The sequence below is a fragment of the Leopardus geoffroyi genome, chromosome X, assembly GCF_018350155.1.
Source record: "Leopardus geoffroyi isolate Oge1 chromosome X, O.geoffroyi_Oge1_pat1.0, whole genome shotgun sequence".
Lineage (NCBI taxonomy): Eukaryota > Metazoa > Chordata > Mammalia > Carnivora > Felidae > Leopardus > Leopardus geoffroyi.
The window spans coordinates 93,124,376-93,196,464 of NC_059343.1; the positions used below are offsets into that span (position 1 = coordinate 93,124,376).

A 72,089-nucleotide genomic window follows, 5' to 3' on the forward strand; every position below is an offset into this window, starting at 1 on the left:
GTCCTTTGTAGCAATGTGGATGGAACTGGAGAGTGTGATGCTAAGTGAAATAAGCCATACAGAGAAACACAGATACCATATGTTTTTACTCTTATGTGGATCCTGAGCAACTTAACAGAAACCCATGGGGGAGGGGAAGGAAAAAAAAAAAGAGGTTAGAGTGGGAGAGAGCCAAAGCATAGAGACTCTTAAAAACTGAGAACAAACTGAGTGTTGATGGGGGGTGGGAGGGAGGGGAGGGTAGGTGATGGGTATTGAAGAGGGCATCTTTTGGGATGAGCACTGGGTGTTGTATGGAAACCAATTTGACAATAAATTTCATTAAAAAAATAAAAATAATAAAAATAAAAAAATTAAATTAAATTAAATTAAATTAAAAAATAAAAATAAATAAAATTAAAAAAAAATAAAGCCATGAGATTAGATTAACTCATCAGGGGAGTGGGTGTAGACAGAGAAAAGGTACAAGAATAGTTATTGGTTTTTTTCCTCAAAGGTATGGAAATTGATCCATGCACAGACCAGGCAGACTATTAAATTTAAACAGGATTAAAGCTTTGTGTGACAAATATATAACAGGTTGAGTGAGGGGCAAAAGAGAGGAACGTTTATTCAAGAGGTGATTACATTGATGAAGTATGGGACTCTAGATTGGGTAAGTAGGATGGGATCAAAGAGTTGGTAGACCAAAGGAGCCTGGGTGGCTCAGTTGCTTGAGCCTCCAACTTCGGCTCAGATCATGATCTCACAGTTCATGGGTTTGAGCTCCGTGTCCAGCTCTGTGTTGAAAGCTCAGAGCCTGGAGCCTTCTTCAGATTCTGTGTCTTCCTCTTTCTCTGCCCCTCCCCCGCTCATGCTCTGTCTCTCTCTCTCTCTCTCTCTCTCAAAACTAAATAAACATTAAAAAATTAAAAAAAAAAAAAAGAATTGGTAGACTGGAGATATTAAGACCATGAACTGAAAGGATAAGAGGTGTTGGTCAGGAATAGAAGGCTTAAAATCAAGATTTTGGTGATGTAGCATTTATTGTTGATTTCAAGAGTGGGAGTGGCTGAGATTAAGTGAAAGAAAACATAATTGGAGGTAAGGAAGCCAAAGAACTTGGAGGGCAAGAAGTCGGCACATAAGTTCACATGGATGTTGAAATTTACAAAAGTATGGCAGTCAAGAAGCAAGCCATGTGCTGAAGTCCTCAATGAATGACAGATGAGTAAGAGGCCAGCAGATGATATCAACAATGAAAATGGAATGGTATGATGTACTGGCCCCCAGAGATTCTGACTCAGTTAAACTGGGGTGGAACATAGGCATCCAACATTTTTCAAAGCTTCTCAGAGGATTCTAATGTGACCCAGAAATACAAATCACTGTGTTAGAATAATTATTGTGAAGTGAAAGGTATGGAGCTGCTGAATGGTAAATACCTACCATAGCTCCTGGGGAATGTGAAGGCCAACAGCAAATAGGAGATGCTGTCTTAGAAAGTTTAGTAAACAAAGAGAAGTTAAGTAACTTGCCCAGGGAGACACAGCTTGGAAATGTTTGGGCTTGGATTCAAAACTTGATCAGCCTGATTCCACAGCCTAGAGGCCTTCACTTTACCATGTTGTCTAGGGGTCAATATTTTAGCTCACAAGACACAAAGAGATGTCTTGGAAAGCAGTTAAAATTCCACAAATGAGACTCTAATAGGCCACAGTGGGAAGAGACAACGTGTCTCTGGAATGATTCAAGTATTTATGTCTTTACCCCTTTTTATCCTCGTTGACCTTTCTACCAGCTTTGTTTCCTTTCTGGATTTGCAACCATCTTCCCAGGAGGTAGAGGGAAAGGGAGCCAGCTTTGTGGGCTGCCCTCATGGATGCCAGCTGGCCTCAATGCCCCCTTTCCCCAAGTACTGTTCTCTAGGGCCTCCTTTCTACACAGGGAGGAAGAAATAGGATGCAGTGCTGCAGCCAAAACCAAGAATTTTGTCTCCCCCTACTTCTGCCTCCTGACATGTCAGCAGCTCTGTATAATGAAAATCTAAATCATTTGTGTGCATACATAGCAACTGTTTATTTTGTTGTTAGCTTTGAGGACTCAGTGGGGGTTCGATGCATTTAGAGAAGAGATCAACACTGGGAAAGCCTAATCTCATAAGTAGACAAAATGAAAATTCAAGCTGAAAATACATTATCTCTACATCTGAAAGGGAGGCCAGTAAAAATATCTTTCAACTTCAGCCCTCTCTCCAGCTCAGGAAATGCTTTTCGACCAAGGACATGGAGGGGAGATGACTCCTTGAAAGGGTCCCGCCTCCTGTCTGCTAGGAAAGTTTTCCTGGGCCTGGTGAGAGATCGTTGTCAGTTCTAGAAATAGCATACCTTTCCCCTCAAACCACCAAGTGGGATGCCTTCCATATTTTACAAAATGCGTTCACTATTAGTTTTCTTGAAACTTCCTTTTTTACCCCCAACCCCCCCCCCCCACCACCACCAACAGGCTGCCTTGGGACCAGATACAATCCTGAAGTTTCTCCACATTAGTACTTCTACCAAGAGTGACTGCCAGACTGGAAAGCGTCTCTTATCACATTTTGAAGGGGCCAGGCCCTCCCTCTTAGTGCAAGTTGTTTAACAGTTTATAAAGCATGTGCGTCTCAGTAGCTTCCTCATCCCCACATCTTCCCAGGGTTTCCCCTCATCCAGCAAAAACCTTTTATTGCCACCTATTCTTGCAGAAGCCAGAAACCCCTTTCCCAGAGGCCAGAGCCTTTCCATCTTCATTTCCTTTCCATCTTGGCAAGGCAGGATCCCAGTGCCTGGAAGCGAACAGAGGCAGCTATTCCTCTGGGAACAGGGATAACGAGGAACAACATTCGGGAGAGGACATTGCCTAAGACACACCTGGGTGACTAAACACTTGCAGGAAAGCAAAGACCACTCCAGGTGTAGAAACTATAACCCTACAGACATGAAGGCATGTTCATGGGGCAGTTACTCCCAATCTGGCATTCTCTCCTGAAAGAACGTCCTGCTAAATGGGCTCTTATGAAACAGTCAGTGGATTGCGAGCTTGTCCAGGTGAATACCCTCCCACCTGTCACCCCCCCCCCCCAGAAGATCTAAGTGTTTCCAGGATTCGTAAAGGACCCATGGTTTGCCACTCCATCTGTGTACACAGGTGGGGAGCATGACAGCCAGCCAGGCACGGAACAAACCATAGTCTCTAAGGTCCTCACCTGACTCATTTGGCCCTCCTCCTGACAGAATGGCTCTCCTTCCTCTCTGCTCAACAGCAGCCAGAGAAGGCAGGCTTAGCTTTCAAGAGCCTGCTCCAGGCCACAGGGAAAAAAAAAAAAAACCCAGGCTACTCAGACATCTCTGCAAAAACAAGGCTTGGCAGCAAAGAAACCAGACACAGGCAGAAAGGAATTTAAATTCAAATTGAACAAGGGGCTGGATCCTTTATTCAGTATAAGCTCCCTGAAGGCCTGATTTCCTCAAAGAACAAAAAAAAAAAATCCCTTTTAAATCCTATCCCCTTTCCTTGGAAAAGGAGAGGAAACATTCCAACTAACTAGTACCTTATACAAGGCGACAGTCATGTAAAACAGTTCTTTCGAATTAACTCCTTCCTGCTCAGTCTCCTGTTTAGGGTGTGACTGCTTCCCAGTGTCTTTGGGTGTCTGGGCCATGTAGGGCAGCAAAGCGTAGGCTTCCTGGAGAGCCATGTGTAAGAAGATGACAGTGTCAGGTCTAAGTATACTCACCACTGAGCTGTGATTTTCCATTTGCCCCTTGCTCCCCCAAGGTCCATTCTCTGCCCTTCTCTGCCACGTTCTGTGCCAAAGCTGACCTCAATGGACTGTAGCAATAGGCTTCCTTGCCAGCTGGCATCTGGCTGGGTCTGGCTAATGGTGGGCACTGGCAGGAGATCAGAGTGGTAAGAGAGTGAGATATATAGATTTCATGCCCCTGTATCCCTCCCAGCTGTGTGGCATTTAAGCAGAGCCCACATCGTGCAACCTAAAAGCCACAGCTGTTACACAGCAGCCCCCAGCGTGCACTGGTGTAGCTCTTGATGGGTTCCAATAGCACAGTTTCTTCCCTTTTCCCTTTCAGTCGTAGGGGTGTTGACGGCTCCCCACTGTTCATAGTGTCTGTATGCCTCACCAGTATTGTAGGTCCCTTTAATCCTACCCACACCACCATAAATGGTCCCTGCATTAAGCTCATCTCAGCTAAGTATACCTTACTGAGTATGCCATCTGTTTCCTGCCAAGACCTTGACTTAAAGACTTCTGCCCCTTCCGTAAATTCCATGCTACAGAATTCATGAATGTTCCCTATCCTGAGAAGAGAGATCCCCTGATCTTTTTTAAGGGGAGTGGCCTGCCTTTTCTCAAATGCCTGACATACTCTCCATATCTTGGAGTTTCCTAAATTAAAGTTGCATTATTTTGTCTATATAATAAAACGGAGGTTTGAGCTGGTTCCATTTTGTTTTGCCTCTTGTTAGTCATCTTTCCTGTAATTGCAAACTCAGTTACACTGCTTTTCTCCCATTGAGCTATTTTCAACTTGCCTTACCTTAAACACTTAATCCAGCTCCATGAGGAAGATAGTTCTTGACACGGATTCAATCACCAGTTCCTCACTATGTTATTCCTCCAGTATCCCCATCTCGGTGATAGAGACCACTCATATCTCAAAGTGGTCATCCCCAAATTCTCACTTGCCCTCACCTATACATTATCCATTAGGCTAAGTGCTGTGGGATCTAATTCCTAAATATCTTCTTTCAGATTCACCCATCTGCTCAAGCCCCACAGTTAACTACCATAGTCAGGACTGGATCCTCTTACACCTAGATTATGGAAATATTTCTAGTTTCTCCCGATTGTCCTCACTTTTGTCAAACTGACCTTTGAAAAAAACACAAACAGGTTTATGTCACTTCCCTTTCAATGGTGCTCCTTTAGGATAAAATCCAAACTACTTATCTTGGTGTAGAAAGCCCCATGGATTCTGGGTAGTATTTCCCTTGTCAGCTTCATTTTTTTTGTTGTTGCCACTTCTATTTTTACAAACCTATTCATTGCTTTCATGATGGTGCCATATTCTTTTCATGTCTCCATGCCTCTTGGTTCCCCGCTCTTTTGTCTCATTCACTCTTGCCTTTGCTGACTAACTCTTCCTACTCATCTCTCAGATTTATCTTAGGCATCATCTTTCCTACGAAGTTTTCTCATGAACCTCTTTACCCCAAGTTGTTTTAATAGCTTCTCTGCATGATCCTTTAGCCCCCTCTTGTTCACTTACTAGCACTCAACACACTGGCAATTATTTATCTTCATGTCTGTCAGAACCCACAACTAACTCTTAAGATGTGAAACTGTTTCTTCTTCCTCTTATCCTCAGCACTTAGCACAGAATGTGGCATGTAGTAGGATGCTCAAGAGATGTGTCCTGAATGAGTGAATAAATGAGTGAATGAGCCCATGAGGGAAGTATATGCTTGAATTCACTCACTTCCGTAAGATCAATATCAGGACCTAACCTTCTTGAAATGGCATATAACTAATCAGCCAATCTTTGCCATTTCTCTCCTTCCAGATAAGGCCGTAACCAAACCACTCTGGAGTGATTAACAATAGAAACAGATGAGCTGGCCTTTTAGATCACGGGCTCTCCCTAATCCTTAAAGCTACAGTTATGGAACAATAGAGCTGGCCTGAATTAATGGCCTTTGGGGGTGGGGTGGGGGGAGCAGTAGACAAATTCTGTCCTTGGGAGACACCAAGTTCTTCTACACCATCCGTCAACCTTGAGCACAGATGGGATGGAGGCCAACCCTAAAAATACATCAGCCCTAGGTGACAGCAGAGCTATGTTCTTTCATGTCTAATTCATCCCAGATGGAGAGGAAGCATTTGATGAGCAGTCTTTGAAACAGGCAGAGAAACTTATATCATGTTCCGAATGACTATAGGGGCAAAAGGCCAGTGTGAATTTCCTGGTTGATAAAAATGAACTCTAATAGAAGTTTCAATAAGGAGCCAGCAGAAACATCCTTGTCATCATCATTGTGAATCCATGTTTATTGAGGGTACAACAAATGCTATAGTCTCTGCTCAGAACATTGGATGGACCACAATTTCTGACCTTATAAGGGACTAGAGAATTCGTGCCACTATTTTGATGCCAGTCACCCAGGCAAAACACAAAATGAAATGTTATGAATATTGTAAAGCATAATAAGGAAGGGGTCTTAGACTATATGCAAACATACTTGATTCGTGTTTTCCCCACTGGGAGTCACCCGCCCCGTAAGCTTCCCCGCAACTGGAAAGGAAGAGAGGCAGGAGAAAATAGGAAGAGTCAAGGTATAGTCCTGAGAAGGTGACAAAAATTTGAACAGTGGCACTCCATAGATGTTCGGAGATAGCAATAAGTCCCAGGGGGAGGGCCGTATGCGTGGAGTGGTGGGAACCAGCCCTGTCTGTCACCTAGTCCTTCCCTGCACACAGGTTCTTACACAGCCTTTAACTCATAGAGAGGAGCTGTAGGACTCTGAAGAGCTGCTTGATTGTGAAGTTACTTTTCAGGTGAGGATCTTCTCCTTATTTTGCATAAAGGAGCACTTTGGGACTTGAGGGCTAGTGGGTACTCACCAGCTAGGTAAACATTTGAGAGAATCATAGTTCTTGATGAATTCTGTAAATAGCCGCTGACCCGCTGGCTTAAACAAAAGAGAAAATGAATGACTGGTAAGTTAAAAAGCATGCAAACACTAGGCTATACTCCTAGCAGGTGGGTAGCAAGTGGCCTTGTCTTAGTGTCTCTTTTTTTTTTTTTTTAAGTTTTTGGACGTTTATCACTTATTCGTTTTTTGAGAAACAGTACGAGTGGGGAGAAGACAGAGAGAGAGAGGGAGACACAGAATGCGAAGCAGGCTCCAGGCTCTGAGATGTCAGCACAGAGCCTGACGCGGGGCTCGAACTCATGAACTGTGGCATCATGACCTGAGCCGAAGTCGGATGCCTCACCGACTGAGCCACCCAGGCGCCCCTTAGTGTCTCTTTTCAAGGCTCCCTTCCCTTCTCTTTCCCACCCTTTCCAATCTTCTGCCAAAACTCAAGGTTTGAGGCAGTGGTCAAGCTCCATGGCATAAGAATTGGTGTTCCTCATGATGCTCTCCACCAACATGACAGGCTTGGGGTTTCTTCCAGCAAAACAAGAGAGCCAGGTGCAGATCAACATGGCTGCAGCTGCTGCACCTCCAGCACAGTAATAGGCCCAGCCAAGCCGACAGGTACCTGTAGAAATAGGGACAGAGATATAAAGGTTGGGTTGTCTTCTCATACATTCTCTTTGGGGTGTTAGGGTTAATGTGATAATATGAAACAGCAAATACAACTTGGCTTCCTGTTTCCTCCTTTTCCTCTTGGGCTTATGGCTGGTATTTGCTTTAGAAAGAAGTTACAGAATTTTATTCTGTTACAGTAGGAACCTGGGGGTGGTGTGGGTGGTAATGGTGGTGATGATGCTAATGAAAATGATGACAAGAGCCACTTAATCACGTGTCAAGAACTATGCTAAACTCCTTGGACATATATCTCATTGACCATTACAGTAACTATATGAGGTAGACACTCTTATTGTCCCCGTTTTATATTAGATGAGGTAACTGAGGCACAGGTTCAGTTAATTGTGAAAAATCACACAGATGAACAGCGATAGAGTCAGGGTATAAACACTGGCTAATCTTGACTCTAAAGCTCTACGTTTTTCACCACACTGATGTGCATAGACTATTTCCAAAGAATCATATTCTGCATCATCAGGAGATTTGACAGGCAAAAAATCAATAAAAATCCCTTGCTGTTTACGACATGTCTTTGTCTTAACCTACCCTTGCATCATCGAGGGAAGAAACATGCGTTGGAATCAAGGCCAAGCTTGTGAGGCAGCAGTTTAAATTTGAAGGGTAATAGGAAAGGTCACCTGTTCAAAAACATCCACTCTACCACCTGCCATCCTATCAGAAGTAGATACTGTCCTTTGAAGTATTTGTGCTTTCTCTGAGAATTTTCCCTCAGAAAATGTCAGTGCCCAAAGAAAAGAGAGCTATTAATTTATAAGGGAACAGACTAACAACTAATTACTAAAAATCAAGTGCCTAAGCAAACAAGACTCCAGCAATTGGAATGGATGCCAGTGATAGGAAACTGCAGAGGGATCCTGAGAAAAGACATAGGTAGTGACCTTCACCTACCTCACAGTCTTGCAGAAAGCTAGGTCTAACTACAGTCAGTTGGAGATGTCAAGACTGATCCTCATGACAATTTACTTTTTAATAACCAATTTCTTCTGTTCACATGGTGCCCAGGGAATGTTAATTTTACTTCTTCTAATTGACTAGTTGGCATGTCATATAAAGAGTCTAAGATGGTCCCAAGTTAGGCTGCTTTGCTCCTCTATTCGGGACAGCCTTATATATCCCGAAATTCTCACCTCAGAAATAGTGTTCCTTCTACCACCAAATTATCACTCATGCTGTCTCTCCTGCCAGAAACAGCTTCTTTCCTCTTATTCACCAACTCATATCTACCTTGGAACTCTATCCAGGACTTCCAAGAAACTTTCCTAGATTAACCCCAGTCGGCTCAAGTCACCTCAACAAGTATCCTACCAGGAGTTTGTCCATACATCCCTTACATGGGTGTACCTGTTGGTCAAAATTTTGGGAGGAAAATTTGCATATCAAATATTTTTCATCTACCCTTTACCCCCTTCTAGATTGGCTCAACAGTGCAGATGCATTAGCTTCTTTCTTGATAATAGCTCCCATATTGTGTCAACAGTGGGTGCTCAGTGTGCATGATTTAGCCTGACAATATTCCAAAGGTGGGTACACTTACATTTTTTAACCCTCAACATCCAAACTTATGACTTAATTTTTTTATTAAAGTTACAAAACCGGCCATAGTATTGTTCTGTTTGTTTCTGGAATGTGCTACGATCCTTGTCACCATAAGGCCTATGCATATTCTACTCCCTAAAATGCTTACTGCATGTAGGCATGTGCACATATACTTCTCACCACTCTTTTTGCCTAGTGAATTTTCAATCATTCTTCAAAGCTCAGCCCAATCATTGATTCCTTAGTGAAGCCCTCCCTGACCTCCCTAAGTCAAATTCCTTCATCAGAGGCCCTCATGAGTACTGTGTATATTGCCTTCTATACTTGAATGAATGAATGGATCCCTTATCCCTTCCCATGGCAAATGTCAAACTTCAGTTCTTCAGCAGAGATACTGCTTTACCATAGATGGAGGCGGTCATATAACTCCCCACTGAAAATTATAGCGAAAGCCAGACTACAGTAGATAATGGAAACAATGCAATCCTTAGATAGATGGAGTGAATTTGAAAGAGAACCATTCTCAGGGAAAATAATCTAGCTATCTACAGACTGGCCTCAACATGAACAATGATGGGTGGGACTCTGGGAAGAGTAAACTGAAGAATACCACATTGAGGCAAGCAAACAATAAATTTGTTCCTTAACCACCTTGTCACGCCTCCCCTTAGACATACATACATACTCCCTCTCTTACTAAAAGTAGGAGGCTTTATATAATGCTTTGGGTTTCACGAGGTGAAAACTGTAGAGACGGGCAAACCTTCAACTTCTGCCATCCTTAGGAAGAAGGCCGCAGGTTTTATTGTGCCCAGTTCACAGACAGGAATCGTGAGGCTCAGTTGATAGCCTTAAGAACTCTCTCCGAAACAGAGAGGTAGAGGCAAGGATCCAGACCAAGTCTCTCTACTCTCAATCTGGTACTCTGTCTTCTACTGTTGTTTTTTTTTTTTTTTCCATCTTCTCAAAAGCCATTTTCCTCCTATAGGACCCTTGACCTACAAGCCCTAAAGAGGGGCTCCTAAATTAATTTGTAATAGATCCACCTGAGCTTCCCCTGTGACCCCTCTAACCGAAATCTCCTGTGCTCACATGGTAGAGTAGACAGGCGCCAGCTCTGAGGTGGACTAACTGTCAGGCAACTTCCTCCTCTCTGGAATGCTCCCAATCTAGTCCAGACAAGGCATCCGAAGTCTCATTCTGTTTCTTCAGTTGCTTGTCAGCTCATCCTCCCATTAGAGTAGCAGGGACATTTTTATTAGATATATGCACCCAGGGACCAGGGAAAGACTTGTTTCTGTAAATGAAAGGAATAGATGCATAGCATGCCATTACCTCTAAGCTCTAGGCAGGAAGAAAGTTGACAGAGCGGGCAACTCCGGAGTGAAGACCTGGCTAGAAGGACTTCAATAAACCTTATTGAAGTCAGTCAGAACCGGGTACCACTGGGCGAGGATTCAGCACCAAAGCGCTCCCATTGCCACACCAAATGCACTCAGAGTTTCCATTCAGAGTCAGAGTCATGGAGTCACAGCGTCACAGAGGCACAGACACTCCTATTAGGTAACTGAACAGCACCTAAGCTACAGGCTGCTGCCACACGGGGAGCCAAGGAGAAATAGAGGAAATACACCTTCTATCCAAACCTCTCCCCACAACCCTCCCTGTTATCTGCTTGAGGAAATAAAGAGGTTACATCACTAGCATTGCAAAGGGGAGGCAGGGGAAGCAAACCTTTAAAGAAGCACAGCTTCAGGTTGAGAGCTGATGTCAATATTCACCTACTCCACAGAAACCTTGGACACTGGTCTGATGCCCTATAGAGGAACTTGTGCTTTCTATGAAAGGGTGCAAAATAGGGAGCAGTGACGATGAGCTACCGCCTTTTTCCTCCAATCGCCTTTTAGTGAAGTCCCAGGAACCATCACCAATCCCTAAATCCTACTCCTTGAAGCACTGTTGATTCTTCTATTCATCTGACAAATACATATTAAGTTCCTACTATGTGCCATACATTTTGAATGCACCATCTCATTGGACTCTCACAACAGCCATGATTATTTTCCTTAACAGCTGAGAAAATGGAGTCTCAGAAAGATAAATTACTTTACCAACTTACAAGTGTTCAGATGTGAGTGGCAGCACGGAACGTCCATGGTCATCTATTTCCATGCCAGAAGAATGGAGCCAAGGATACAAGTTACTATAAGCCAAAGTATAATGCCTTCAACTAATCACTTCAACTTTCTGCATCTCAATTTCCTTTTTTTTTTTTTTAAGTGAAGGGAATTTTTGCTGAAGAGATTTTAAAAATCCCCTTCCAACTCAGAATGTCCATTCTACTCTGAATGTGATCAATGTTTTAAGAGACATGCAGGAAATTCTACAGGAAAATCTAGGGAAAAAAAGAATTATTTCTATCTGGGAGAATTCAGGCTCAGGAAATGTTTGTGTGTGTATGGTGTGTGTGTGTGTGTGTGTGTGTGTGTGTGTGTTTACTTAAATTTTAGTTAGTTAATATACAGTGCAAGATTGGTTTCAGGAGTAGAATTCAAAATTCAGTGATTCATCACTTACAAATGACACCCAGTGCTCATTGCAACAAGTGCTCAGGTAATGCTTTATAAAGAACATAGCATTGCAACTTGACTTCAGTAGCGGGAAGTGGGCATTCTAGGAAGTGGGAATGGTTGGTGTGAGCAAAGTACGTAAGTGAGAAGGTTGACCACACGCTCCAGAAACAGTACTCTATTCAGAATTGCTTCGGGAAAGAAGATGTAGTTGGCAAATAATAAGCTGAATCGAGACCAGGAGGAACCATGGAATGTGGCATCTTTCCCACAAGCAATGGGGAGCAATGGAAATTTTCTGACCAGAGGTATGATAGAAAACAGTGTCTCAGCCTCGGCACTATTGATATTTTGGGCCAAACAAATCTTTGTTGTACGGGGGTGAAGTGGGGTGGGGTGGGGAGGGTTGTCTTGTGTATTGTTGCACCCTGGCCTCTACCGACTAGATGTCTGCAACTTATCCCTCCCCCCTGAGTGGTGGAAACCAAAAATATCCACAAACATTGTCAAGCATCCTTGGGAGTGGGGGCGTGGTGGATTGCTTTCCGTTAAGAACGACTGAGTTAGAGGTATAGTTTGGGAAGATTAACCTAAAATCTCTCTATAAAAGAGACTGGAGGCAGTTGTACACTGTAGGAAGAGACCGGTTAACCAGAGGACAGGGATGCTGGTACACATCCAACAATACATAAAGCAGCCTCCCACAACAAAAAATGATCTGGCCAAAAATGTCAATATTTTTGATGTTAAGCAACCCTCATCTAGGCAAAACACCAGATATTTACACTTTGAATGACCTCCAAAATGAATCTTGATGACTGAACAATTAGCCCAACAGAATGGAAGCTTTTCCCTTAAGAACATCTGTGCATGGTTCCCTATTGACCTGGGGAGCTGGCTGGAACTGCAGCATGGTCAGCTTTGAGTATTCTAGTATGCTAGCTCAGGGAAGCTGGGGAAGGCCAAGGAGAGAGATCTCACGAGGTATTCAGGAGGAATACCCTGGGAGTCAGGAGACTGGAGTCTTTGAAGGAACCTCTTCACCCCACTGGAATTCAGCTATCTCACTCCTAAAATGGGAGAAAGCAATTAAGTACCTGTCTAAAGACAGAGCAATAAAGACCAGATGAGTTCGTGAGGTCTTTTTCAGAAGTAGCCAGGATCGCTGCTGCCTCACCTCTCAGATTGCACCAATTCTGAGCCTCCATGCTACAATTGTTCAGGGACCTGTATGCTCAGAAAATAATGCAGTAAGCTGGCATCACACTGGGGGATTGTCTCTACACACATGCATATGTATCTGTGAAAAGAAAGATTAGGTGGCAGGAGAGAGGGAGAAAAGAGGTCCTAACTGCAAATTCGCTGCATGCAAAGTTTCTAGAGGGGCCCTGAGATAAGCCTGTTCCTTTTTGTGCTCTTCTGTACAATTTCTAACACTCTGTGAGTCATTCTATTCCAATGTTGAATTTGCTATGACAAGATCCCTCATAAAAGTTATTAAATCATCACTCAGCAGTGGGCCTGACATTTAAATCAAGACACGTTGCTTTTATTCCAAGTTGCAAATCAAATTGGTTTGGAGTTTGACGCGATTTTCTTTGATTCAGCATTAAGTTATATTATTACATCTCTGCTGTTTAGAGAACAAACTGTCACTGGCTGCTACTTAAACTGACTGCCCTCCATAGAACCCCAGTCCTATGTACTTAAGGGACATGGTGTCTGGCCAACTACAAATGGGTCATTATGAACTACTGGGAGGTGTTAGCCACACGCTGATGCTTTTGGTACGGCCTAGCATTGGTGTGGGCGTCAGGATTGGGAATCAGAGTAGGAAAGAGTAACAGAGAGGCTTTCTCTGCAGCTAACATGCTCAGAATGCCAGCTTAGAAGCCAAGGATGCTAGAGAACTAATCGGAAGAAAAGAGTCCTGCTTGGAGAAAGAGGGAAAAGGCATAAAAGAGAGTGAACCCACTTCGGAAGACAGTTTGACAATTTCTTGTAAAACTAAAGATACTTATACCATATGATTAAGAAATCATGCTCCTTTGTATTTACCCAAAGAAGTTTAAAACTTATGTCCACACAAAAACCTGCACAAGGATTTTTATAGCAACTTTATTCATAATTGCCCATTCTTGGAAGCAAGAAGTCCTTCAGTAGGTGAATGGATAGAGTAACTGCGGTCCATCCAGACAATGGAATATGATTCAACACTAAAAAGAAGCGAGCTACCAAGCTATGAAAAACATGGAGTAAACTTAAATATATATTACTAAGTGAAAGGTCAATCTGAAAAGGCTACTTACTCTAGTATTCCAACTATGGGGATGGTAAAATGATCAAAGGTTGCCATGAGTTGGTAGGCTTGGGGAGGGATAAATAGGCAGGTCATGGAGTGTTGGTAGAGCAGTGAAAACACTCGGTTGGATAGTATAATGGTGGATACACATCAATATACATTTGTGCAAATGCATAGAATGTATACCACCAAGAGTGAACCATAATGTAAACTATGGACTTCAGGTGACTATGGTGTGTCAATGGAGGCTTATCAGTCGTAATAAGTATACCACTCTGGGGGGGGGGATGTTGATAATGGTAGAGGCTATGCATGCATGGGGGAATATAGGAAAATCTTTTCACATTCCCTTCAATTTTGCTGTGAATCTTAAACTGCTTTATCGAAGTTTTCATTTAAAAAGAGTGAGCTAAGTCTGTCTTTTGGGTTTCTCAAGCCTTCTCTTTTACAAAATCATCTGATGGAAGTCTTGGCCCCTGAAAGTTTGGAGGAAGAGACAGGGAAGCAAGAATATAGCCAGTACCTAATGACCACTGACACTTCCAACACTGACGAAGGGCTAGACGAAATGAAATGGAACTTTCAGATATATGAAGTTTTGATTTGATGCAAGTGTTGCCAAAAGCCTAGTTCTGGGAGCTAACACTCCAGAAAAAGGCATGCTTATGACCCAGGATCAGAGGTAAGGCGCCCCAGATATGTGGTGAGGAAGGGACTAATGGAAGGGATAAGATCTATGAAGTAGCTTGGAGCTTTGGGGTAGGGCAAGAAGGTATAGAGCTGTTTACCAATGTAAGCAGCTTAGGGGTATGGATGGGGGACTATAGTCCTATACAAAGGTGACATCCAAATTCTAGGAACTCATGAAGTCAGGATTCAGGGACGGGGTTCAGGTAGAATGCAATGAGAACAATATTGACATCTTTTTTATCATCAAATCTACTCCCATAATCAGGGAACTTGAGAGACACTGCTTGAGCCTTATAGGCAAAATGATGGAAGAAGTGACCCCAAGGTAGAGGGGGACCTGCAATGGGAACAAGCATATTGCCCTCAACCTCACCATCCAGAGCAGAAAGACAGAACAGATATGCAGGATGTCTGTCTAGGAGCCACCTGTGGGGCCATCGCAGCCTTCATAGCAAACCAGGCTGCCCGCACTGGCCCTGAGAACAATCACCTCAGCTACAGAGAGATATTTAAGATTCCGTTGGCATTCTGGGGCGCCTGGGTGGCTCAGTCGGTTACACGTGTGACTTCAGGTCATGATCTCACGGTTCATGAGTTCAGAGCCCCGCATCGGGCCCTGTGCTGATAGCTCAGAGCCTAGAGCCTGCTTCGGATTCTGTGTCTCCCTCTGTCTCTGCCCCTCCCCCAGTCGTGCTCTGTCTCTGTCTCTCAAAATATGCACAAATGTTAAAAAAAATTAAAAAAAGAGATTCCTTTGGATGTCTGTGGAGGGAAAGGGAAAGAATTAGAGAGAGATTAAAGAAAGGAAAGAGTCTAAAGGAGAGCCAGTGGGATAGATAGGTAGAAGAGGAAGAAAAGAAAGATGGGGGGAGTTTAGAAAACATTAGTATAAAATTAGAACACTAGAGAACATAGGGACCGAGTGGAGAGGTTGAGCTCTTCAACAGACCTCTTCCTAATAAAAGTGGAGTTTTCCCCAAAGCATACCCAGCTTAGGAAAATCAGCTGCTCCTCCCTTCACCCACCATCTCAACTTATGAAACGAGGGCTGCAACCCACCTGGTTGGGTTCATGGTTGGGGGTGGGGAGGGCTAGGGTTGCCATTTGCTTATTCAACATATTTTTTGCCATAGGAACTTGCATTTTGTGTTAAGCAGGCAGCAAGGGTTTGGAAGAAGTTGGTGGTCCCATCTGTTCAGAGAGACACTGCTAACTATAGGGTCTCCATAGGTAGCAGCATAAAAATATTTTCAATGCAGCCAAGCTAAATGAGGAGAGAACTTTCTCTGCTAGGTTCAGCATAGATGAATAATTGTAAAATATAAAGCAAAGCCAATGAATTCAAGGGCAATTGCCAAACACCCTACCCCCCAACACCCTACCACAGCCCCCAGTAAAAAGATAGCCAAAGCCATGAGGACAGCTTTCTTCTTACTCTCCAGGCTGGGCATAACTATCAACCAGACTCTAGATTGGAGGCCAAGAACCTACTAAAGATTCTAGAAGTCTGTCAGGCTCTCTTGCCAGAGACAAAGGCAAAAAAAAAAAAATCCTTTGAAAAAACTTCAGTAGTTTAGGAAAACATGTTTTTGTTAGTAGTCACTATTTCTAACCACTTCCAGAAAGTTAGAGTAGCACTCAGTAAAGACTCAAATCCTCATGGTGACAGAGATGCCCTGATATGGTTGATTTTCTTTCTCTTATAGTTCTGCCAAAAAAAAAAAAAAAAACAAAAACGAGTCCTTCCATTGAAATCTTCCACAGCACTATTAAACATCTGCTTCTGACCCATCCACATATGTTGCTAACCAGTCTTTCCTATTTATATTATTTCCTGCATAGCTATCCCAAGTTTTAGCTAATCTCATCTTTTTCTTCATTAGGGGATAAGTGAGAGGAATCATGTCTTAGGCCAACTTAAATTGTGCTTCTGGATCTTTCTTAAGATTGACCCCCATCCGCCCCTGAAGAAACCTTCGTGTCACTCTGTTATTCTTTATATAGACCATCAAATGACACTTGAAGCAGCTTTTCAGAAGAGCTTTGGGAATTGCCGTAGACTGAATGTTTGTGAACCCCCAAATTTATATGTTAAATCTAAATGCCCAACGTGATGGTATTTGGAGGTGGAGCCTTTGGGAATTGACTAGGTCATGAGGGTGGAGCTTTAATAAATGGGATTAGTGCCCTTATGAAAGAGACCCCCCCAATGAGCTCCCATGCCCCCTCCTGCCATGTGAGGACACAGGGAGAAGATTGCCACATGTGAAGCAGAAAGAAAAAATTCACCAGACACTAAATCTGCTGGCACCTTGATCTTGGACTTCTTAGCCTCCAGAACTGTGAGAAAAACATTTCTGTTGTTTATAAGCCACCTAGTTTTTGGTATCTCTCACAGCAGTCCAAATGGACTAAGACAGGTACTTTCCCCCCAAAGAGACTGGTCAAAAAACAGCCAACCAAGTGTTTGTACCTGTTCGATTCAGCATGAGCTCTCTAAGAAATTGGCCTCTCTCATCTAGCATCTGCTCAATAGATTTCTGATTGTATCCACTTGAACTTTTTCAGCTCATAGTCACTGTGGTGAGCTCTTTAAATATGTTGTTCTCACATAGGTAAGATCAACAAACTAGATTGAGGGAAAGGGAGCCAGAGAGAGAAGTGGAACAAGTGAAGAGAATATTAGTGTGACAAGTGTTATTATATAGATGAAACAAAGATATAGATGTAGGACATCAAATCCAGCTCAAAGAAGGCAAGGAGTTTTCAAGAAAAAGTAGGAAGTTAACTAGCTGAGGAAGGGGGAGAAGGGTGTTCCTAACAATGGACACAACACATGCAAGGTTGCAAAGGTTTGAAAGAACATGGTATTTTGAGGGTGGCCGGGCAAGAGGAAGATCTTGAGTGATAATGGATGTGACAGCCAAGGTCCATATAGGCCATTCTTAAGGAGTCTTTATCCTGTAGACAATGGGGACCATTGCTAAAGAATGGGAATGACATCAGATTCGCATTTTTCAAAATCACTTTGGCCACAGGAGGTGAGACCGATCAAGGGAGTAGTGTGAGAAATATGGAGACAGAGTCAAGAGTTGTTTTCTGTAATATAGATGGCAACTTACACTAAAAGAAGATAGATTCTAAAGTTCTCATGAGCCTTAGCAGTATTTATCCCTTTTGATGATTCATGTCATTATGGTTTGTAATTGATATTATTATGGTTGTATTTGTTAGATGTCTATATATGTATATATATAGATATAATATATGCATGTTTATATAATATATATATAAAATGGCTATATGGATGATATATCTATACGATATATATCATATATCATATATTATATATATAACATCTCCTCAAAGCTTCTTGAAGACTATATTCTTGAATTCTTAAAATTATGTACAGTGTCTCATTCAGTATTTTATGTACAGTAAGTGTCCATAATATGCTTATTGAGTGACTGTTACATACTTTTTTTTTCTCATTGGACTAAATGGCTTTATTGGGGAAATCCAGGATCACAACAGACTTAAGAGTTGCAGCTGGGTCCCTTCTTCCTGCCAAAGGTGGGCACAGCATTGACAAATGGCTGGTTGTACTGCAACCAGTACAACCATATGACTTGGCCTTTCTTCTTCCATTTATCCTGTTTGGCCACCTTGGGAGTCCGCCCTCTTATGTTCCTGGCACAGGCCAGGGAACCACGGACTTTTCTTCCAAGCATGGGGCCAGCTGCTTCCAGGGTGATCAGAGCCTCAACTCCACACTGACCAGGAATGGCCTCATCCTCTAGGTGAGTGCCTGCCAGGAGGAAGACTTGACCTTCTTGAGTGATCCCCTCCCGTGAGACTGAACCACGGCCACCGCAGCCTCTACTGCAAAGATAGAGTCAAGAAAGAGGAAGCAGCAAAGGTGCACACGTGCTCACCACCTGCTATGTGCCATGTCACTGCTCTTCTGGCAAGCTGACATACCTCACGACTCAGGAGCAAGTGCACCCTCATTCCAGCCATTGATTTAGCCCCATACCTGTGAGGCCAGCTTTGAGCATTCAGCTATTTCCATCCATGCTCCATTGGCCAATAGATATAGGACCCTGAAGGCTCTCATCGGGTCCGGAACCTCTAGGTAACAACCAATGCCACAAATACGTTAAATAATGTGTGGCAATACCACCCAATATGTGTACAGAACTTTACAATTTATGAGGCGCTTTTTCTATCCATTATTTCATTTAATCCTCTTTTACTTATTGTATTCATTCATCAAGCCCCAGCTAGAGGCAGGAATGTTGTTATAGAGAAAGCCATTGAGTAGACAGGTAAGTATTTGACCAAGAGTGACACTTAGCCAGAGAGTAGAGACTGGGCCAGGACCATACGTGCTCGGAAGTCAAGTGGTGCACGAACAAGATCCTGGATGAGAATTACAGAGAACGGTGTCTGCAGCCGTGACCTGTCATTTACAAACTGAACCAGTAGGCAAGTGATTTAACACTTCGGAGTGTCAGCCCTCCTGTGAGTAAAATGGAAGTGACGCCACCCACCTCACAGAGCAGCTGTGAAGGTCAAATGATATGACACATATAAAGCACTCAGCACAACACCTAGAATGATCAACGCATCTTGGCTCCTTTTTCTTCCCGCTAAACACTTTTCAACTAGTCTATTCCTTCCCACAAATGTCTGGAGAGAGCTTTAAAATACAGATTTCTAGGCCCGGCTCCAGATATATAGAATTATTATCTCTGGGAAGAGGGCCCAGATGATTGCAACACACAGTCCAGTGGGGAACCACCTGAATGAGACCATATCATTAGCTCAAACTGGTCTAGCTTTCAGATGAAAAGTCCGACTTTCACTGAGAACCTACAGCGCTCGATGCAATGCTAGGGGCTTTCTCTTGAAAGATGTATTTGTGTGCAATTTCTCCCAAAATTCACCCGGGGGGGGGGGGGGGCTTGGTGAAGACGGTTTGAAAAAGTCATACAACACAGCAGAAAGACATATATTTCCACCCCTGTAACTCTAACCTTGCCAGAGAACTGCCCCTGGGATGTGTGTGCAAGAATTGTTCCCCGTTTTCCTTCTGGTTCCTACCTTTGAAATCTGTTTCACTTATCAAATAACCTGGGTCAGTCTAAGCCATAAGAATAACAATACTAATAATGGCAGTCATTGTTCACATTTATTGAGTTCGGGCCCTATACGAAATTTTAGGTACATCAGTTCATTTCATCCCTGCGAGAGCCCTGTGAAAATGGGCGTTACGGTACTAACACCCCTATTTACAAACGGTTTCTGTTTCTAAACAAAGGCTTACAATACTGTTTCATTCCCCAGTAGCCAGGGAAAGACACAGACTAAAACTGAGGGGGACAAAAAACTATGATATTGAGGTTTGTAGAAGGATATTTGAATGGAGGAAACGGAAGCAAGGAAATTAAACGTGAATCATATTCTTTGACCTGAGGACCAGAGGCTGAACGAAGAAGCAGAGAACAGAATGAATTCGCCTGACTTTACTGCCATCTCGTGGTGGTCTGATGTACAGACAAGCAGTTCACAAGTCTGCCTTCACTGTTTCAATGAGCCCGCTAGACCCTCTGCGAAGCGCTAAGTGGGGAAATAAGGCCAAGTAAATTGAGAACCTGCCCTCTGGGGTCTTTTTAGAGTCTTGTCTGCCTCTGGAGTCGTCAAGCTGGAAGTCACCTTAGGGATCGATTCTTCCAGGGGTAAGCACACTTTTCTCATGCTGGCTATTTCAGGAAAGGCAGAAATGTTTATAAGCACCGTCATTTTTTTTTTTTTTCCTATTCAAAATGAAAATAGCTTAGCATCCCATGGGATGTATAGAATCTCATTAAAGTTCTTCACTATTTTTAAGAGATGACGGTCAGTGAGAAACCTGGCACTGGAGTTTAGTCACTAAAATGATACGTTCTGGGGGGAGGAATCTAACAGTAGATAAGCTTTCTCATTTTCGACGCCCGACGCCTGTAGGGCATTGTTTTCATAAAGTACATTTATGTGCACTTTGTCATTTCATGGCCAAAATAATCCCTGAAAGTAGATAAAAAATCATCCTCACTTTAGTCATGGGGAGCTAGGGTTAAAGAAGTGAAATACAGGGGCGCCTGGGTGGCTCAGTTAAGCATCCAGCTTCGGCTCAGGTCATGATCTCTCGGTTCGTGGGTCTGAGCCCTGTGTCCGGCTCTGTGCTGACAGCTTAGAGCCTGGAGCCTGCCTCGGATTCTGTGTCTCCCTCTCTCTCTGCCCCTCCCCTGGCTCTATCTCTCTCTCTGTGTCTCTCAAAAGCAAATAAACATTAAAACAATTTTTCAAAATGATGACAAAGAAAGAAGTGAAATGTATATGAGGAATCTAAAAAAGCCAAAGGCATCCAAAACAGAGAGTAAAATGGTGGTTACCAGGGGCTGGGGGTGGGGAGATAGGACAGATGTCGTTTAAGGGTACAAATTTGCAACAAGGAGTAAATAAACCCTAGGGGTCTAATGCACAGTATAGTGAATATAAACAATAATAATGTATTATAATCATCAAACTTGCTAAAAGACTAGACCTTAATTATTCCAGCCACTAAAAAGAAATAATTATGTAATATGATAGGGGTGCTAATTATCACTACAATGGCAGTCATTTTACAGTTTATTAAATGTATCATATTAACCTGTTGTACACCTTAAATTTATACAATGTTATAGGTCAAATATATTTCAATAAAAAACACAAAAAATAAGGAGCTGAGATGACTCAGCTATGGTCCCATAGTAAGATGACAACAGAGCCACCTTACAATCGGTTCATTCCACTCAGTGCCACATTTAGAGAGTGCCAAGCATGTTCCAGGCACCAGGGATATACGGTTGAATGAAGTTGCTCCCTGACTCACCCGTTTCCTCCTGTCTGTTCCAGCTTAGCCCAGCTCTTCTGGATGGAGACTCCTCTTTGTGTGAGTTAGAAGGGCAACTGGAAAACCTTAAGCAACACCTGAGCCAGGAGTTTTCCAGAAGGACAGGCTGCCCAGGGCATTCTAGCCGATGCTGCCCCATAGACGAGTTGCTTTTCTCAATCCCCTGGGCCAATCCCTGGCCCTCACTCCCCTGGGGGAGTGATAATAAAAGGCTCCTCTCCTCTAGGAAGGCTGCCTTAAGTAGATTGGTTTATCCTTCTGGTTTTTTAAGAACACAATAGATAAACATGAAATTGGATCAAAGGCTTCACCACGAACGTAGGTGGGTCACGGCAGAGGTCTAGGTAGGTGTCTGGGGCCTCTGGTTGCTCCTCAGTCTAATTCAATGCTCTCTCTATAAAAACAGAGAAACTGAGGCTCAGGGTGGGGGCGTAACGTGCTCGAGCAAATTTAGGAAAATCAAAACACAGCTGTCCTGATACCCAGGCCAGGACTGTTTCTACCACACTCTGCTGCCCCTCTGTGGACATGAGAATGTATTAATCTGCCTCATTGTGCTGCGGTGAGCGCAAGAAAACAGACTGTCCATAAAGAAGGAAACTGATAAAGAGGAAAGGTAACAGGAAATGCCTGGAAACTGAACCCATAAAGTCTAAACCCCGAGTCGCCGTAAAAGGCTTTGAACTGGCAAGAATGAGAGGAAATGATGAGAGAACAAAGGAAATGGGCCTCAGAGAGAGGAAACACGGGGAGCACACATGAGGCCTTTGGGTAGCCTCTGTTGCAGGCCTTTGTCAAGTTGAATGGGTCTCTCCCTCCCTCCCAGAAGTCAAGCCTGGGGTGTCCTCCCTAAAGAGGCTCTGGAGAACTGTGCCGACTACCTACAAACACAAGTTACATTTAGTGCAGCCTGTTGTGTGAAATGCTTTGTATGTGTGTATCACTTCACTTAATCTTCTCAATATCCTTATGGAGAAAAATATTTTTATCGATCCCCATTAATGGAGACACAGTGAGGTTAACCAGCATGCCCCCAAATTCACAACTAGGAAGTGGCAAGGCTCAAATTTGAATGCAGGTCTTTCTACTATTAACCTGTTGTGTTTTGAAAAAAATTTCTTTTTAATCTTTATTTTTGAGAGAGAGAGCACGTGTGAGCAGGGGAGGAGTAGAGAGAGGGAGACACAGAAGCCGAAGCAGGCTCCAGGCTCTGAGCTGTCAGCACAGAGCCCGACGTGGGGCTCGAACCCAGGAGCCATGAGATCATAGGTTCTCACTGAGCTGAAGTCGGACGCTCAACCGACTGAACCACCCAGGCGCTCAACAACTGCACTGTGTGTTTTGCCTGTGTGAGCTCATTTAATCCTCACGACAACCCCACGAGGTAGCAATAAGCTCTCGAATGCTGAAAAACTGGCCCCAGGTCACAGAGCTCAGGATGTAGCTGTGCTAAAGCCCACTCTTACCACTAGTCCATCTTCCCTTGGGTTCTTCCCTGACTCACGCTGTTGTTGATGCCAATTAGAGACTCGGTGAAGGACAAATAGGTTGGTAGAGTTAAATGCATCAACTTAACGTTGGACTGAGGATTCACTTGTGTGGGATCAAGTTGTTGAAATCTCTGATGGCCGGAGTTTAATTAAGAACCATCCAAATACCTTTCTCAGCTTAAATCTCTCATTTAGTTAATCAAATTAAAGTGTGGGAGAGTTTGCCCTTAACAGGCTGTTGCTGGGAGCCTTTGTCTTGACTTTCCCCTTCGTACTGAATGAGTGATTCTTTCAACAAACAGGTATTGATTGGATTGCTATTGGGCAGCACGGGTAGTACGCCTGAGAGTCAGGAAGCTAGTCCCAGGTCTCTAGTTGTGGGGCTTTGAGAAAGTCACCTGCCCCCATTGGGTCTCACTAGATATAAATAAACCTGCTGATTGATCTGTAAGATCCCTCCCACTGTAGGTTTCAGTGCAAGCTCCTGATCAGTGTTTGTTTTGTTTTCCTGTATTAAATATTTGATTGTTAACTTATTTATTTTTATTGAGCTATAATTGACGTATGACATTATATTCATTTCAGATGTACAAGTAATTCAATATTTGTAAATGTTATGAAATTAACATCACATAAGTCTACTTAACATCCATCACTATACATGATTACAATATTTTTCTTGTGATAACTTTTAGAATCTACTCTCTTAGCAACTTTCAAATATACGATAAGTATTACTAACTACAGTCACCATGCTGTACATTACGGCCCCAAGACTTATTTATTTTATAATTGGGAATTTGAACCTTTTGACCCCCTTCACCTATTTCACCCACCTCCTACCGTCTGCCTCTGGCAATAACCAATCATTTCACTGTATCCATGAGTTTGGTTTGTTGGTTAGTTGTTGGATTGGTTGGTTTTATAGATCATACAGTATTTACCTTTCACTGTCTTATTTAACAAAGCATAATGCCCTCGAGTTTAATCCATGTTGTTGCAAATGTCAAGATTTCCTTCTTTTTTATGCTTGAATAATATTCCACTGTATATATATCCCATATTTTCTTTATCCATTCATCCATCAATGGATACGTAGTTTGCTTCCATATTTTGGTTATTGTAAATTATGCTGCAATGAACAAGGGAGTGCCTATATCTTTTTGAGATAGTGTTTTCATTTCCTTCAGATAAATATCAAGAAATGAAACTCCTGGATTATATGGTAGTTCTATTTTTTTAATTTTTTGAGGAATTTCCACAGTTTTCCACAGTCGCTGCACCAATTTACACACCCACCAACAATGCACGAGGGTTCCCTTTTTTCCACATCCTCACCAACACTTGTTATTTTTTGTCTTTTTGATAATAGCCACTGTAACAAGTGTGAGGTGATATCTCATTGTGATTTGGATCTGCATTTCATGATAATTAGGGGTGTTGAGAACTTTTTCATGTACCCGTTGGCCATCTGTATGCCTTCTTTGAAACAAAATGTCTATCCAGATCCTCTGCCCATTTTTTAAATTGGATTGTTTGAGATTTTTCTGCTATTGAGTTGTATGTGTTCTTTATATATTTTGGACATTAACCCCTTGTCATCAGATATATGATTTGCATGTGCTTTCTCCCATTTGATAGGTTGCCTTTGCATTTTGCTGATGGTTTCCTTTGCTGTGCAGAAGCTTCTTAGTTTAATATAGACCCACTAGTTTATTTTTGCTTTTGTTGCCTTTGCTTTTTGTGTCAAATCCAAAAAAAAAAAACATCGGCAAGACCGATGTCAAGGAGCTTACTTCCTATGTTTTCTTCTAGGAGTTTTTTGGTTTCAGGTCTTATGTTTAAGTCTTTAATCCATTTTGAGTTAATTTTTGTGTACAGTATAAGATAGTGGTCCAGCTTCATTCTTTTGCATATAGTGGTTCAGTTTTCTGAATACCATTTATTAAAGACACTTCCCTTTTCTCATTGTATACTCTTGGTTCCTTTGTTGCAAATTAATTTGTGTGGGTTTATTTCTGAGCTCTCTAGTCTGTTCCGTTAATCTATACGTCTGTTCTTATGTCAATACCATACTGTTTTGACTAGTATAGATTTGTAATATAGTTTGAAATCAGGGAACATGATCCCTCCAACTTTGTTCTCCTTTCTCAAGACTCTCTTGGCTATTTGGGGGGGGGGGGTCTCTTGTGATTTTATGATAAGAAAAGATAGGATTCAGTAGGCAGAGAGTGAAAGGTTAGGACCTGAGGTCCCTGGGTGGGGAAAAACACATATTTTGGAACAATGCTGGGAGTGTCTGAACACAGCAAAGCCCCTCAGGCGTAAGGTTCCTCTTAAGAATGTAACAGACACCACCTACTCCCCCTCAGGTTCCCTTCAGGAATTTGACAAAAGACCTAATTAAAAATAAGTAGTAGAGCATAAAACACATGACCCACAAGGAATGGTATGGCCATAGACCACCCCTCATGCAATGGAGTCGAGCCAATCAGGAATGTTCAACCCAGCACCCAGAGTTATCCAGCCAATAAGGGTAGAACATGAAAAGGAACGAGGGGGAAGGGAAGAGGGGTGGTGACCAGAACCTTATAAAATAAGGACCCTCCCCTATAGTCTTTGGGCATTCACTTTCAAATGTCCCCTCTCTGTAAGGAGAGCTTTCCTACTATTCTTCCTTTCTGATCTTATATGCTAATAAAATTCTGCCTGCTGCTCATTTTGTGTCCACATCTTCATTCTTGGAAGTGGCAAGACAATGAACCCTGGGTATTGAGGTAAAAAAATCCTACAACAGTTTCATACAAGTTAATTTCCTCTTTGAATGGAGAAAAAGAAGAAAAGGAGTCAATTACTTAAACTGCTCAACTGATGACCCTGGTGGGTGAGAGCCAGATAAGGTATGTTCCAGGGGGTTAGAGCAGGCACTGAGGGAGAATTGGGACAGCAGGGGACCTGGAAGGTAGGTTTGGAGACATGATAGAAGATCCTAGAAATAAGGGAGGCAATGGAAGGGAGGTGGTCATGTAATGGAATCAATGGGAGTTAGCTCCTTGGTGAGTCAGAAACTGGACCAGGTTGAGTTGTCTCACAAAGTAAACTTTATTTACAGCAAATACGGAGATCACGAAGGAATAGCTTCCAAAGCCATGACTCCCCCTTTTATTTAGGTTTAGGATAAATATTTAGATAGGCAAGCCTTGTCATTGTATGTAGAGGCAGGCATAAGGTCACACATGCACCTTAAGGAAACATGCCCATACATACATTGTGTGTTATGTAATGAGGCTGAGGGTCCACCTTGGGTGGAGGTTTTAGTATTATAATAAAGGTAGTCATGAGTCATTCTAGAGGTCACGCCAAGGTCCATCTGTGCAGGTGCGGGTCAGGGGTTAAGTTAAAATTAGTCTGAATGGTCTGGGCTGGCTGGAGGTCTTGTCAGGGCAGTCACTTGCTCCAGGGACAGTTTCACTTTCCCTTTGCCTAAGTTCATAGATAAGCTGGAAAAAAAGAGCTTAAGAAAAAATGTGGGACAAGGGTCGGTGAGCACAAGCTGGAGGACAGTAAAGGTCAGGTCTTGGGGGTCTAACTGGTGATAACCAAACTTTTGGGGTGAAAGAGTTTGGGAATTCCTTATACAACCGTGTTTTTGTCTTAGGAGCTGTGTCTTCTCCAAACCCTCTGATGTTTTATTTTCCCTTCCCTGCTCTACTCAATCTCTTCCTTTCAAGAAGAGAGACCAAGATGGGTAGTACATAAAGAGTAGATATGCTAGAAGACCAGAGAGAGGCCCTAGGTAGACTGTATGTGATCTTAGAACATATGAAACAAAAAGTTTTGTATATCTTTCTTCTATGATCAAGTTTAGCAAGACAACTTAGGTGTCTGTATTAATGCAAGTCAAATCTAGAGGCACTTTAAAATCTCCCACACATATCCATTCCACTTACGACCTCTTCCAGAATCCCGTCAGGTGCCGCTGCTGCCTTACGTATTTGTACCCTGACTACACTAAAAGATCGACAGGGGACTCAGACTGAGGGTGGAAGTGAGAGAGACAAGATGTAAAACTAGGTACTTTCCATGATGTTTCAGACATTTGTTTCTGGAAACAATAGAGCTAAAGTAGATCTTAAGGAAAAATTCTCAAACGACTCAAGACACACCCTCACCAGTGGAGAGGGGAAAAGTCATCGCGCGCGCACATAGGACGGTGAATCTGGAGATAAGCTCCATTCACAGTTGTGCCTTTAACTTGCTGTATGACCTTACACAAATCACTTTACCTATTCCTACCTCAGGCTTTCCTCATTATAAAATGGGCATATTACCATCTGTTATCCATGCACTTTTGAAAATCAGATTAGATAATATTCATGAGAACATGTTGCAAATGTGATCTATTGATAGACCTTACCTTGCATTTAAGTGCTGTTGGTAACACAGTGGTTTTATAAGCTAGCTTGAAAACTGCTCTGTCCCATTAGAAGTATTCAGCTTCTCAAAATTCTCAGTGGGGCTCAGTTGGGTGTCCACTGTCTGTATAGGCCATCGGGTATGAAGGAACTCCCTAGTAGTTTTGTGGATCTAAGAGGATTTTGAAAACCACAGTGAAGCTGAAATATGTGAAACCCACTGAAATGAAGTCTCTGTTCAAGGGTCTTCTTGTACCTTCACATTCTCAAGGACCTTGCTTTTCTGCATCGATCTGTCTCCACTACAGGATGATTATCATCATTACTCAAGTATTTGGCCATCTTAGAAAAAGCCTCTCTTAATCCTACATCCTCCTCTCCTCCAGCTACTGCTCAGTTTCTCTGCTTTCCCTCATAGCAAAACTTTTTGAGAGAATTGTTTACACATGCTGCTTTCATTGTCCTCATCTCACAACTACTCCAATATCTGTAATTGCAAAACTTCTCTAGGTCAACTTTGGCTGGCTGATGTCAATGGTCACTTCTCTGTCCTCATCTAGCAACTTGAATCAGTATTACACACAATTGACTACACCCCCTTCTTTGATGGATTCTCTTTCTCTTGGTTTTTGTGACCCTGCATTCTTTTTCTTGTTTTTAAGATTTTATTTTTAGGGGCACCTGGGTGGCTCAGTTGGTTAAGCATCCGACTCTTGATTTCAGTTCAGGTCATGATCTCACGGTCATGAGATCACACCCCAAGTTGGGCTCTGCACTTGGTGTGGAGCCGGCATGAGATTCTCTTTCCTTCTCCCTCTGCTCCTCCCCCACTTGCACATATGCACTCTCTTTCTCTATTAAAACAATAAAAAAATAAAATAAAATAAAGATTTTATTTTTAAGTACTCTCAAACACCCAACATGAGACTTGAACTTACAACCCCAAGATCAAGAGTCACATGCTCTACCAACTGAGCCAGCCAGGTGCCCCCCTATTTTTCTTTATATATCTCTCTGGCTATTTTTTCTGGGTCTCCTTAGTAGGCTCTTCCTTCTCTACAGAGGAGCATAGAGGTTAAAAACACAGACTCTCAAGCCCTGCTTTCCAATATGGTAGCCACTAGTCACACTGTGGCTATTGCATTTAAATTAATAAAATTAAAGAAAAAAAATTAATAAAATTAAATAAAATAATAAGATTAAATATTTATCAGGTTAAATTAAAAATTGAGTCCCACCAACCTACTCTTTCAATTGCTCAACAATAACATACGGCTAAAGGCTAAACACATTGGACAGAAAGACACAGAACATTTCCACCATTGCAGGAACTTCTTTTGGATGGTGCTAGCTAGAACCAGACCTCTAGAATTCGAATCCCAGCTCTGCCAGTTTATGAGCTGAGTGACCCTGAGCAAGTTACTTAATCTCATAGAAAAAAATCCCTGCCTTCACAGAGTTTATGCTACCCCTACAATGGAAAAATATGGCATGCTGGAAATGTAGAAAGGAGATCTATAAACATTGATAGCTCTCTAAAAGATTTTGGTAAGTAAAAAAATGCAAGGTGCAGAATGGTACAGTTAGCTACTAGATACCTAATATGACCTTGGATGAACAAAATAAAGATATACTCATATTTTTATATTTATTAAAATTCTGGAGAGATATAAAAAATTTAGTGGTCCCTTTGGGGAATGGAGTCAGGGTTAGGAAAAAGACTTTGGCTTTGCATTTTATATGTTTATGTCCTATTTGCTTTTGATTAAAAATCAAAATCTTAGGGGCGCCTGGGTGGCTCAGTCGGTTGAGCAGTCGACTTTGGCTCAGGTCATGATCTCACGGTCCGTGAGTTCAAGCCCCGCGTCGGGCTCTGTGCTGACAGCTCGGAGCCTGGAGCCTGTTTTGGATTCTGTGTCTCCCTCTCTCTGACCCTCCCCCGTTCATGCTTTGTCTCTCTCTGTCTCAAAAATAAATAAATGTTAAAAAAAAATTTTTTTAAATAAAAAAAAATCAAAATCTTAAATTTATATGTATATGATTTGGAATTTTTCTTATTATCCATTGCTGTATAACAAACTGTCCCCAGAGAGTCGCCTGGATGACTCAGTCAGTTAAGGATCCAACTTCGGCTCAGGTTATGATCTCACAGTCCATCAGGTCAAGCCCCTGGTTGGGCTCTGTGCTGACAGCTCAGAGCCTGGAGACTGCTTCGGATTCTCTGAGAGTGTCTCTTTCTCTTTCTGTCCCTCCCCCACTCGCACTGTCTCTCTCAAAAATAAATAAACATTAAAAAAATAAAAATAAAAAACTACCTCTAGAACATAGTAGATTAAAACAACATCCACTTTGGGGTGCCTGGGTGGCTCAGTCGTTTAAGCATCCAACTCCTGGTTTTGGCTCAGGTCATGATCTCACGGTTCATGAGATCAAGCCTTGCATCAGGTGTCAGCATGCAGCCTGCTTGGGATTCTTTCTCTCCCCCTCCCTCTGTGCTGCCCCCCCTCAAAAATAAATAAATGAACTAAAAAAATCCATTTTATTATATCTCATTAATCTATAGGTAATACTTCGGTCAGAGCTCAGCTGAGCAATTTTTCTACTGCAATTGGCTTTAACTAGAGTCATTCAGTGGTATTCAGATGGCTTGAATGGAGGGCCTAGGACTGCTTTGCACGCATGTCTGGTGCTTTGCAGGAATGGCTGGAAGTTTGGACTCAGCTGGGCCTCTCTCTGTTTCCAAGTATCTGTGGGACTTTCTATTTGGTCACTCCCGCAGAGTAGTCAAAGTTTTTATATGATGGCTTAGAGATCCCAGAAACCAACATGGAAACTGAACGTTCTTTAGAGGCTAGGCCTAGAATAAGCTTTATGTCACTTATGCCATACTCTATTGGTTAAAGCAGTTATAGGCCAGCCCAGATTTGTAACGTAAGCAGTAGAGACAGACCTAGCCTCTTTATGGGAAGGGCATCAAAGAATTTGTGCTCATCTTTAATCCAACACATACCCCAAGAGTGCTGCCTTAATACAAGTTATATCTTTGATAATTCAGGTTAGGACTAAAAATTGTAACAGTGAATGGTTCAGGATAACTGGAATGGAAACCCAGGGAAAGAGGAGCTAAAAATACGAGTGTGACCTCTTCATACTGGAAGATGAAGGAGGCTATCCAGAGTCTCAGAGTAGAATTCTATTTTACTCATTCTCACAATCGCCTTGGCAGACTAACAATGCCTGCTTCCACTGTCCTCCTCATTCCCTTCATCTCCCTCAAGCAAGTCAAGGTAAGAAGCTTTGCTCCTCGGGTAGGGCTCATGTCTTTCTTGACTCTGTGAAGCTTCCTTTCCGAAATACAGAGTGCGTAAAATAGAGCCTACAGCAGAATCAAACTAATGCCACCAATCGACAGTCTCCCCTCCAGCACATTCTGCTCTGCTATCTTTTAAAGAAGGCCCCTATCTACTTCAAGTCAAATGTTGTGCTAGGTACTTTAATATATATTTTATTATGTCATTGTGACAACGTTGGAATAGGTATTATTTTTATCCCCCATTTTACAGAGAAGTAAAGTGAGACACAGACACTTAAGTGACTGTACCCCCATACAAACACATAGGGGGCAGAGCCTGGATAGCAACTGAGATCTTTGACTCCAAAGCTTATGATCTTTCAGTATACCAGGCTGCCTTTCAAGGAAAAAGAAACAAAAGTCTGTACGCTGGATACTGAGTGTACTTTTCTTGTATTTCATTCATCTATCCACACGGTATTTAAGGTATGCCGAAGGGGCTTCCCCACTACCAGAATGTCCAGAGTATTAATGCACTTTTATTTTTTTAATGTTTATTTCCTTTTTGAGAGAGAGACAGAGACAGAGTGTGAGAGGGGGGAGGGGCAGAGAGAGAGATGGAGACACAGAATCTGAAGCAGGCTCCAGGCTCGGAGCTGTCAGCACAGAGCCCGACGCGGGGCTCGAACCCATGAGCCGTGAGATCATGACCTGAGCCGAAGTCGGATGCTCAACCGACTGAGCCACCAAGGCACCCCAGAATCTCCAGAGTCTTAAACAAAAGTCTAAGGAGAAAAGCTGTACTTCTAGCATTGGCTTTTCCAAACCTGGGTATCCACAAGCTCAGTATTCCCAACATATCATAAAATATATTTTTTTTAATTCTACTACATGTTTTACTGCTGCTCCTGGCACCTCTGTAACAAGGGAACAGCTGATAATACAGCTGGCACCGTCATGTATGTTTTGGCAGCTGACCAGAAAAGGGTCAAGAGTGGCACAGATGGTCTCTCCTTTTCAGCATTAACCAGGTTTTTTTTTCAACCAGAAAAGTGCTAATATGGAGGCCTGTAATTGAAGAATATGGGCCGGAAATGTGGCTCATGGATGAGAGACACTTTGGTGATTGGAAGAATTAGAAAGGGTGATTCGAAAAAGGAACTGGGAGGGCTTGACTCAAGCAGGATTCAGCAATCCCTTTATCCCTAAGCATTTACAGAACTACACTATCCAGTGCACTATGGACAGGGGAGCTAGAGTCCTTGGGGAGACGTATGATGCAGGAGAGAAGGGTAATAAAGGAGGGGAATGTAATGGAGAGAGAAACAATAGTAAAATATTGAGTAAAAATTAAGAGAAAAATAATGATCCTGTGGTAAACACGATTGATGGCCGTCAACTTGAAACAAAGGCAGCCACACACAAAATTGCCCATTTGTGAACTAGCCCCTTGGGGTGGTGATTAGTGCAGAAAACTGCCAGATGACTATATGCAAGTCATGTCTGCAATCTTTTACTTTGGCATTTTACATTAATCAAAGTAGCAACTCATTCTATGAAGCCAATGTTACCTCCATACCCAAATCCAACAAACACATCACAGGAAAGAAATCCGTAGACCAATATTCCTAATGAACATAGATGCAAAAATCCTCAATAAAATACTAACAAACAAATCCAACAACATATAAAATGGATTATATACACCATGACCAACTGTGATTTATCCCTGAAATGCGAGGTTGGCTTAACACATGAAAATCAATCAGTAAAAAAGTGATCATGTCAGTAAGTGAAGAAAAAGTATTTGACAAAATCCATCACACTTTCATGATTAATCCACTTAACATACTAGGAATAGATAAAAGAGAACTTTCTCAACCTAATAAAAGCCTTATGAAAAAAACCAATAGTTAACATCAATATTTAGTGGTGGAAAACTGGACCCTTTACCCCTAAGGTGAGGGGTAAGCCAATAATGTTTGCTCTCACCAGTTCTATTCAACATTGTTGTGGAGGTTCTAGGCAAGACAATTAGATAATGAAAAGAAATAAAAGACACCCAGATTGGAAAAGAAGAAGTAAAACTATCTCTATTCTCAGATGACAGGATCATATATGTAGAAAATCCTAAGGACTCTACCAAAAAAAAATCATTAAAATTAATAAAAGAGTTCAGCAAGCTTGATGGATACAAGGTCAATATAGAAAAACCATCTGTATTTCTATACACTTTAACAATGAACAATCCAAATATAAAATTAAGAAGACAATTCTATGTATAATATCATCAAAAACAATAAAATACTTCAGAACATATTTAATAAAAGAAGTGAGACTTGTATATTGAAAACTACAAAATCTCATTGAAAAAAATTAAAGATGATCTAACTCAGTGGAGTATCATCTTGTGTTCTTGGATTGGAAAACTTAACATTGTGGAAGTAGCAATACTCTCCGAACTGATGTACAGATTCAACACAATCTCTATCAAAATCCCAGCTGGCTGTTGTGCAGAAACTGACAAGCTGAATCTAAAATTTACATAGAAATGCAAGAGATCCAGAATAGCCCAAACAGTCTTCCTGACCTTGGGTTTGGCAATATATTCTTAGATATGACACCAAAAGCACAAGAAACAAAAGAAAAATAGAGAAATGTGGGTTTCATCAAAATTAAATAACTTTGTACTTCAAAGGATATCATCAGTAAAGTAAAATATAACGCACAGAATGGGAAACTTGCAAATCATATATCTGAAAAGGGTCTAGTGTCCAGAATAGATAAAGAACTCTCACAACTCAACAACAATAACAAAAAAGGCAAATGACCCAGTTAAAAATAGGCAAATAATTTGAATAGACATTTCGCCAAGGAAGATATAGGAAGGATATGTCCAATCAGTAAATGAAAAGAAGCTCATCATCATCAGTTATCAGGGAAATGCAAATTCAAATCACATTGAGATACCACTTCACACCCCCCGGGATAGCTATGACTTTTAAAAATGGAAAACAGGGGCACCTGGTTGTCTCAGTTGGTGAATCGTTGGACTTTGTCTCAGGTCATGATCTTGCAGTTCATGAGTTTTAGCCCTGTGTCGATCTCTGTGCTGACAGCTCGGGATTTTGTGTCTCCCTCTCTCTCTCTCTCTCTGCCCCTCCCCTGCTCATGCTCTGTCTCTCTCTGTCTCTCTCTCAAAAATAAATAAACATTAAAAAATTAATGGAAAACAAGTAAACAAGTATTGGTGAAGATGCTGGGAAATTGGAACTCTTTCATATTGAAAAACAGAAGTACTGTTACATGCTACAACATGGACGAACATGCTAAGTAAAAGAAGCTAGACGTAAAAACCACATATTATATGATTCCATTTATATGAAATTTCCAGAATAGGCAAATCTGTATTGAAAGTGGTTGCGGGGGGGGGGGGGCTCGATGCAGGGAGGAATGGGGAGTGACTACTTATGGGTAAGGGGTTTCTTTGGGGGGTTATGAAAATATTCTGGAATTAGATAGTGGTGATGATTGCACAAATTTGTGAATGTACTTAAAACCACTAAATGTACACTTTAAAATGGCAGACTTTATGGCATGTGGGTTGTATATCAATAAAGCCATTATTTTAAAAAGTAGAATTATATATCCAACAACCAAATAGGAGAAATGTACTAAATCTTTAACTGTCTCTATCCCAGCTAGCTGGAATAGTGGCTTGCTTCGTTTTTCTTCAGAACCCACCCCCAAATATGTGCTCATTCCTTCACCTATGGCAAAATTATTATATTTGCCAGTCAGCTCAGCCCTGAGCCAGTAACACTAGACATTCCAGGGCCCACATTTGTCACATCTTCTATATAGCCCTTCCCTCATGCTATGCTTGTATAGTGAACAACTCCTTTCTCCAAAAATGAATCAGAGGAGACTCAAAAAACAGGCTGAGGCAACAGACAGAAAGGGAAGTATTGGAACATAAGCTGTAGGGAATAGGTGACCTCATTATTCCAAAATCCTCTCCTACAATTGAGAATACTCAAAGAACCCTAGACATTTCCCCTTCTACTCTCTTCCACGATAGTATATTGGGAAAATACTTTGATGTCTTTCAATTAGAGTCTAATCTAGTCCCAATTCACATTAGTGAACTTGTCATTCTCAGTGAGAATTGGCAGCCATAGAAGAGTCCAGAATTACTCTGCCACCCATTCTAATATTTGACAGCTCTTGCCATTAACGTACCACTAACAATGTAACAATGTAACAATTCCCAATATTTAATCTAGGCTCCTAATGCTTGATGTAAACCAGATTACCTCTTGTTATATCCTTAATAGAGAGTGAGAAGAGATAGTGTTGATTTATATTTGGAAATCAGTGCCTGGAAAGGAAAGAGTAATAGAAACTGGGATTTTTTTTCAGAGAATGACAGATCATCAGTTTCTAAACATTTGAAATCCCCCTGTAGATAGGGCTTCCCCAAACCGGTCACAGGACTCTGGGTAAAAGCGCATAAAGGATGTAGAGAGACATAACCGAAAAAGAGAAATTTATGTCCCACCTTTGTGAGTTATCAAGGCCAAATGAATCTAGCCAAGCCACCACTCCCCACAAGCTAACATGATGACAGAGACTCAGGCAAGCACCATTAGCAAGAAGACTCCCCTCCAAGAAGTAAAGCACTTGGAAAACCAGGTTCCCAAAAGAACCATCACTGCCATCCTGCCCAGACCACCTTACCTAACTGAAATTGATTGGAGACATTCCCACATGTTTGCATTATCTCCGGGCTATTCCATCCTAAGGGGTATAATGCACAGCCTGAGCTTATCAGCAACCCTGGAAAGAAAAGCATACACATAAGTAGAAAAAAATGTAACAAGTCTTCTGTCACCCCAAATTTCTCTCTGGATTAGCTCAGCTCCAGCTCTGCCTCTTGTTCCCAGAGTTTATCTTTCCCCTTTAACCTTAAATATCTGTGACACTACCAACTCAACAGGATTTCTTGGCCATGTCATAAGTAGTGAGCTGCAGTAGACAGTAGAGGGAACAACTTCTAAAGAAAAGGCAGTATTAGGAATTAAGACAGGCCGGTGTACTTTTTACAGGCAAAATGTTTTTGACAATGACCCGCAAAGCTAACTTGGCCTCTCCAGTCGGACTCTTCTTTTATCTTGGTCTGATTTTCAAAAGACAACAATGTAGAGAATGTTACTCTTTCCTAAAACTCAGCCTTTTCTAAGAGTCAAATGGGTCGTTAATGGTTAAAGGTAGATCATGGTTTCTATCACTTAGACTCAGCTGCCAGACTGATATCTACAGACAGCATACACATTGGGTAGGCTTCTCCTGGAGAGGAGGGCACCACACTCCTTCCAGAAATACTGTCTCATTCTGAGAAATGGTTCCAGCCTTATGCTAAGCATCTCTCCTTTATTTGGCTTCCGATACCTTCCGCTGTGCCCCCCCATCTTCGCATCCATTTTGTTTAGGTTATTTGGTCACCACAGAGAAACTATGGGATCTTAGCAATAACCTTACTCTTCTGACCAGAGATACAAATCTGGGTCTGCTTGCTGATACTTCCTTCTAAGGAAACTACATGATCCTCAGCTCTTCCTTACTGCCCAGGTTTACATTTTATAACCTATGACCTCTTCCTCCCTCATGTCTTTGGTGACAGTGCGGTGGACTACACATGACAGCTAACACAAAAACAACCAAATTCATTGGCTGCTCAATGATGGGTGACCTCATATCCTGGCATGAAGACATCAGCTGGGCCTGATTCTTCCTTCTGGACATTTTAATCCAGGAACAGAGATGCTGAGGGAGTTAGCAGATGGGGCAAAGGTTAGGGAAGAAACACCAAGAGGTAGAACCAAGTGTGTGTCAAGCTGAAGCCAAGTTCAATCCATAGTTATGAATAGACATCAACTCTGGGTAGGCTGAGCAAACTGATTCCTAGAGAGAGAGAGAATACAGCGGCGTGAAGCAGACACACCATGGCGAAGAACTCCACACTTCCCCTGAAAGAGCTAGAGAAAAATCCAGGCCTTCCCAATGGCTTTCCAGTTCCACTTCCCTTGTGTTATAATCAACTCCCTTTTTAGTGAGAGAGCTCAAGTGGGGCTCTTCTACTTGCAACCAAGAGAGCCTAATTACAAGAACACTAGGGGCGCCTGGGTGGCGCAGTCGGTTAAGCCTCCGACTTCAGCCAGGTCACGATCTCGCGGTCCGTGAGTTCGAGCCCCGCGTCAGGCTCTGGGCTGATGGCTCAGAGCCTGGAGCCTGCTTCCGATTCTGTGTCTCCCTCTCTCTCTGCCCCTCCCCCGTTCATGCTCTGTCTCTCTCTGTCCCAAAAATAAATAAACGTTGAAAAAAAAAAAAAAAGAACACTATACCTGGGTGCCACACCAAAGGTTATGGGAAGGTCATGTGCCAGAAATATAAATGCAGAAACTAATAACACAGAACCTCCACGGAGCAGGGCTTTGATCAATGATGAATGAATGGCATATTTATAGGTTCCAGAGCTCTAGGGCTCGGCTGGACAGTGAAAGGCAGGCTACGCCAGGGACTGCTGGCCTCCCCTGCACCTCACTTTCCCTGCTGAGGAAGATTCCACGTACATGCTGAGAAGCTAATAAGTCCACTCTGCCTTAAGATGAATCCTTTCGGAAGAAGACCACAAAGTACTCTAAGCTTGTCTGCAACATGGCAGCCAGCTTTTCTTAATATTCAATGAGTCCAGAGAAAAAGATGAGGTAGCAAGAAGAGTTTAAATAGGAAAACTGAGATAACTTTCTAACAGTAAGAGAGGGTTTAGAAACTAAAAGAATGACCAATTAAGGTTAGAAATTCTCCTCAGTGGAATGCTTAAAATTAGAAGGCATTCTTATCTGTCTCGTAGTCTTAAAGGAAACGAAACTGGTCACTCAAAGGTCTTCCTAAGCTCTGGAATTTATCCAGTAGCAATGGAACAACACTCCTATTTGTTTAGGGATTCCTTCGTCGTGCTCGTTTGTTTTTACCACAGATGAACTGAAACCCTGTGATATGAAGAGGTATCAGCCAGAATATGGAGCTCAGAGTGTGCACAATGGGTTAAAGACAAAATGGAAAACGAATCCTAAGCCTTTTCCTGCCCCTGGTACTTCTCTTTTGAGAGAAGAGTTACTACAAAGTGAGCTTTTCCACATAAACTAGGAAGAAAAGAACACACGTTTATGAAAGAACGGGAGTTCAGCTTTCTAACCTCCACCTTCAAAGCCCTGGGCCTGGCATGAGCTCTGAGTGCTCAAGCAGGAACTAGTGTTGGCCGAGTGTCTGTCTTGCCATGGCTGAAGAGGGTGGAACTTCTTCAGCCCTCTCTCGTTCCTCAGACCTTACCGTGGGGAGAAGCTTAGGTCAGGAACTATCTCCTCCAGGAAGCCCTTCTCACAATCCCCCAGGTGACCCGCCCCCAGCCTAAGTTAACATTTTCCTCCCCTCTGTTCCCACGGCACCTTGTGCTTACTCCTGTGACTGAAATACCCTGTGATATATATCTTTTACAACTGATTGTGGTCTGCTTCCCTCACTAAAGTGTGTGTTCCTTCTGGAGGGTACGATGCTAAGTGAAATAAGTCAGTCAGAGAAAGACAGATATCGTATGTTCTCGCTCAAAGGTGGAATTTGAGAAACTTAACAGGAGACCATGAGGGAAGGGAAGGAAAGGAAAAATAGTTACAAACTGAGAGGGCGTCAGACTGTAAGAGACTCTTAAATACAGAAAACAAACTGGGGGTTGCTGGGGGTGCAGGGGAAGGTGAAAATGGGTGATGGGCATTGAGGAGGGCACTTGTTGGGATGAGCACTGGGTGTTGTATGTAAGTGATGAACCATGGGAATCTACTCCCAATGAATGTATTCTTAATAAAATGTTTTGAGAAAAAAAAAAAGTGTGTGTTCCTTGAAGGGAGGGGCCTTATTTATCTTCGACTCTGTATGCTTGGTACCTGGTACATAATAAGTGCCCAATAAATGCATCTGTTTCAGAGTATGCTCTGGGTACCTAACAGACAGCTTACTTTGCCCACACTACCCAAGGGGGAAGCCTTCTGAAGGGATCTTCTTAGCATGGATGGGAGATCATCCTAGACACCTGGTACAGCTATAGAATCCTAGAGAGGGAAAGGCCTCTGGAGATTACCTACTCTAATCCGTCCCCATTACAGATGTGGATATTGAGACTCAGAGAGGGACAGTGATTTACCTATAGTCACATAGCCAGTTACTGGAAACACTTTTTCTCACTAATCAGAGAGATCATCAACCCTTAGAAGCTCTGTCCTTCTATCCAGAAATGACTGCCTTTTGACAACAATATCTCTAGCAAGCACTAGGAATCTTACAGGCATTAGATCCAGAGAGATGGTACAACACAATGGCTTCAAAGAACAATACTGGATTATATATACTTGAAAGTTATTAAGAGAGTAGATCTTTGATGTTTTCACCACACACACACACACAAAGAATGAAATGAGGTGATAGATTGTTATCTAACCTTATTGTGGTAATCATTTCACAATATGTATGTGTATGAAATCACATTTTACACCTCAAACTTACAGTGTCCTATGTCCGTTATATTTTAAGAAGCTGGAAAAAAAGAGAGAGAGAATGGATTCTGTAGTCAGTCTAGATCTAAGTTCAAATTTCAGCTCTGCCACCTAGAAGCTGTGTGACTTTCGGCAAGTTAATCTCTCTGTGCAGTTATCTCATCTTTAAAATGAGAATAGTACTCTATCCTATAGGGCTGCTTCAAAAAGTAATACTCATAAAGTATCTAGCATATAGAAAGTGCTCAATAACAAATATTATTATTAAACAGCAGCCTCCCCCTATGACTCCTCTCTCAACTTCTCACATATAATATTCTCTGTGCTAATTTCTTTCTCACCTCTTTGTCCTCATAAGAAAAACCAGTTGAAAAGTCAAAAACTGAATAGGGCTCGATTCAAAAGCTGCCTGGTTGGAGTTGTTATCTTGCAATTTTTTGCAGGCACCAAGCCAGAGACTAGAAATCTCGGCCAGACATGTGTTCTGCCCCAGTGCATGTGGCCCCATACTCTGCCCAACCAGCCTTCCTACTCTTCCTATCCTCTGTCCTCCCTCCTGCCTTTTAAATGATGAACACAGCATATTCAGCATATTCCTGGGCTGCTTTGGTGGCAGAAAAAACTAGTTTAATGTTTAATTATTTTTGAGAGAGAGAGAGAGTGGGGTAGAGTCAGAGAGGGAGGGAGACACAGAATCCAGAGCAGGCTCCAGGCTCTGAGCTGTCCACACAGAGCCCAACACAGGGCTCGAACTCACAAACTGTGAGATCATGACCTGGGCTGAAGTCAGATGCTTAACCGACTGAGCCACCCAGGAGCCCCAGAAAAAACTAGTTTAAATCCCAACTCCAGCCCTGTGTGAGATCTAGCTCCGGCTCCCACTTCTGTATGTGTTATTGCTAACTCCTGGTTTTATCTAACCAAATACGTCCCTTGGAAAAGTCTGCCCCAACTGCTTCTGTTCAGCTGGGTACTTTCTTATTCTCACCTGTCTCTAGAAAGGATCTTTTACTTTTTCCTGCCAAGAAGGAAGTTCCTTATATTTCCTTCTCAACTATTTCTTCTTTGTTTAGCTCTCACTGAAAATAGAGAACAATTCACAAGCATCTTGCATATGTACACACAGGAGAATGTGAGAGTATGTTCTCATCCTTACTTCCCTATTATACAGTGACCAGTGGGCTGCCATCTTGTTTCCCTTCTTTGACTGTTCTTTCCACAAGAATCCCCTATCCCAAAATATACCAAATATCCTCCCCTAACTTTGTTGCTATAGTCTGAATTCCCTTCTCTGACCAAGCAGAGGCCTGGAGTTGAACACTTTATTCAGCCCTTGTGGCAGGCAACCTCAACACCAATACAAACCCTCAGACTCACTCACCTTCTCGGACAGAACGTGGAACCCTTCTTGCAGCTACATCCCAGCTACACTCAACCTTCCCTTGATGACAGAATGACTACTTTCCCATACCCCAACAGTCATATAACCTCCTTCTAACTGCACATTCTCCATTAGGCAGATGCCTAACCTTCGTCTCTGGGCAGAGACCATTTGGTTGCACTCTCCACCCATCTCCACATATCTGCCCAAATATGGTTATTAGGTAGTTTGAATTTACCACCCGAGCAGAAGTCCAGTGTGGGTTAATTTGTTATTAATTTGCTGAATTTATTGCTCTTGTAGCAACTTTAACTCAAACGTACTAGAAAATGTATAAATCTGCCCTCTAGCTATAATCTTAGCTTTCCCTTCCCAGGGAGCTCCTCACTCAACTCTCTAATTCATTTGACCCCATATTCTCTCTTGGAGTTATAAGAAAGTTTACTTCTGCAAGAAATATTTAAGGTAGATCAGGGGAGATTTCACATAGAGGCTACATTTGACCTGAACTTGGAGAAAGAGGCAGATGTTTACAGGCAGAGATGGAAGAAAAGGGAGTTCTAGGAAAAAGCAACATTATGAACAACCCTGAGCAGAGGTTCTCAAATTTTGGTGTGTACAAATGAAAGATCATAGCTACCTCTGCTGTAGGAACAAGGGAATATGATCGGGATATGAGGGAGACTATAATTGTATCGGTAACATATTTCTTAAGCTGACCGGTGCATACATCTCAACTATTTTATACTATCTTGTCAAGAATAGATCAGTCTAAGGAGACTGTGTAAAATACAGAGTATAAGGCATCAGTTCTGATTCAGTAGGCTTAGAATGGCACTAACAAGCACCCCAGGTAATTCTTATACAAACGGTTCATGGGCCACTCTAAAAAAACACTGTGATAGCATTTCATCTTCAAGAGGAAAAGGAGAAATCAATAGCACCAGTGCATAAGGCCCAGGGCTGAGAGTCAGGAGCCCTGACCCATATTCTCTGCTCTGCTCCAATTGGGTACCTAAGTATTTGCTAGTAGGTTAACTTCTTTAAATTCTATTTTCCCAAGAAGACAGCCACTTTTATCCTCGTTCATCATGATAAGGATAAATTAAATGATGCCTGGTGAAACTTGAGGGATTTTTCCAGGAAATACATGGTTTACGGGGAAGATAATGGGTTTTCTTTTGTTTTGTTTTATTTTTAGAAAAATAGCCCCCTTTCCTTGATTCAAGTTCTCAGTGATCTGTCTCTAGTGGCGGTTTTCACTGAGCTTGAAGCATGTAGCATTAGGACCTTACGTGGAAAGAAACACTGGTGCCTATCTGGGTACGTTGAATTATATCTCCTTAACCAAAAAAAAAAAAAAAAAAAAAATGTCCAGATTGGTGGTTCTCACTTGCGTTGGGAAAAAGGAACACAGCATACACATCAGAGTCACTGGGGAGATTTTTCAAAACACGCAGACGTCCACCTGTTGCTATGTAAATCAGAATGGGAAAAAGGTTGAGAGAGTTGGGGAGTCCACATATTTTTAAGCCCTCCAGGTGATCTTGATACATTCCCTGCTCTAGAAAGATTCTTGGCCTCCCTCATGTAACCCGATCCAAGATCTTATACTTTTTCCTGCCAAGAAGTTCCTTATATTTACTTCTCAACTATTTCTTCTTTGTTTAGCTCGCACTGAAGATAGAGAACAATTCACAAGCATCTTGCATATGTATACACAGGGGAATGTGAATAATGACCTTGTTCTCAGGGACTGGGGGCCAGCTGTTTGGAAAGCCCAGCATCCCCAGGGTTGAAATAATCTCCTGGCCAGATGTTTCCTTCACCGGTTGGAGCAGGGCATGAAGGTCCCAGTGGAAGGCTCCCTGGACCCTAGGCTTGTCCAGCTGGATCAGCTGCAGGTGGAGCAAATGGGACCCAAGGGCCCCATCAGGTCACCTTGCTAAGTCTGACTCAGGCCAGCAGCTCTTTATTTCTTCCTGTCTCTCCCACTTCCCACTGTTCATCTCTGTGGGCAGCTGCCAAACTGGGGAACAAGAGTCAGGCAGGGGGAGGGAGTAGTTCTTAATGGATACTCCATCTCTTCAGTGGTTTGGGGTCTGGCAGAGATCAACCAGACCTAAAACAAATTGGCTCCACCCCCCTGCTGTATTTCGGTTAATGCACTAGCTGCCGAGAAGCAGGCAGGCCTGGAACAACAGAATCAATTCCCCTCAGCTGAACAGCAAGCTTAAACTTAACCCTCACAGCTCTTTCTCTTGTGTCTTTTATCTGTGGTGCTAAACATACTGTTCAGGCTTGGCTTCCTGACACTGACAGAGCATATCTCCGAGGGGTCAGATACAAGATCTCTGGAGACCCTTGGGTGATGGTCATGTGCCAAGGGGCTCCTAGAAAATATGATGCATCCAAGCAGTCTTCACCATTCCCTCACATCTGATGTAACCTTGACAGGTGCCGGTTTTTAAAAAGGAGGTAAAAATGACCCTTATTTGGCTGGTGTTACAGATGGGAGAGCTGTGGAAATTTAGCCATCTGTCCAGTATCATTCACTTATCCAGGGATAAACCTTGAACCACCATACCTTGGGTCTTGACTCCTATGACTACTGTCAAATGGCATTTTATTTTTGAACTTTAAAGACCCTCACCCAGGTATAAATACTGTGACCATATGCCTATGAGCAAGGGTCAATGGGGAATCATTCTATATGAGGAACCACATAAGAGGAAAATAGTACTAATGTTTTGCTTCTTATGTATGACACCTGCCACTCAGCCAAAGTTCTTCCCCACTCAGTCCATGAGTGCATTGTAAAATTCCATTACCTACCCACATACCTCCTCAAGAATTTCCTCTGAGTTTCTAAACCTCGGAAGTGGGATCAACTAAAATGTACCATATGGAGAAACATAAGAGTTTTTGTAAAAGTCTCAGTCAAGCCCAAGTAAGCTGGGAGTAGGAGCCACTGTTAATAATGCTTGGACTCTGGTGGAAGCTGTTGTTACTTGCCTTCTGATTCCTACCAATTAGCTCCTCTCACCCTCTGCTGGCAACTCTTAGAAATTCAAGTGAGGCTAAACTGTCACTCTCAAATCAGAATAGAAAAGGACTCAGGGTGCTAAGGTCCCCTGGGGGAAACAAAAAGCATAGCATGTGAAGGAACTCAGCTCTCACGTGTTCAACTTATCCTAAGATATGCTAGACACTGCCATAGCTGTGTATTCATTCTTCTACAGTTACTGAAGACCTGGTCTGTGCCAGGCACCGAACTGGGCCCTGAGACTATAAATATAAGTTGCAAAGACTGTCCCTTTCTCCCGCCAGCTAAGTGTTATTTTCTGAAATAACGTGTCCATAAAAGTGCTAAGCTATCTATACCATGCCCAAGAATTCAGGTGAAAAGTGAGCCTATTTAAGGTTTATTTGTGATACCCCTAGAGCCCCCAAAGGGAGACAAAGTCATTGGCTTAGACCAGCCTTAGTAACTGGTTCTGTACCATGGTTTTCAAGGGGGAAGAAAGGAGCTAGTCTAATGACTTTCGATGTGGCCAGAAAACCATTAGTAGCTAAAGAATGGAAAATTTCAGGAATAAGGGAGACTAGAATGTGAATTCACATTTAAAACTTTTACAGTGAGTCTGAAGAAAGAGGGAACCAGAAAATATCACCATAACTGGAACAACACAAAGAAACTGGCAATTTTTATAAGCAGGTCAGGAACCCATGATGCGTTAGTTCAGGGTTTCTCGACCTTGGCATGATTGTCATTTTGTGCTGGATACTTCTTTGTTGTTGGAAATTGGAAGCTGTCGCGTTTTTGTGCCTTGTGGGATATTTAACATCATCCCACATCTTTATCCACTGGATGCCAATAGCACACTCCCCAAGTTGTGATAATCAAAAGCGTCTCAAAGAGATTACCAAACGTCCAGGGCAGGGCGGGAATAGCTCCTGTTGAGAAACAATGTCTTTGTTCACCACTATTCTCTTACTCCAAGGCCATCTCAATACAGTCATTAGAGAGAATAAAGAAAATTAGCATCTGCGCCATCTTGCCAATGAACAAATTCAAGGAAGGAAGGGAGGTGAGCATACTAGAGGTCACTGTCACTTGCCCAGCCACTGGGCAATTTAGCGTAAGAGCCAGAAGTGGGAACCAAGTTTCTTGGCTCCATTCACACACATTGTGCTGCTAATGGAGGTGATAATGATGATGACTTGAATAATGATTCTAAAACTTCATGAACAACAACCACAAACTTCAGCAAGATGCTCTACCAGCACTTTTTCCCAGTGCCCCATTTAGGTATAAAATATAACACATACATTTGCCTGTCTACACTTGCCTTTTCTTCTCGCAAAGTTCAAATTAAACTGCCCCCATTGCCTTCCCGCAGTCTGCCATATTTGCATTTTGCTCTTTCCTGGCCCATCTGCACGCTACCAGCACCCCAGTTCTTCTGCACTAAATTTAGAGGGAGACTGAATGAGGGGAAAAATGAGTAGGGTGGGTCAGGGCCATAGGAAATTGGGATAGACTGTTAACAGCTACCAGATAGGGCTAGCCTTAGATATAGGGCAAATAAGCAGGGACCTACAGTCTGTCTGGTACCTAGTATTTCACTTTTAGAGATATATTCCTTTGGTGAAGGCTGTACATTAAACTTGTCAGTAATTAGCACTTGCGTGTACATGTTTATCAGATCATTGCCCTTTGAGATCACTACCAGAGATCAAGGCTCTCGGAGATCAAGTGTATTTAGAGTATATGTTGCTGCCCCTGGAAAGCGGACCTGGATAAAAGTCTTCAATGGGCACTGCTCAGGCGGAAGAAGGTGAATGAAATGGAGGCTAAAAAAAAAAAAAAAAACAAACAAACAAACAAAAAAAAAACGAAAAACAAAAAACCCAGATACCAACTTTGCTACTAGCCCATTTTGCTGTGAGTAAAACCCTGCTATAGATTGCACTCTGGGGAGTCCTGGGCTGGGTGTTTCAAAGGAGTCCACATTCATAGCGTTCGGGTTGGATAAACAGGAGGGGCTGAGAGTGGATTTCCCCGTAAGGCAATACGTCCCACCCCCACCCCCACCGCCAAGCTCCACAACCTGCCCAGCCCCGGTGACACAGTCTTACCTCCCACGAACTGTGCTGCTCCCATGCAACGTCCCATCATTCTGGAGATGAGCCCCTCCATGCAGCAGCCCAGGACAGCAGCCAGTGCCACGAGGAGCAGCAGAGCACAGCCGGCACCTGTCACCACTGTGCACATCTGCCAGGCCAGGCTTGGGATGGCACTGAAGCTGGCATAGCGCCCACACTCTTCCACCATGATCAGACTGTGCCCCTCTCCCCGCACGGGGTAGTTGCACCTCCGGAATGTGCTGAATGACACTGGCTTCCCCAGCTGGGATCCAAAGAGCCAGTAAGGCAGGAAGTAACTGGTAGAACTGGCCACAGCAGTACCAAGGGACAGGAAGGCCCAGAGGGTCCCCACCAGGGTCAGGCTGCTCCTCATGGTCCCAGGTTTCTCTGCAGGGATGGGGAGATGAGTTGGGTCATAGCACCAAATGCAGAAAGTTAGCAAGTAGGCCAGTTTCATCTGGCTGGCCAGTCCTAGGGCTCGTTTATGTACCACTTGGCCTTTGCTTCTGGATAAAATTATTGTCCTCAGGACCGTTTAGGTCCTTCTGGGATTCTGCTTTCCAGCATTTTCCCCGTCTTCCCTTCCCTCCACCTGATTCAGATTTCTATGGTCTCTAGGCTGCAATGGAAGAGCCATAGAACTGAACTGGTGGCTGTTCCAGCAGCTCCAATACAGCCTGATCAGACAGCTTTCAACTCTTGACGTCTAGCATGAAGCAAGTGGCAGGAAGGAAGGCTGAATGAAACCAAGGCTGCCCAGAGAATCCTCAGCTTCCGGTGGAATGGCTTTACTGGCCTGGAGGCCTGGAAGGAGATGGTATGTCAAGAGGGTCAGGAAGCAAGTTGTTTTCAGAGAGTGAGGGAGAAGGAAGACACCTCAGGGGGCTGCCCCTCCTACGAGGGAGAAGAAGGAAAGAGAGCTCACTGTGGGGGGGGGGGGGTCACAGGATGTGCCCCTACGACCTATGTAGGATGTGCCCCATAGGATGTGACCTATGTAGGATGTCTAATAGGGCATCAATATGAGCCGCTCACAGGGTTGAAAAATGTGCAGAATAAAATATGGGGTTCCTCTCTCACACCCCATTCTTATCACTGAGTGAGCACTGATCAGTCACTTTTTCCCCAAAAGCAATACGAGGCAACTTTCCAACCAGTAAGCGTTGTTTGACTCTAGACAGGCTATTAAGAAAACCTGCCTCATCCTTTGCTCCAAAGCTTCTCTTCTCTCTGACATGGATCAGGTGCCCCCTGCCTGGCAGCAGGAACGTATATATAGCTGTAAGGACCTTTCAAGGTGCTTCCGGAACAAGCAATCTCAGATTCAAGACCCCGAGAGCCTTTTCAGATCTCATCTCCTCAGCTCAGCTCACAAATGGCTTTCACAGACCCCTCTGTTGAAAATCGACCACTTCCCTCCCAACTCCATTAATCTGCCATTGCTTTCTGGCTGCAATTAGGGCAGCCAGAGACCACACTGCAGCTTGATGACAGCACTGTGAATGTCTCCAGCAGGCAGATGGTGGAGGATGTTTCAGAAACGTCTCCATGATTCATCACCATTGCTTAAGGCTACAGGTGGTGGGAGAGGGTTTCAGGGGTGGGGACCCAAGGTAAGGGGGACTTGCACAGGCACTGGCTGTATGGGCTACCATACTGCTGATTGGAGACATTGTCAGGAGCTAGCAGCAGCTGTTTTCAGGGTCTCAGGGACCGTGCCCAGCCATGGGCCCTTTCACAAGCACCATTACAGAGTGCCCGGCACAGAGTAGGCACTCCAACTCATGTTTGTTTCATGAAACCCATTTCACAGAAGCAGCCAATTTCCAGGCTGGCAGGGACCTTAATGAATCTCCTAATTCGACTTTCTTGTTTTATGTATGGGGGAGGGGGGGCACGGCCCAGTAAGGGGAGAAATGATTTCCCTTAAGTCATAGAGTAAATTAGCAAGCGGCAACACCAGAATAAGAAAATAAGAAACCCGATCTGCCTATTCCTGGGCCATTACTTTTCTACCACACAGTCCTAACATCCCTTCCCCCCACCATCACTTTACGGACGGGAATCCGGAGAGGAAGTGATTTACCCAAGGGAAAAGGGCTAGTGAGGTACACTGGCCAGGCCAGAGCCCAATTATTTGATTCTTAGCATAATGCTCTGTTTTCAGTCCACCGCAATTCCCCTCCTGAAACATATGTATTGTGTGCTATGTGTTTTGTGCAGGAAGGGAGAGGAGATCATAAATTGTAGGTGCTTACGTTGGAATGTTAGGGCTTGGGAAGAAAGTGCCCTCAGCCGGGCCCCTGGGAAGGAGGCTTTGTGCCTGATTGGGGGGCGGGGGGGGGGGGTGGGCAGTGAGAAGAAGATGTGATGAGGGATTGAAAGCCAACAGGAGAAGTGGAACTAGTTTTAAGTAATTGCTGTCAGAAAACAGGTATGCTTGGCCGCAATGAGGTAATGCCTCTGCTTGTTATATTAGCGTTTGTAAGATTATGAGAAGTACAAGCAGAGCTCTGTTATGGGCTCACTTCCTGGTGAAGAAGCCCAGGCGGGAGGATGAAAGGAAACAAACTGACCAACGCAGACTGCCGACTGCTTCATCGTATTCCCTTCCAAAGCCTTCACTTCACGTCCTCTGCCCAACGATCTGTGTTCTGTAAGAAAGGCGTCACTCCTAGGGGCGCCTGGGTGGCTCAGTCGGTTAAGCGTCCGACTTCAGCTCAGGTCACGATCTCACGGTCCGTAAGTTCGAGCCCCGCGTCGGGCTCTGGGCTGATGATGGCCCAGAGCCTGGAGCCTGCTTCCGATTCTGTGTCTCCCTCTCTCTGACCCTCCCCCGTTCATGCTCTGCCTCTCTCTGTCTCAAAAATAAATAAACGTTAAAAAAAAATTAAAAAAAAAAAAAGAAAGGCGTCACTCCCGATTTGCAAATTAGCCCACTGAGTATCAGAAAGCTAAGTGGCTTGCCCAAGGTGACACAGTGATGTAATGCACAGCCATCATTTCCCACTGCTCATTCACCCACAACCTTCCCCCATTGTTCTCCTTTATCGCCCCAGTAGTATTACACTTAAAAGCCTCCATGGTTTCCCATCCAGGATTTCAACAAAATGTTTAAGAATGGGGAAAGAATTAGAGGCACAGACTGGGAAGGTGGGAGAAAGGCCACTTCCTCTAAGCGGCGTGTAAACCAGCAGAACAAAAGCATTAGCTCTTCCAAACTCAGCAATTGTAGTCAGAACCAACCCCATAGGTTGCCCCAAAACATGATCACCTGGAGATCCAAGGTTCCAGTATGACAACCAGTAGAAGGGCAGAGAATCGAAGGCAGAGAAAGAAACTATATCAGTGAGTGGTACCTAGACTATACTCGAAATAAGAGGTGGGGCTCTGACATAAGAGTATCATCATCTGTGACAAATCCAGCAGTTTAAAAAACTACAATACTACCAACCACTGTTGCCACAATTTTATTTTTTAAGTGGAATTTAGAACCCGAGATGTAAGATGGCAGAATCACAAAAGTCAGTTTAAATTACACATGGTTAGCTTTAGGGAAACTCATCAGCTTTCAGAACTTAAATTAGATACTTCTAACTTCAGAAAAGACTCATTGTCCTTACTTCATTCAGGACTGGGATGACAAATTATGCTGGTTCTCCTGGGACTGAGGCATTTCCTGGGACTCTCAGTGATAAGACTAGGAGAGTTAGTCATTCTATTTAGTACTAGAGGTGTGGTGGGCCAGCACCGTCCGTGGACAGCAAGTTCAGAATCACTGCCACAGATAACTCTCTAATGTTCTCTCTCCAGAGAGAACAATACAAAGTCAGAAGCGACCATGAAATTACACAGGGGAGAGATGAAGCCTATGTGTTTTGAACGTAAGCCTTTCTGGATCATAGATGAGACCTCATGCAGTCAAGGAAGAGGTCTCACAGATCCAATTGCCCCATATTTTCTGAGCATAGAATAAGCCCCAACCCAGCTCAGGAACTAGAACGATTTCTCCTGTGGCTGGACAGAGAAGTCATGGGCCATGTGGACTCTAGGCAGGCACACTGCTACATGGTCACCTGCGCCAGGCGGGGAAGCGCATTCAAGCAAGTGCTCTCAGTTCCTGTATTGCCTGCAGTGGAGTAACTTCCCTTCGTGACACTCCTCCAAAGCAATCCAAGTTCATTCCCAGGAACTAGCTAAGTCTCTTTGCAATTACATAAATAAAAGTCACACACACAGTGCTATACTTCATTCTATCTTTATTCTTCTTGTATATGTCATGTACACAATGGCTTTGTTTCCCTGCCCTAGAATTCTAGCCACATAGCTACACTGGATTTCAGAAACCAAGAACTCACCCTGGTGCTCCTGATAACTGGCCCAGTAACCAGGCATTGATAGGATTGTTAATGACCCTCTCTCTTTAGGTGTCCTATGGTCCCTCATCCCTTAGTTTCTTCATCTCCTAAATGGGTCATATGCCTGTTTCTGAGAGTGGTCGTGGTCATATAAGATGCAGTGAGTGTAGCCAGAAAGTTATAACGACCAGAGTGGAAGCGTGAAGTGTCTTCTGCATTTACCGTTCTTTACGGAAGGCTGATGTTCACTAATCTTTAGAGACATGGTGGTCATTCTAATGCAGACTCGTGGGTAGGAATCACTTCAACCTTTTGAGGCAGGAAACCTACCTAAGCCATACATGTCCAATGGTCATGTACAGTGCTTCTAAAGAACTCTATAGAAGGAGAATCCACAACTTTCTCAGTAGTTTAACAACTCTCCCTGTCAATAAATCATTTATTATGTCTCATTTTAAACCTTTTCTGCTGCAACGTAAGGGCAATTCCTTTGGTCGCGTGTCCTCAGGGGGAATGGAGAAGAGCTTGGCTGGTCTTCCAGATGACAGTCCTTAATCAACTCAGATTGCTGGTAGCTTACTTTTAGCCCTCCCCCGCCCCAAGTGAGCATTCTACCTCTCTCTTTTGGTGTCTTATTGCCAAGTCTCTAATCATTCGTTCTCACCTTTTCATTCTCATGTGTTCTACTCATATGTGGGCACTTGGTATCACTGGAACTGGAAAAACCACTCTTATTTCTTCCAGGTGGAAGAAAAGAAACCCAATCCTTCCTTTACTTCACTTTCTCTCCAGTCCCCACAGAAAAAGACTCAAATACTTTTGTTCCCGGTTAAGCTTGCCATACATCTTCTGAGTTAAGGAAAGCACTGCATTACAAATGTAACAGGGTCCAGGAAAAGCAGCCATTGAGTTAATGACCAGAATACAAAGTGGTCAGAGAGTCCCTGATTTGCAGCTGCGAAGGAAAACATGGCCGCAAGACTACTGGTCTGTGAGGAGCAGCTTTGTTGGCACTGGTGTTGGCAAAGGAATATGAACAGGCCTTTCTCCTCATGCCCCCCAGATGGTGTGCATCGCCTACCTGCCAACCCTGTTACAAATATATCATGCCCAGTGCTGAGACTTCTGTAGAAAGTGACACAGGCATAGGTTTCCAGTGGTAAATAGAGCCATACTCCAGAAATATCTTTGCCCAATGGGATGCCTTGGATCAAGTTAGGTATATAAGCGGCCTGAACCTGAACATTCTAGATCTTTCTGCTTTGGACACAGCCTCAAAAAGGATCTACTACCCCTTCCCAAACATTTCTCTCATTTTCTACCACCTTAGTCCTTCAGACGTTATTCCTCTTCTGTATATCGCCACAATGGGAGTTACTCCTAGTTCTGTGCCTGAAATCATCTCATGATGTAGCTATTCCAAGGGCTTTGCTTCCCATTTGTGTCTAGGTGACTCAAAGACGACCTCACATTTTTAAGCTTTATGTGTACACATCTCAGTGAGTTTTGACATCTCCTTATATCTGTTTTACCATCACCACCATCAAGGTACTAAGACATATTTGTAACCTGCAAAAAGTTCCTTGTATTGGTTTTGTGTGTGTGTGTGTGTGTGTATGTGTATGTTAGGAATACAATGTAAAATCTATCCTCTTAATGTATTTTAAAGTGCACGGAACTGTCCCATTATCTATAGGCACAAAATTGTATGGAAGATCTCTAGAATTTACTCATCTAGCACGACTGAAACCGTATACCCATTGAGTAACAAGTCGCCATTTCCCCCTCCCCTCCAGCCCCTAGCACCACCATTCTTGTCTCTGCTTAATATCTCACTTTTGACCTAAGCTGTATCTTTCAAATTCCTGAGCTGATGTTTGCTGACCCTCTTTCTAAGCCTAGTCCCTCCTTCCCTCCTCTTTTATTCTGGAGTAGAAAGATTAGCAAAAACTAGCTGTGTTGGCTTTGTTTATTCATTCATTTGCATCTGAGATGCTCACAACCAGGTAAGGCAGTTCAAGGCAGGAAGTCAGAGGGTAAGTGGAGACAGAAGACCAACTGAGTCACTGACAGCCTGGAAGACCAATTCTAAATAATCAAGTTGGCCATGCAGAGACAGAGAGATCCCTTACAAAGACTCTCCACGGAAGGTCCTGGGCTATTCCCTTTCTCCAGAGTTTGAGGTTGGAAAGGTAAGAATTGAAATGATTTCCCTAAATTTCATATGAACTTCTCCCTTCCCTAAAAAAAAAAATTCTGCTCACTGAGCTCCCCATTTGTCTTCTGCTTTGGAAAGTGAGGTATCAATTAGAGCTCTTCATCTCAGTTCTTATTCCAGCTGGACAGATGCCACCACCTTCAGTGATCAGTTGGTCAGCTATGAGTCCTATCTCACACCTTCCACCAGTTAGAAATGATTCCTACCAGCCTGCTCTGGAAAGACACTGTTAAGCTCTATCAAAGTGGACTAACTGGTACTGCCTCCCCCAGACCCTTAGGTTCAAGGTCCCAGCATTGCTGCTGTTGCCCAGTAGACCCTCTACCTGTGGCCTCAATGGGGAATAGAATGCCACCACAGCTGATCACCTCTACTCAGTGAAACTAGCCAGTATAGGAAGAAGGTGGGCTGGATACTTCTCCAATCACTTCAGCAGACACAAGAGGCAGTGTGGCATATTAAGAGTTTCTCAAAATGGGGGCCCCAACGCCTCTGCATTAGAATCACCCTCCATGCTTGTTTTTCAATGCAGACTGTGACACTCCTTCTCAGAGTCACTGAATTACAATTTATGAGATTTGCATTTTTTAAAAATTCTGAATTGATTCTGACGGGAGCTAATGATTGAGAAATACCATTTTAGTGGAAAAGGGTCTGGATTTTGGCATCAGATCTGAGATAGGGCCCCAAGGTCTTCCCCTTACAGGTTATATGAACTTCAGAGGATCACTTAAGACCTCACAGTTTCAGTTTTATCTATAAAATGGAGATGATTAGGGGCACCTGGGTGGCTCAGTCAGTTGAGTGTCTCACTTTGGCTCAGGTCATGATCTCACAGTCTATGGGTTCGAGCCCCCCGCATCAAGCTCTGTGCTGACAGCTCAGAACCTGGAGCCTGCTTCGAATTCTGTGTCTCTGTCTCTCTGCCTTTCCCCAGCTTGTGCTCTCTCTCTCTCTCTCACTCTCTCTCAATAATAAATAAATAAACTTAAAAATATAGAAAATGGAGGTGATTAAACATAGTTTAAGAGAAATAACATTTGTGGTATACCCAACAGGACAGGTCTCAATTATTCTCTCTTCTACTGGAAGAGATTCCATTCCCCTATAAGTAAGAGAGAAGACTTGAAGTCTCCCAAGAAGTAGAACATCCCTCCTTTCCCCACTCTTTCTCCTCCAGCCCCTCTCCCAGTGACTTCTTACCCCTCGGCTTCTTTCTGCATTCAGTTTCCCATCACAAAATGGAACCACCGGGCCCAGTGTTCTTTTCAAGAATGGATTTATAGTTTAAACTATTGCAGGTTTTCCTGTAAATCATCATGCTTGGCACATAGTAGGAACTCATAAATATTTACTGAGTGAATGCAATCTTTTGTTTCCAGCCTGACTGACTTCAACATCTGTACTTCAGTTTAACCCCATCACCCCATTTCAGTCCCGTAATCCCAATTTAGGCAAGTCTAGGAGATCAACCCAGCACACGAGCAAAGCAGATCCACTCTCCCTTCTATAGACAGGTCAGAAAAAAATCCCTCCCTCCACTCCCAGAGACATGCACTTCCTCTCCTCAAGTTACCAACTCTCCTGGGGAACCCAGCTAGCAGTTAACCCTTAGGTCTTCAAACCATGTCAATATGAAATAGGAATCCAGCCCCAGATTCCTCTTACCCTCTGTGCAAACAACAGGCTCTGAGGAAGTAAAAATGCACCAGGCCCTCTTTGGGAAGAAAACAGCTTCTCTGAGCTGTGAGATGAAAGTACAGGAAGCCTGAGAAAGAAAAGGGAGAAGAGGGGCTGAGCAAGGGGGCGAGCGAGGCAGTTTCTTATCCAGCTGTTTCAATTGCATTTGGCCCAAGTTGCAAATTTACCTTCTGACCACGAAAGCTGATTGACTTGTTCCCTCTCTCCAGACTCAAATCTGAGAAACAACTTCTCCTCACAGCTTGTCAGAAGGGGATGGGAATCCCAGCTGCTCTTTGCAGTGATGCCTGAAAATCTTGCTTTACCTTTGGGAGAGAGGGGCGGAGTCCAACCTAATGGGAATTAACTCCACACACGCTGGAGGTTTCAGATCCAGCCTCAGACATGCAGGCACTTGAAGTAGCTTAGCTGGCACGGACTCCCCCACCTCCATCCTCACAGCTGCCAAGTCAGCTGTGTGTGGGGGCGCGCGCGCGCGCGCGCGTGTGTGTGTGTGAGTGTGTGTGAGTGTGTGTGTGTCTGCCGAGGAATAAAGGTTCTCCTCAACTTTCCTCAAAAGCCCAAAATAGTCCCCACCACATATGTCAGGTAGTAGACCTAAATGTCTAGAAACGCCAGAAAACACACGCCTGAATGGAGTAAGACACAATAATCTTTTCCCAAACCAATTTCCACTGTCTGATGTTCCAACAGAGCAATCTATGACTCCAAGAGGTAACGAGTTTACATTTAAGAAACTTAAAATCACACAATGAAAAAGCTAAATAATGCTTCCTAAAAATAACAGCACCAGCAAAAGTCAGGGTCTAAATAATCGCTTTTGTGCTTGGGAAGGTAGCTGAGAGGTCTGGAGATTGTTGGAGTTCTGCCTGATGGTCTGATCCAACCTGATGTCATCTCTCCCACCTGTGAATGTCCCTGGCGCTCCATATTATTTTGGGAAACTTATCACCTTCTACCTTGTGTTAGTTTTTTTGCATATGGGTCTCATTTCCCCTCCCAGATACTGTGTGAATAGGGAAATTTGTTAAACAAAATGAGTTGTAAGGAGGAATGCTAACCAGTTTAACTTAATAGAGCATACTAGACTAGTCCAAAGTATCTTTACTTCTATAATGTCCTACTTGCCTTCCTAGAATGCTATCAAGGTTTTCAGGCCTGTTTTCTAGCACTCTGTGGCAATCATTCAAAAGAGGAGAGTAAATTAACCAACAGTTCAACACACTTGTACCACAATTATTTAATGAAGTTAAAAGTTTTTCCTGCTTGCTGTGGATACAAGTGGGCATTCTGTCTTTTATCGGTGACAAACCACATTCCCATCTGTAATAATGGCTTACTAAGGCAGTTTCTGGGGGAGGGACAGATGACCTCTTAGGTAGAATGTCAGATTTTTGGCAGTGTGAGCTCCTGAGATAAGTTTTATCATCTCCCAGTTGTTGTCTCTTTAAGAATCACTGCTTCAGATATAGGGCTGCATAAAGAGAAATGTTACACCCTCTATTACTAAAAATAACTCAATATTAACATCCACATCATAACTATGTATAAGATATGGCTGAAAATTTTGACATAGGAAAAATAACTGATTCCACTCTATCCACCAATAAATATGGCCCTTTGCTTAGTGGCTACACCTCTCATTTGGAGAACTGATGACCATTCGCAACTCTATGTAGAGATCGTTTTTACTTATCACTTTTTATCCTCTCTTTCCCTATTCTTCCAGTTCCTTTAAGTGGAATAATATGAAAACTGAAACGTTTAGTAAACAATTATCTAATTTATTGGGCAAAGTTTTGTTTCCTGTTCTTAGTTTAATGCTTGATAATTGTCTTAGGAAAAAAAATTGCTCGCATCTTGTGGATGTAGGTAATTTTTCATTGAAAATGCTCTTCAGCCCTACATGAATAGACACTTCTCCAAGGAAGACATCCAGCTGGCCAACCGACACATGAAAAAATGCTCAACAGCACTCATCAGGGAAATACAAATCAAAACCACAATGAGATATCACCTCACACCTGTCAGAATGACTAACATTAACAACTCAGGCATCAACAGATGTTGGCGAGGATGCGGAGAAAGAGGATCTCTTTTGCATTGTTGGTGGGAATGCAAACTGGTGCAGCCACTCTGGAAAACAGTATGGAGGTTCCTCAAACAATTAAAAATAGAACTACCCTATGACCCAGCAATTGCACTACTAGGTATTTATCCAAGGGATACAGGTGTGCTGTTTCGAAGGGGCACATGCACACCCATGTTTATAGCAACACTATCAACAACAGCCAAAGTATGGAAAGAGCCCAAATGTCCATCGATGGATGAATGGATAAAGAGAATGTGGTATATATATATACAATGGAGTATTACTCAGCAATCAAAAAGATTGAAATCTTGCCATTTGCAACTACGTGGATGGAACTAGAGGGTATTATGCTAAGTGAACTTAGAGAAAGACAATATCATATGACTTCGCTCATATGAGGACTTTAAGATACAAAACAGATGAACATAAGGGAAGGGAAACAAAAACAATATAAAAACAGGAAGGGGGACATAACAGAAGAGACTCTTAAATATGGAGAACAAACAGAGGTTTACTGGAAGAGTTGTGGGAGGGGGAATGGGCTAAATGGGTAAGGGGCTTTAATAGGAATCTACTCCTGAAATCATTGTTGCACTAAATGCTAACTAACTTGGATGTAAATTTAAAAAATAAATTAAATAAAAATAAATAAAATAAAATAAGATAAAATAAAACAAAATAAAATAAAATGCTCTTCAGCCCTACTTTCATAAGATCACATGGGCAGGATTGAGAAGGGAACACTTCTTGCATTTATTTAGGGGATAAGATGATATATAGTATTTTTAATAATGCTAAAATGGGTATTGGTCAGGGACCCAGGGAATACCTAAATTTTGTCTTTGGTCAGTCTGGAATAAGAGATCCTGCAAAGACAAGATATGGTGATGCATGATTCTGATATATATCCCACCCCCATCCCTAGTTTGCAAAACATTACTCTATGCAATAGAATTTCCCAAGCAAAATCAACACTCCCACAACATTTTGCAGTCTAGACAAAGGGTCAGCAAGCCAGAGACTGTGTTATGTGCCAACTCTAATAGGCTGCCTGTTTTTGTAGTTTTATTGGCATGCAGCCACAACGTATTCATTTATGTATCATCTATGGCTGTTTTCATGCTACAATTGCAGATTTGAGTAGTTGTGACAAAGATCTTATGGTCCACAAAGCCTAAAATATTTACTATCTGGCGCTTTACGGAAACAACCAAACAAACAAAAAGATGCTGGCCCCTGATTTAAACCCACAGCAATAGACACATTATGTTAATTATTAGGAGAAAGGGATTGATTGAAAAGGAAGGGCAGCGGAGTGAAATAAAAAGAAATGCTGCTTGCTTTCATCTTTCTTAATGTGCGAGTCAACCCTCACCAGATTTTAGAATCTGTGAAGTTAACAACACACTAGAGATCAGTATACGTCAAATATTCAGTAAGTTCATTAAAATGTATTTCTCTGTTAACTATCCTTTGAACCTGTGTTTATGTTGTTTGTCAATATACCTTAGCTTTTTTTTTTCTTTTACTGACAACTTCATTGAGATTTAAGTCACATACCATAAGATTCACCCTTTTAAAATGCAAAATTCAGGTTTTTTTTTTTTTGGTGTATTCCCCAAATTGTGCAACCCATCGCCACTATCTAATTCTAGAACATTTTCATTAACCCAAGACTAAACCTCATACACATTAGCATATACTTTAAGTTATTTTTTGTTCTTTTGTCAGAGCTGCTTCTTAATTGGGGGCTACTTGTTTTTATTTTAAATAAAGTTTCTTATTACTATGGGTGCATGTTCTTTTCTAGTCTACAAGAAAAGGCCATTTAACCACTTACACCATACACAAAAATAAACTCAAACTGGATGAAAGATCTAAACATAAGACTGGAGACCATCAAAATCCTAGAGGAGAAAACAGGCAACAACCTCTTTGATCTCAGCCACAGCAACTTCTTACTTGACAGATCTCTAGAAGCAAGGGAAACGAAAGCAAAAAATGAACTATTGGGACCTCATCAAGGTAAAAAGCTTCTGCACAGTGAAGGAAACAATCAGCAAAGCTAAAAATCAACCGACAGAACGGGAGAAGATATTTGCAAATGACACATCAGATAAAGAGTTAGTATCCAAAATCTATAAAGAACTTATCAAACACAACACCCAAAAAACAAATAATCCAGTGAAGAAATGGGCAAAAGACATGAATAGACACTTTTCCGAAGCAGACACCCAGATGGCCAACAGACATGAAAAAGTGATCAACATCATTCATCAACAGGGAAATACAAATCAAATCAGGATGAGATACTACCTCATACCTGCGCAAATAGCTAAAATTAACAATTCAGGCAACAACAGAAGTTGACGAGGATGCAGAGAAAGAGGAATGCTTTTGTATTGCTCGTGGGAATGCAAATTGGTGCAGCCACTCTGGAAAACAGTATGGAGGTTCCTCAAAAAATTAAAAATAGAACTACCCTATGACCCAGCAATTGTACTACTTGATATTTATCCCAAGGATGCAGTAGTGCTGATTCGAAGGGGCACATGCACCCCAATGTTTATAGCAACACCATTGACAATAGCCAAAGTATGGAAAGAGCCCAAATGTTATCAACTGGTGAACGAATAGAGAAGATGTGATATATGTATACAATGGAGTATTACTCAGTGATCAAAAAGAATGAAGTCTTGCCCTTTGCAACAACGTGAATGGAACTAGTGTATTATGCTAAGCAAAATCATCAGTGAAAGACAAATATCATATGATTTCACTCATATGTGTAATTTAAGATACAAAACAGATGAACATAAGGGAAGGGAAGAAAAATAATATAAAAACAGAGAAGGAGACAAACTGTAAGAGACTCTTAAATACAGAGAACAAACCGAGGGTTGATGGCTGAGCGTTGGGTGGGGGGATGGGCTAAATGGGTGACGGGCATTAAGGAGGACATTTGTTGGGATGAGTTCTGGGTGTTGTATGTAAGTGATGAATCAATAAGTTCTATTCCTGAAATCATTATTACACTATATGTTAACTTACTTAGATTTAAATTAAAAAAAAAAAAAGAAAGAAAGAATTCTTGGCTCTGGAATTTTAAGTGTATTATGGAAATAAATCCCCAGCTGAGTTGATCATTAAAATTAAAAATATATCTAGATTTAAAAAAAAAAGAAGGAGCCATTTATTTCTAGAGGCATTTCTAGGCCACCATTGCTCTTGAACTTTGGAGAGTTCGCATCTAAGTGCTTGCAAATTTAAAGCCGCATAGACTCCATGACCTGTCAACCATGCAGGTTGAACATAGAAGGTACACCTTGCCTATGCCATAGTTTCAGTTCTAGACTGAAAACCTGGAGTTGAAACCTATACTTTTCTATAAAACTCAGAACTGACAACTATTTTGTGGATTTTTTTTTTTTTTTTTTTTTTGGTCCTCAGAGGATGAACCGATAGTGTTAACTAATGATGTGATGTGCTCATAAGTATTTAATAACTAGATTTGGGTGGCAGGGGAGCAAGAGAGCCCTGATTTGTGGCATTTGCTTATTTCTATGGTGTAAGTACTCCCACCATGGCCAATTGCAAGCTACCAACTTGAAGTCAATAAAAGTAGAGTTGGGAAGATACATACACAATCTACTCTCACAAGCTGGAACAAGCCAGTTCCAGCACACCACTGGAACTCCGATCTAAGGAATTATTTCAGTCTTAGTTTGTGTTGATTTATAAACTATATACAACATAAACCAAAATAGGATAATTTTTATATGTTACACATAGATGGCTATGCACTGCACACAGTTAGCTGCCACTAAAACATTTAACAAATATGCTCCTGTATCAATTTGTAAGCTTTTAGAGTGCAATGTGTGTATTATACAGAAGCAAACCAAAGATAAATTGTTCGTGAATATAGAAGGAATAGAATTTCCTTCCTAAGGCAGTGTCCTAAAAGATTCGTTGCTGCCAGCTTTAACAACTTTTGAGAGAGGCTCTTTATTATATTTTTAACAGATGAAAAATAAACCAGGTTGTAAATACCCCCCCCATTTTTAACTTAAATTATATACCGCGTTTTCAGTCCAAATTGTATGGTGTAAGTTAAGGTAAATTGCATTATATTGGCAACTATGAGTATCTTTCTGTAAGTGTTTGTTGAGTGTTCTGTGAGTGTATATTGAATATGAATAAACTTTTAAAAAGAAAAATAGAGAAAGTTTTCATTCAGATATTTAATGAAACTCTTAAGAAGTCTGATATACCAGATGAAGAGAATGCATCACCCATGCTGATTCTTGCCCCTCTTGGAGAAAGGCAACCTACCAACAATTTCCTATCACCAACATGCACCAGGCACTGTGTTCAGTACTGGAAGCACAAGGGTTAAGAAGATAGACAAGGTCCCTACCCTTATGAAGTACAAATTCTATTCAAGGAAATGGAAAAGATTAAACAAGCAAGCAAACATGATAATAATGGACAGTGATGAATACTGAGTGATTAAAAATTAGTGATATTAATGGAGCAATGGCCGGGGCGGGGGAGTGAGGGAGGCTTACCTTAAATAGAAGAAACAGGGAAGGCTTCTCTGATACAGCATGGAGCTAGAAACCTAAAGGATGAGAAACAGGAGAGGAGCTGGAAAAGTTGGGAGATGGTAAATTCAAAGGCTTTCAGGAGGGGAAGACCATGGCATGGTAAGAAACTGAAAGGCCAGCAGGGCTGGTGAACCAAGCAAAGAGAGGTACCCTATAAGGCTGGAGAAGTAAGCAGAGGGTAGATCATGTAGGGATTTGTAGGATTTCCTTCTAAGTAGAGCAACAGACGATGGGTAGACCTTCCATGAACTCAGTGTGGCATGCACATGCAAAAATAGGTTGTAAACATTGGTAACTGTGAAAAAATGGGGTAAACCCTAGGCTGTTGATGTGGCTCATCTCTGGGCCTCTAGGCCTCTAATACCACATAATTTTCGATGTACCTCTATGAAAGCAGGAGCAGCTACAGGAGAAAGTGGCCTCCAACTCCTGTTTTTATCTGAGGGCTTCCAAGGTACTACTGTTCACACATTTGTTAGTAGTAAACCGAGGTTTACTACTTAGGCCTGAAGTTTACTACTTTATTTCTTAGGCTACCATGACCTATTCTGAGTCATTATCCTCACCAGTCTTTGACCCTTGACCAGGCTTGAGGTCTGGTCTGGCCTAAGTCAGAGCAACGGGAAGCCACCATGTGGGTTAAAGCATTATCTGATTCATATGTGAAAACCGTCTTCTTGTCAAATATAGAAATTTTTAACATTTCTAGGTCATTCTCAAGGTTCTCTTCTTCTCTTAGTAGTGAGCTTGCATTTACAACTTCCAAACTTCACTTTTCACTTCCCTTTTGACCCCTGCATTCAAGGTACCTGATGCTGAACTAATTATGAGATTGACTTGCCTAGGAACAGAAAATCCGCTCTCTCACACTCCAGTTATTCGAGGTTTGACTAGAATTCTATTCCTACGGCAGTGTCCTAAATGATGGTCCAGATAGCTGAAAGAACAAATGGTCTCCTCCCAGGTCTCTTAACAGTATTTCCTCTGCCATGCTTCCCCATTTCACCTCTTCCACCACAAAGCCATCGGTGTCTTTTGAGGCCTTTCTAGCACTAACACCCCTGTCTTCATAGCCAGCCAAACAATTTGGAGGAGTGACCACTGGTGGCCTGTTTTTCTAAACTACCCTGATTCATTTTCCAGAGGATAATCTAACTGGTTTCTAAGAGTTTCCATGAAACAAGAGAAGCAGCATTCCAGAACCAAGAAATCCTTATTATACTTGCCTCTGCTTCCTGAAGCAAGTCACGGAGCTTTGTCAATTTGGAGACCTCACTAACAAAGACTGGTTTCTAGGCATCCAGTTGGTTATTATAGCGTTACTACACTTTACTAGCTTTGCTTAATGGTGTAACCAGTCAAGCTGCTTCGAAAGACTTGGGCAACCACACTACAGAAGGACATTAAAAGAGCTGAAAGGATGAGTGTGTTCTCCTACCATTTTGGTATTGGCTAAGAAGCTGAAGGAAAAGTGAGGGTTACTGGGTAACCAAAATATGCTCAGGAAATGAGATGCAGAGCTCAGGAAACATACAACAGCATTTTCCACAGGAGCAATCTGATAGGGCTATGGCTGGCCAGTAGAGACGGCACTATGAGCCAGACTACTTGCCAATGAAATCCCACCAAGCAACAGCTGCAGGGAGCAAGGAGCACACAATGGGAAAGTCTCTGCTCTATGAACCTCCGCTTTGTTCTCTAGGCATTTGGGTGCTGGGGTAAGACCACCTAATGGCACCTTTGGGCACATTTGCCTAATGACCTATAGTATGCACCGTGTTTTCTTGACAGCTGTGAGTAAAATACAATTGGCAGCTAAAGAACTGTGTTCTATCTCTCTCCGGGATGTAATTCTCCTTTCTGGGGAGTCATCATAGGCCCATCCGTGATTCTAAAATGCCTTCTGTCTGGAAGACTTGCCCAGGAGGCTGTCATCATGGATATTTGCTGGGAACTGTGAGCAGAGCAAATAGAGCCTCATCTTTGCTAGCAGGACCTGCTTTTTCCCACATAACCGTCCCTTAAATTTGAATAGTAAATTTGATCCTCACGACAGCCTTATGAAGAAGGCATTACCTCCATTTCCAGGGCAGGAAACTGAGACTTAGAAAAGTTACATGGCGTCCGCGAAGCCAGAGAGTTCTTAGGTCTACTAAGTGACGGATTCAGATAAGGACTTGAAGACAGAAGACAGGCTGGGTGGGCACAGAGGGAAGGCGCCAAAAGGAGTAGGAGGGAAAGGGAGAGATGACGGGTGACTCCTACATTTCTGCTTTGAGACCCTGGGTGCACAGAGAGATCCTTCTTTAAGATAAGAATAAAGGCAGATTACGGTCTGATCTCCCCACACTCTTTCTCTTTGGTGAAGGACAGTGAAGAGCAGTAGGTAATTGTGTTCAGCTTGGCTATTAGGTCAGAAGCATCTCTGGAACATCTCTAGCATATAGTACACAGGTGGCTCTATGGGTCTGGAGCTCAGGGAAAATCCTGGCTGAAAGTTCAAGTGTAAAAGACATAAGCCCGAAGAGTAGATGATGGGACCGAGGTTCTTATCAAATATGTGGACCAAGGACAGAAACAATCCTGATAAATATCCACAAGGATCTGTGAAGGAGACAAAGATTGCTCAATCCTCCTCTTACCATCCTGTTTCCCACACACCACAGCCTCTCAAGAATAAGAGCTGGCTCAGGAAGAACTGTCTCAGGAAGGATGTGGGGACAATGGAGGTTGAAGGGGGCAGAGTGGTTAAAAATCCTTCAGTGTTAAGTGCTTTATCGACCAACTGTCGTCCGGAGGTAACCAAGGATGAGCTGTGAAAAACCAGTCTCACTCAAACATGCAATTGTGCTTCCAGCTTGTCTAACAAGTTGCTTTTGATTTTAATGCCTTTTAAGGGTCCACTCAGTAACTGACATTTGCAGTACTTGGCAAAGTACCATCAACACTAGTACCACCTGATTTTCTTCATGGAATTCAAAGAAATTCTGCGGAATTGCAGGGAGGCGGATAGCAAGTTCGAGCACCTTGGATTTGGCCTTGAACCATCTCCTGTGTCTTTCATCCTTACCCTTGTGGGATGCCACAAGCTGAATGAACGCTGTGGGAATCACTCCACAAATCAAAGATTCTCTGTTTGACCTTGGGGGAGTTACTTTTACCCTTCCCAGAACTTAATTTTCCTATCAAGGGGAAAATGTGAGAAAATTAAAAACCGTTCTCATATCCTGCAGAGACATATCGTACGTTAAGTTGAAAAATGATCTGGAGGACATTTTGTCAGGGTCGCACTACTGATGGGACCACTGTGTTTATTCTACAATGTCCATTGACTGCCTGTTATGTGTCAGGCATTCGAGATACAGTGATAAAACAGGATAGACAAGGTCTCTGCTCTCCTACAACTCACATCCTAGTAAGGAATAAAGCCAATAAAACAAGTGAACAATGAATCAAATAGAATGGTAAGTTCGAAAGCAAAATAAAATTTGGTCATAAGATAAGAAGTTAGGGTAGGAATAAAGGCAACTCTAGATTAGATGCAGGAGTTGGGAGAGGCTCTGAGATGATATCTGACAAGAGATATAAAAGATCAGAAGCCAGGCATACAAAGCGCCACGATAAGAAACTTCCAGACAGAAGAAACAAAATTAAGAGCCCTCAAGTCATAAAAATGCATGAAGTGGTTAAGAAACTAAAAGCTGACTGAGGGCAACTGGGTGTCCACGTGCAAAAGAGAGAAGCTACTTCATCTCACACCATATACAAAAATGAACCCCCACATGGATCAAATGCCTAAATATAAGAGCTAAAATGATAAAACTCATGGGAAAATATCCAAGCATAAATCTTCATGACCTTGGATTAGGCCAGATATTTTAGATAGAACACCAAAAGCACAAGCAACAAAATGAAAGTCGATAAATTGGACGTTTTAGAATTCAAACCACTTGTGCATCAATACTATCAGGAGAGTGAAAAACAACCTACAGAATAGGTGGAAATGTTCACAAGTCATGTATGTAATATGGACCTAAGATCCAGAATATGCAAAGAACGCTTACAACTCAACGACAAAAAGACAAGCAACCCAATTTTAAAATGGGCAAAGGCCTTGAGTAGTATTTCCCCAAAGAACATACGTAAATGGCCAATAAGCACATGAAAAGATGCTCAAACTCATTAGTAGTTAAAAAAATGCTAATCGGAACCATAATGCAATACCACTTTACATTCAGTAGAATGGCTATAATATTAACAATGATAATAGTAACCATGGAAAATATCAAGTGTTGGAGAGGAAGTGGAAAATTTTGAACCCTTGTACTTAGCCCCTATTAACCATCAATCTACTTCCTTTTCCTATGAATTTGACTAGTTTAAATACCTTGTGTAAGTGGAATCATACAGCATTTGTCTTCCTTTGTGACTGGCTTATTTCACATGACATAATGTCTTCGAGGTTCATCCATGTTTTAGCATGTGACAGGATTTCCTTATTTTTTATGGCTGAATAATATTCCACTTGCATGTATGTCTAAGTTTGTTAAGGCTGCTATAACAAAATAGCATAGACTGGGTGGCTGAAACAATAGAAATTTATTTCTCACAGTACTGGAGGCTAGAATGTCCAAGATCAGTGTGCCAACAGATTCAGTCTCTGGTTAGGGCCTTCTTCCTTGTTCACAGATGGCCATCTTCTTGCTGTGTCCTCACACAGAAAAAAGAGCAAGGAAGTTCTTTAAGATCTCTTTTATAAAGGCACTAATCCCATTTATAATGGTTCCACCCTCATGACTTAATCACCTCCCAAGGTTCTACCTCCAAATACCATCACATTGGGAGTTAGTATTCAACATATGAATTTTGAGGGGACAGAAACATTCGGTCTATAGCAATGTATACACCACATTTGTTTATCCACTTATCTTTCTATAGATATTTGGGTTGCTTATACCTCCTGGCTATGAATTGTGGTATGGACTTGGGTGTGAAAATCTCCCTTCAAGACTGCTTTCAATTCTTTTGTATATATACCCAAAAATGAGATTGTTAAATCATGTATAGTTCTATTTTGCTTAAGTTTATTTATTTTGAGAGAGAAATATAGAGAAAGTGAGTGGGGGAAGGGGCAGAGAGAGAGGGAGAGAATCCCAAGCAGGCTTCGCAATGTCAGCACAGAGCCTGATATGGGGCTCCAACTCACAAACCATGAGATCATGACCTCATCCAAAATCAAGAGTCAGAGGCTTAACCAACTGAGCCACACAGGGACCCCGTGTAGTTCTATTTTTAATGTTTTTAGGAAACTCCATAATGTTTTTTCAGTGAATTGTACCATTTTATGATCCCAGCAAGGGTTTAGATTTCTCCACGTCTTCACCAGCACTTGTTATTTCGTGTTTGTTTTTATTTTTATGGTAGCCATCCTAGTAAGTGTGAGGTAATATCTCATCGTGCTTTAATTTTCATTTCTCTGAAAATTAGAGATGTTGAGTTTCTTTTTATACGCTTGTTGGCCATTTGCATATCATCATTAGAGGGATATGTATTCAAGTCCTTTGCCCATTTTTTAAATTGGACTATTTGATTTTTTGCTGCTGAGTTGTCAGAGTTCATTACATATTATGGCTATGAACCCCTTGTGAATATATGGTTGTTTGCAAATACTTTCTCCCATTCCACAGATTGCCTAGTTGATTGTGTAATTTGATGTAGGAAAATTATTAAGTTTGAGGTAGGCCCCTTTCTTCTATTTTTGTTTTTGTTGCCAGTACTCTTAGTGCCATATCCAAACTATCACTGCCAAGTCCAATGTCATGAAGATTTTTCCCTCACGGTTAATTCTAGGAGTTTTACAGTTTAGGGCCTTATGTTAGGTCTTTAATCCATTTTGAATTAATTTTTGTATATAGTGTAAGATGAGGGTCCAATTTCATTCTTCTGCACGTGGATATCCAGTTTTCCTAACACAATTTGTTGAGGAGTCTGTCCTTTCCCCATTGAATGGTCTTGGCACCCTTCTCAAAAATCATTTCACCATACACATGATGGTTTATTTCTAGGTTCTCTATTCTATTCCATTGTCTATATGCCTTTCTTTAGGGCAGTAATACGTTGTTTTGATGGGTGAAATCCCATATGAGTTTAGGATAATTTGTATGCAAAGATAGAAAACCGGGACAACATCAAACTTAACAACTTTTATATATCAAAGGACACATCAACAGAGTGAAAAGGCAACCTACAGAATGGGAGAAAATATTTGTAGGTCATATATCTAAGAAAAGGTGAATATCCATAATATAGAATGAACTCCTGTTCTGCAAAAAAAAAAAAAAAAAAAAAAAAAAAAATGCTGTTGGGATTTTAATAGAGATTGCATCGAATCTGTAGGTTTCTTTGAGTAGTATGGACATCTTAACAATGTTAAGTCTTCCATTCCATGAACACAGATATCTTTCCATTTATTTTTGCCACTTTAAATTTCTTTTAGCAGTGTTTTATAGCTTCCAGTCCACAAGTCTTTCACTTCCACAGTTAGGTTTATTCTTGACTATTTTTTTCATTCTTATGCTAATGCAAATGGAATTTTGTTTTTTAATTTCCTTTTCAGATTGTTAGCATATAGAAGTGCAACATATGTTTGCTTCTTGATTTCGTATGCTGCAAGTTTGTTGGATTTGTTTATTGGCTTTAACAGTTTTTATGGAATCTTCAGGGTTTTCTACGTATAAGATCATTTCATCTGCAAACAGGGATAATTTTACTTCCTTTCTGCTGATTTAGATGTCTTTCACTTTTTTATTGCGTAATTTCTATGGCTACGATTTTCAGTACTATGTCAGCTATGAGTGGTGAGTGTGACATCCTTGCCTTGCCCCTGATCTTGGAGGAAAAACTTTTAGTTTTCACCGCGAAATATAATGTTAGCTGTATGTTTTTCTTATATGGCCTTTATTATGTGAAGGTAGTTTACTTCTATTCCCATGTTCTTGAGTGTTTTTATCACAAAAGGGTGTTGATTTTTGTCAAACGCTTTTTCTGCATCACTTGAAATGATCATGTGGGTTTTGTCCCTCATAATGCTAATGTGTTGTATTACATTTATTGATTTACCTATGTTAAACCACCCATATATTCCAGGAATATATTTCACTAGACTATGGTGTATAATCCTTTTAATGTGTTTGCTGCTATTTTGTCGAGAATTCTTGCGTCAGTATTCATCAAGGATATTCACCTGTTTTCTTTTCCTGTAGTGTCTTTTTCTGGCTTTTGTTTCAGGGTGTGCTTATCCCAATAGAATGAGCTTAGAGATGTTCCCTCCTCTTCAATTTTTTGGACGAGTTTTGGGAAGAGTGATGTTAATTATTTAAAAAAATATATTTGGTAGAGTTCTGCAGTAAGCCATCTGGTCCTGGGCTTTTCTTTGTTAGAAAGTTTTCCATTACTGATTCCACATCCTTACTTGTTATTGGTATGCTAAAATTTTCTATTTCTTCATGACTCGGTCTTGATAGGTTGTGTGTCTCTAGGAATTTATCCATTTCTTCCAGGTTAGCCAAGTTTTTGGTATATAATAGTTCACATTATTCTCTTATCAGCTTTATTATTTCTTTGGCATCGTTTATAATGTCCCTTCTTTCATTTCTGATGCTAGTTTTTGAATCTTCTCTCTTTGTTTCTTAGCTAATCTAGCCAAGGGTTTGCTGATTTTGTTGATATTTTCAAACAACAATCTCTTCATTTTGTTGGGTTTTTTTTTTCTGTTATTTTTCTACTTTCTATTTCATTCACCTTTGTTCTAATCTGTATTATTTTCTTCTTTCTACTAGCATTGGGTTTAGTTTGTTCTTTTTCTAATTTCTTGATGTGTAAAATTATTTTGTTTATTTGAGGTCTTTTTTCTTTTTTTACATACACAGTTAGATCTCTAAACTTCCCTTGTAACATTTCTTTCATTGCATCACATAAGCTTCGGCGTGTTGTGATTTCATTTCATTTATGTCTGGGTATTTCCTAATTTGCCTGTGACTTTTTCTTTGACTTATTGGTTGTTTAAAAGTTATTGTTTAATTTCCACATGTTTGTGGCTTTTCTCGTTTTCCTTTTGCTGTTAATTTCTAGCTTCATTCTATTGTGATCAGAAAAGATACTTTGTAGGATTTCAAGCTTCTTGGTTGTTATGACCCATTTTGTGACCTAAAATATGGTCTATCCTGGAGAATGTTTCATGTGTACTAAGAATATGTATTCTGGTCTTGTTGGGTGAAATATTCTGTATGTGTCTATTAGACACGGATGCTATATGTTGTCGTTCAAGTCACCTATTTCCTTTTTCATCTTTTGTCTGATTTTTCTATACATTTTTGAAATTGGGGTATTGAAATCTCCCACTATTATTGTGTTTGTTGCCTATTTCTACCCTCAACGTTGTCAACATTTGCCTCATGTATGTAGGAGCTCTGAGGTTTGGTCGATAAATATTTATAATTACTGTATCTTCTTGGTGAACTGACCCTTTTATCACTATACAGTGCCCTTCTATGTCTCTTGTAACAGTTTTTGACTTAAAGTTTATTTTTTTTTTCTAATAGTAGTATAGCTATCTCTTTTACTTACTGTTTGCACCACAGTCCTTACTTTTAGGTCCCAACATTTTACTGTCTCCCTTCAAGACTTGCCATGCATCCTTCCTGTGGAGTGAGAGAGGGTGATTTGGGTTCCTTTTAGAAGTTAAGTTCCTTTTAGAAGTTACTAAGATATTTTATTAGTTTTCCAGTAAATTCAGTGGACTAAAGAGCAGGTTCTATAGTTATCTAGGGATATGGTTGGCCCCCTCAGAGAAAGTCCATAGAATAGCATACAGTCTTGCCTGCACATTCGTGAGGCCACTTCTTTAAAACCTCCCATTGCTCCTATGTAACCATCTCTGACCAATGAGGTGGTGATTCAGCAATTCAAATCTTTTTCTAAGGGTCTGCGATATTATTTCCCACTGAAACCGAATTGAGTTTAATTTTTTTTTACTATTTATTCTTGAGAAAGAGAGAAAGAGAAAGGGAGAGAGAGACAGATCATGAGCAGGGTCGGAGCAGAACAAGAGAGAGACACAGAATCTGAAGCAGACTCCAGGCTCCAAGCTGTCAGCACAGAGCCCAGTGCGGGGCTTCAACTCACAAGATGTGAGATCATGACCTGAGCCGAAGTTGGACACTTAACTGACTGAGCCACCCAGGCACCCCTGAAATGGATTTGAGTTTATAGGACTCTCAACTCTTTAAGCCTCCTTCATCTCGTCTTTTGCCAAGTATATTCTGTGACCTTAAAATCTAGAGTTGGCTGCGGTCAAGGCTGACGGAGGTCTTTGAAGCCTTTTCTGTGAAGTCAGAAAAGGAAAAGAATAAAATGAGGATTCTTGCTAGATCTGTAATCAGCTTCTTTGCAATTCAGGTCCTCTGAACTAACATAACACTCTGCTTTCAGAATGAACCTTGTCCTATCTGAGTTCTTGGGTTCCAAGGCTGCTCTTGGACCCTTCTATCGAGTGGGACTCAAAGTAATCTCTGAGAACACTGCCTAGAGGGAAGACCACTCACTAGCTGCTGCAGCTGTGACAATACGAGTGACACACACTCACACTTTCACCTCCCTATACCACAGCCAGCTTCAGTTCTCGCTGACTTCCATCCTTTACAGAACAACATCTTCCTGTAAATGCAAATATTCAGGTTGTCCATAGCTGGCTTTCTGCCTGTGGCTCTTTGATAGAAATAAGGCTAATAATAGAGTTTTGTGTGAAAATAAAGAGCTGAATCACATCAAATAATCATGAGGCATTCTGCTGATTAATGGGCTGATTGTCTTGAAGGTCATCTGGTCTGAGCTTGGCTAGAAATCATTAAAACGTGGGTTCTTACTCAAAGCAACAGCCACCGCTTCTGAGCTTGCATTTTAGCCCAGAATAAGAGATGACAATCAAATTCTTGCCTGTACCTTTAAGTGAGGTTGCATCAACTCGTCTTCATGTTTCCCAAAAGGGCAGCTAATCCTTGATGCATATAACCTGATTTTCTCCTTTGTGGGATTCCCAAATGTCCAGTCCCCAGGTGGTTTTTCTTACTCCAGTTTCTATAAAAATTGGCTTTAAAAATATACATGAAAGTGTACAAAATGTAGAGTTTATACAACGTGTAGAGTTTATCGAGCCAGTTGTGTATAAGCCCTTGGTTCCCCCCCCTAGCTTTTCTTACTGCCATTTATTTTGTTTTCTTCCTTTGGGCGAGGGTAAGAAAATGCTTTCTGATGTTTCCCCTAGGGAATAAAAGGAAGCCCTTAATAAAAACATTCTATCCCTTAAAATAAAGTATTGGTACACTTACCACAAGGGTCACACAAACCAAAGACATCATCAGAAAATGAAAACATCTCGGGAAGTTTCAACGGGGCAGCTTCCACTTCAGTGAGTTTTTACTGATGCGCAGTGGGGTTTCTTCTCAATTACTTTATTTTCCTTTTTTAGTGAGAGGAAGCTATTATTATATTTTAATAGAATATGGGCATTTCAGCTTTGCTAAAGCAATCATTCGGGACAGATCAGAAAGGTTGAGACGTCCTCACCAGTGACTGTCCATTCTGAGCTCGCTGCTCACCTTGTCCTTGGGTTAGCAAATGGACCCTCTAATAGGGAGTTGGCCTTCCTATGGGGCCTCCTGTGTCTTGACTTTTGCCAGTTTCTTGACTAACTTCTTCCATTTACTCCCTACACCTGCCTCCACACACACACACAAGAATCAGTACTCCTCAGGCCGCACCATGTAAGACACTCAAGCCATAAAGTTTTCTTTTACAGGTGCTAGCATCACACCAAGGACTGGAGGCCTTCATGTGTGTTCCCTGGAATCAATGCTTTCTGTTGCCTTTTTTTATTATTCTGAAAAGATTTATTTTCTTCTTTTACTAAAAAAATATCACCTTTGTTTCATCAGCAGAGGTGAACCCGGGTGGGTTCTAAAAACTTAGACTTTCTCACCAATGTCTATCTGTTCTTTGATCTTTAACTAATAGCACACTCTATCACCTGGACCAGGCCAAGGGACTCTCTTTGGGGCAGACGTGGCACACTTGCGCTTTGTAATTTAAAGTATAAATAACTGATGGGGCGCCTGGGTGGCTCAGTCGGTTGAGCGTCGACTCAGGTCATGATCTCGCAGTTCGTGAGTTCAAGTCCCGCGTCGGGCTCTGTGCTGACAAGCTCAGAGCCTGGAGCCTGCTTTGGATTCTGTGTCTCCCACTCTCTACCCCTTCCCCGCTCATGCTCTGTCTCTCTCTGTCTCTCAAAGATGGATAAACGTTATAAA

General features: G+C 42.0%; 1 protein-coding gene across 1 annotated transcript; it reads right to left on the reverse strand.

Annotated features, from left to right (window-relative positions):
- Nucleotides 1–7,019: 7,019 nt before the first annotated feature.
- LHFPL1 (LHFPL tetraspan subfamily member 1) lies at nucleotides 7,020–54,437 on the reverse strand. Its single transcript, XM_045471946.1, has 4 exons — nucleotides 54,192–54,437; nucleotides 45,739–46,134; nucleotides 35,350–35,448; nucleotides 7,020–7,303 (listed from the first exon to the last, which is right to left on the reverse strand). The coding sequence occupies exons 2-4, from the start codon at nucleotides 46,118–46,120 to the stop codon at nucleotides 7,122–7,124; spliced, it is 663 nt and encodes a 220-aa protein (XP_045327902.1). The 5' UTR covers nucleotides 46,121–46,134; nucleotides 54,192–54,437; the 3' UTR covers nucleotides 7,020–7,121.
- Nucleotides 54,438–72,089: the final 17,652 nt, after the last annotated feature.

What these genes read in the sequence shown, in the direction of transcription:
- LHFPL1 (XM_045471946.1), bottom strand. Translation starts at nt 46,120, where the DNA reads ATGAGGAGCAGCCTGACCCTGGTGGGGACCCTCTGGGCCTTCCTGTCC. An exon ending in AGCAGCACAGTTCGTGGGAG is followed by an intron (nt 35,449 to 45,738) that starts GTAAGACTGTGT and finishes TTTTCTTTCCAG; the next exon opens with GGTTGCTGATAAGCTCAGGC. An exon ending in CTCCAATCAATTTCAGTTAG is followed by an intron (nt 7,304 to 35,349) that starts GTAAGGTGGTCT and finishes CTATTTCTACAG; the next exon opens with GTACCTGTCGGCTTGGCTGG.